Source organism: Callorhinus ursinus, unplaced genomic scaffold (assembly GCF_003265705.2).
Source record: "Callorhinus ursinus isolate GAN/ISIS: 27379988/994484 unplaced genomic scaffold, GSC_fseal_2.0 scaffold20, whole genome shotgun sequence".
Classification (NCBI taxonomy): domain Eukaryota; kingdom Metazoa; phylum Chordata; class Mammalia; order Carnivora; family Otariidae; genus Callorhinus; species Callorhinus ursinus.
Genome location: NW_027397082.1, coordinates 5,114,971 through 5,187,059, shown reverse-complemented (window position 1 = coordinate 5,187,059; position 72,089 = coordinate 5,114,971). Strand labels below are relative to the sequence as shown.

At 40.4% G+C, this 72,089-nt stretch overlaps 1 protein-coding gene across 1 annotated transcript; it reads left to right on the top strand.

The window, feature by feature from the left end:
* Positions 1-27,667: 27,667 nt before the first annotated feature.
* PNLIPRP3 (pancreatic lipase related protein 3) lies at positions 27,668-57,534 on the top strand. The gene is made up of 12 exons (XM_073904560.1): positions 27,668-27,689; positions 33,458-33,612; positions 38,470-38,589; positions 39,243-39,374; positions 41,545-41,653; positions 45,237-45,356; positions 45,440-45,562; positions 48,907-49,025; positions 51,961-52,093; positions 54,138-54,249; positions 57,021-57,188; positions 57,471-57,534. Exons 1-12 carry the CDS (start codon positions 27,668-27,670, stop codon positions 57,532-57,534), a joined length of 1,377 nt encoding a protein of 458 aa, XP_073760661.1.
* Positions 57,535-72,089: the final 14,555 nt, after the last annotated feature.

The following is a 72,089-nucleotide window of genomic DNA, read 5'->3' as shown; positions in this document are numbered from 1 at the left end:
TGAGAACACATTATCTTTTTTTGAAAATTGGCTGGATTTGGTTTAATTCCCTGCCTTCCTCTACTGCCCTTTCCCCCCTATCACCCCCACAAGGGAAAAAAAAATGAGAGTAAAATCTTTTGAAAAAGTCCCTCAATGGCAGCTGTGGAAAATGATATTGTTTGCTAGAGTAATAGAGAAGGAGAAAGAATGTTCCATTCTAGGTCCACACTTGATTTTGTAGAGTCAAAGGGAGATAACCAGTGAGAGCAATTAAAATTCATATTAAAGCAACCAGATGTTTTCATCCTGTTCTTAAATAATGAAAGCACATTTGCTTAGAATTAGTTATTTTATATTTTATTCTCATATTTCATAAACAAATATAAGTGCATAATGGACAGATAAACTGGATGACATGGACTAGAAACTCAAGCTTTTCATTTGTGAGAACTGATGGTTGGAAAGATAATCTGAATATTTAAAACAATTTAAAATCTAACTATTTCCATGTGTCATTCTTTATTTAAAACAAAGATAATGTCTGTGTAGAGTTTTAGTTTTGTGTAGTTATGATAGCAGAAGTTAAGGTAAGATAAGAGGACCCCATAGGCTATATAACATAATATTCTTTTTCAAGAAAAAGAAAAAAGAAAGAGTCTTAGCAACAGTAGCTACGCAACACATTAAAGATGATTCTGAAGAAAAGAGACTAATTCATTGTTGTATGAAAAACTGTTTTATTCATTTGATACTTACCCTAACTAAAAGTCTAAGTTTAATCCTCCAGGTTAATGAAAGAGAAAAGGATTCCACTAGAATAAAATATCATTTTAAAAGATGTTTAGAAATATCCACATTTCTCTAGAGAATAATATCCTAAAGGTGTAATTTTCATATTTTCTTGAGATTAGGCTGGCTGAGTTCTTATATTTTTTTACACAAATAAGATGCAGATGTTATTTTTCATTTTCATGTATTAATAATAGTTTGCAATCAGTTGAATACAAGATTCTCAGTTAAGAAAAAATATAGTATCAAAGTTATCCTGGTTATAGTTGATACTTCTTCTTAGAAAACCTGTGAAGCCTAATTTATTTTTATTTTAAGGTGAGAAATTTCATTACAATGATGGCCCCTTTAAAACAAATTTGCTTTGTTAAGCAGGTAGGATCACATTCCTTATAAACGTTTATCACTGTAAAAAGTACTAAAATCTTTACCAATAATGTGTTAAATTTTTTTAGGAATTTGAAGAAACTTATGTATCCCATATGTTTACTAATTCGTGTGGAACTTTCAAGAAAATGTATGGAGTTGGTTCCATAGGTGATACTTGTCTCCATTTTATGTGAGAAAAAAATCAGTTTTTAAGCATATTGCCTGGGACCAATGACCTGTTGAAGATATCACGAATAGAACTGGGAGGTTGGTTCCCTGACCTGTAGGGTAGATCCCTCCGTTCATCAGAATACTTTGATTGGTTTCAGTATGCACGCTTGGGGATAGTAGTTGTAAAGAGAAAATATTGGTCTGCATAATAGAAGGAGAAAAAGTTGGGGTTCCTAGGACAATTCAGGAGGGAGGGTGTAAAGAGATGAGGAAAGGGCAAAGAAGGGGCCAGAGAACTGGGAAGAAGCGGTGGCCTTCCTTGGGTTCCTTCAATCTTTAATTATTTCTACTAAGTTTCCAAAATGCTTAGTGTTACTATTTTTTGTGAAAACAGAATTTTCCATAATCTTGATCTTCCCTGAGTACTCATTAACCCATATTCAATATTTAGGGATATGTTGCTACTTGCGAGCACTGCCCCTTTAGTGCTGGGGACACAGTGATGGTGAGGCTCCCTCCTCGCCCTTGTGGAGGTTATGATCTACTACAAGGTCAGCAATCCATAGCCTGCAGGCCAAATATGGCTCACAAGCTAAGAATGATTTTTAAGTGATTGAAAAAAATCAAAAGAAGAGTAATATTTCATGACGTGTGAAAATTATATGAAATTCACATTTCAGTGCCATTAATAAAGTTTCATTGTAACATAACTGGGCTCATTTGTTTATGGACTATTTATGGCTGATTTTGCACAAAAAGAGTTAAGTTACTTGTGACAGAGTGCATCTGGCCCAAAATGTCTAAAATATTTACTATCTCGCTCTTCACAAATAAAGTTTTCCAAACCTAGTATATAAAATTGATGTTAAATAAGAGATTATATTTAAGTATAGTATATTATAATGGAGAATACTTAGGATTATTATAGACCATATAGCTTGCCAAACAACTCAGACATAAAGAGTAATATTAGTTATCTGTACTAATCATACGGAGTCAGGACTATTTGCTTGTTACAGAACCCACCCTAAACCAGCCTATGCCAATATATATGTGTAAATATATATATATATATATATATATAAACTGGTTTATTAACTAGGAAGACCAAGGAAAATTCTGGCTTTAAAAATGGCTGACTTCAGCAGTTCAAATGATATTATGACCAATTTATTTATCTCTTTTCTTCATGTTTTTGGCTCTGATATCTTTCTCTATGTTAGCATCATTTGAGGTAGACTCTTTGTGTTGTGACAAAAATGGCCATAAATAATTCTAGACGTCATGTACTTTCTGGTTGTGAGCCCCAAGAAAAGCGAGTACTTCAACATTTAAATAAAAACCCAGAGAGGATTCTGACTGGACTGGCTTGGGTCATGTGCCCATTCATAAATCTCAGAACAGTGGCTGTGCTGCATCACATGACATCCTCTCAATGATGGCAGATGCAGGGGATGCAGGTCCATGTGATCGACATCCCTACCAGTAGAAAGAACCTGCTGGGATAACGAAAATAAGAGATTCACACTATGAGCTGATATTTATAAATTTTTTTTTGCAAATGTTTGAGATAGTAGGGAATATATAGCATTCCAATCATAGTGGTGGATATAATCTCATAAAAGTAAAATTGTATGAAAATATCTGAATACTTTATTACAGAAATTGCATACTGATTGCCTATGGGACTGTTTTGACTTTCTGAACTATTCTGTCTAGTCTACTGACCTGTAGTTTCTTTTCTTCTTTTTTAATTGAGCCAATCATTTTCATCTTTTCTTTTCTTTTTTTTTTTTAAAGATTTTATTTATCCATTCATGAGAGACAGAGGGAGAGCGAGAGAGGGAGAGAAGCAGAGGGAGAAGCAGAGGGAGAAGCAGGCTCCCAAAGAGCAGGGAGCCTGATGCGGGACTCGATCCCAGGACCCTGGGATCACGACCCAAGCCGAAGGCAGACGCTTAACCATCTGAGCCACCCAGGCGCCCCATCTTTTCTTTTAAAAAAATCAATTTTGGCAAAACTAGATCTGCATTCTTGCATGAAGATAATTAGTTACCTTATATATATATATATATATATATATATATATATAAGTATATATATATATATATATATATATACTAGAGCAGCAGCAACTATTCCCTTAGATGGAACATTTGGTCTCTAATTAGCCATAATCACCATCACTCCCTATTGCTTCTATAATGTTAAAGCTGATTTCAGTTGCCACTTTTGTTTGTTTCTTCTAGAATAAAGAACGCTATATGCCTATCTCCACTGAATGTGGGGAAAAGATGCTTGATTTAGACTCAATGGAAAAGATCATCTTTCTTTGATGAAGTGAAGAGTAGTCTTCCATATATAACACACAAATAAAAGATGTCCCTATTGAAAAAACCCCAACTTAAGAGGTTGTGAAATATGAAATAAACCATCTGAAACAAATCATAACATTTATTACTGGTATATGGAAAAGATGAGAAATGAAAAACTTAACCTGAGACTAGGATTGAAATGTCAATGATTGTTTTTGAATTTGAATGAGATATCTGATGCTCCTATAAATGAGGTTATATATTAAGTGAAAAAAATTACCCAGACAACAAAAACTTTTATAAAGGATGGCAAGTTTATAAAAGAGCATCATAGAGTACAGCAGAAATTATGTGTTCTGCACAGAGACAAGCATTTGTAAATTGAAGTCTTACTGGAACTACTGTTGACCAGAATATTGAAGTTATGTCTTAGCTCTTGCAGAAAAGTTGTATAAAAAAAGTTAAGTTGGTTGCAGCATTTTTTACTGCAGATGATGAGAGCACAGATTTAAATAATATCACATCATCAGCTACACTGAATTGGTGATACTGACAAGAACGCTTATGTGTCAGAAGATGACAGGCTGTGATTGGACTCTGCAAATGACTGATCTTTGTCTGCAAGAAAATTTGCAAAATGCAGGGCAGTTGGTCAAAGTCAGTGTGATTCAACTCTTACAATGGACAGTGTTAATGTGAAAACTTAAATTTAGGAAAGAAATATTCCCCAAGACATAGAATTTAGGTCTCTTGATTACAATCATTTCCTAGGAATTGCTTTGTGCCAAAGAATTTAAAATACAACATACCATGAATGTGCCGTAATTAATACTGTGAACTGGATAATGTTACATAGCATAAAATCCAGATATCTGAGGGCTCCTTTATATAAACTGGATGGATCCTATTGTGGCCTGTTGCAGTACATGGACTTATGTGGCTGAGTGCTAATATTTTTGGATGCTTTTATGTCATTTGCCACTCTACTTAATCTCTAACAATGAAAAGTGGATCAAAGTCTTGGCCTTTTGATGCTAGAACCTATCAATTTTGAATAGTTCTCTTCAAAGACATTCACCACGTTCATCAGCTACACAAATGTATGATTCAGTTTGCTCACTTGAAGTGAAATTGTGTCTTTAAGAAACTAATTTGGCAAGGTATAATCTGGCCCATTATCCTGCACTGAAATCACTCTCCTGAAATGAAAGTCATGGCTTGAACTATATTACCAAAGCTGTGGAGTTGAAAATGGAATTCCAAAAAGGGTCTCTGATTTTAAACTTTATGAAAATAAAGAAACATTGAAACATTAGAAAGTTTACCTTTGTAATTTGAGATTGATAGTATGAAAACAAGAGCTACAAACTGAAGCCACTGAACTGCAAAGCAATAACTAAAAGTTAAGTACAATGGTACCGGGATGCCAGAACTGAACAAAGCCATCTCCAGACACAAGCACTGTGTAAAGAGAGCCTATACATATTAAGGAGCACCAATGTTTGTCAACTCCATTTTTGCATTTGAAACTGAGTAAATCAAAGTATTACACCTAATCGAAGGATTTGTGGTTTAGGTTTACATGGTCTGATAGTGATATCTTATGTTTCCATGCAACAAATTATGAAAGAGAACTTAAGTAAGGAAATATTTCTATTTTTCAATGTTTTTTATTTTAAAATTCCAAATCCCTCTAAAAATATCACACATACCTGTTCATACTATATTCAGAAAAAATAATGTAAATTTGGTTATTTTCCAACACTTCTCTCACATCTCATTAACCTCACTTGTTCCTGTGACTAGCTGGCCCCTGGAGGCATTTGAATGAGCCCCTACCCCCTGCCCCCCACCCCCGCCTTGACCTAAGCCTCTGTACGATGCTCAGTCATCCTTTGATGGAAGGCTTTATGGTATCTATAAACAGAGATTCCAAATAGCAAGAATTTGTCAGAGTGTGTCCAGCACTATCTAGGGGAAAAATGTACCCAACCAGAGACCTCAAGGATATTGTTACTGTGGAGATAGACGCACTGGTTGTTTTCTAGATAGATAACAGGAGCCATAAATATCATTCACCTACCTATTCTTGATCAGATGTTGTGCTCACTAAACAACAGCAATATTATTGACCTGGTCTGCAGGAGAGAGCGAGGCACCAGAGTATCTTTTCTCTTCAAAAGTGAATTTTTGTCCTATGCATTTATAAATTTGCTCTCCAGTTTACATAGCAGCCTCTTGTCAGTTTGGGTAGCTAAATTAGTTGCTAGAGCCTTATCACCCTTGGGCATAAGAATAGAGTATTTGTATCTTGACCTATAAACAACACACCAGATCCTGCTACTTATTTATAACTCAGTGCTCTAAAAATGGTTGGACCATACCCAGTACCATTCAACTGAATTTATGTGTGAGGATTTAGGAACAACAATGAGAGTCTTCCTTACCACAATCATTTAGAAATCAAATTACTCTTTTACTAATGCTTTTTTTAAATTTAATCTGATCCAGATCCAGCGGCTTTATATTTTCAAAAATTTACCAGTAGGCTAGTGGAATATGAATTTACTGTTAACAGAAGTCACATTAAAGAAGAGTAGGCTGAGCCTGCAGGGCTCCTAACCACAGCCTGTAGCAGCTAACACTTCACTATGTGAGGCAAAGACAAAGTGGTTAATGGCCCTGATATGCTTTTCCACAATAAATTAATTTATGTGGGTTTACATTCTTCTCAGAGGCAAATCGGCATTCTCTGACATGCACCCATTAATATAAGTTATGAGACAAAGTATTTTAATTCTATATCATGCCACATAAGGCTTTATAACTTGTACCAAGTCTATCCATATCGAAGTCAATAAAAGTTGAGTGACTGTGAAATAAGATTCTGAACAATTAATCTTAAAGCTAAAATAGTATGAAGAGTGAATGGAAATTATAAATGTATGTAAGATTATTATTTTAGTCCCATTTTTCTGGTTTATATTATATAAAGTAATTAAGTTTTCCTTTAAAAAAATCCATCATGATTATATTGAAAAAAATGTTTGTATTTGCCTTTTAGAAATAGTTTTAAATATGCTCTATTGACTTTTTCTAACTGAATTCTCAGACATATTTTAAGTAAATTAATTAAGAATGTTTGTTTTAAGAACTAATGTTGGGGAAAATACTATACCATAGAGATACATTTTACAAGAAAAACATCTGAGATGTGAGCGGAACAGTAAATCAGACAATCTTGTTTTTTAAAAAATCCTTTCTATAGTGACAGTCTAATAAAACCACAAAGCATTTGTTGGAAATGATCTTGAAGGTCATGTAGTTTAATTTCCTACTGAATGTATAAATCTCTCTTACGTCACCCCAAACAGTCATGCAGCCTCTCCTTGAACATTGCCACTGCCATTGGATTTATTACCTTTCTACTCAGTTCATAAATTTTACCTTCTATCTGGTTTTAGGATTTTTTATGTACATGGCATATGATTTCTACTAGACTATAGTCTCCTTGAGGGCAGATTCAATACTTAAATCCCTAATACCCTGTTTATAACAAGTGCTTTCCCTGTAATAAGGTTCTCAAATATATATATATTTTTTAAAGATTTTATTTATTTACTTGAGAGAGAGAGAGAGAGAGGGAGAGCCCAAGAGGGGGTAGGGTCAGAGGGAGAAGCAGACTCCCCTCTGAGCAGGGAGCCCGATGTGGGACTTGATCCCAGGACTCCGGGATCATGACCTGAGCCGAAGGCAGTCGCTTAACCAACTGAGCTACCTAGGCACCCTCAATTATATTTTTGAAGTAATCAATTAAGGAGTTCCTACTTGGGGACATTCTACTTATTAAAAAGGTCCCCTTTAAATTGAGCTCTTCTGTTCTGCTGATCCTGTTTCTTTCTTTGGAGACCCAGCCCAAAGGTGGGACTTCCTCCTTAGGGTGGAGATGAAAAGTGTTTGGCTCCTTGTTACTGCTTCCCTCATCCCCTTCCACAATGGGAGAAAAAAGCTGATTGGGGTTCCTGTTCTTTTAAAATAACAGTGGTGTTAATTTTCCTTATGCCACTGCAAGGTCTAAGGTTTAACTAAACCTAAATCAATCCCTTTATTCATCAAGACATACTGAGTCTTTGGGGGTTTTTTAGTTGAAATTCAAGTCATTCGTTCTTCATTCTTAAAATTACTTAATGATATCCTGCCCCAAGAGCTCCTTTCTGGGTGGTGCCAAAAGTCATGCCACCTGACGATGATAAACACTGAGTCAGCGTGGATGGCAAGAAATAATCACACTTTAGGATGGTTTTTATGGTCAAAGCATGACTGTGAGAGAGGAAGACAAATTTGTCAAGTTGTTTTTATTTTTTCCTCACAAGACGAGCTTACTCAAGGATCTATGAATGTGCTCCTTACAATTCAAAGCTTAGACTGCTTTAGAGCTGCAAAGGACTTTAGATCACAAAGTTCAGTTTCCTCATGTTATAGACAAGGAAATTAAATTCAGAAAGTGTCTATTGGAGGTGGGGGCGGAGCAAGATGGCGGAGGAGTAGGAGACCTGGATTTCGACTGGTCTCAGCTGAATAGGGATCAAACCATTCTGAAACCTATGAACTCAACAGGAGACCGAAGAAGAGAGTAGCAGCAACTCTCTGAACAGAAAAGGGACCACTTACTGGAAGGTAGGACGTGCGGAGAAGTGAATCCGAGGCGATATTCGGGAGGATAGACGGTGGGGGAGGGGGCCTCCGACGGCCGCTTCTGGCAAGTGCTAGAGCCGCAGAGCACAAAATCGGAACATTTAGAAGTCGGCTCCGCTGAGGGACGTCGCTCCAGTGGCTAAGGGGGGGGACCCTCGCGGGACAGTGTGGTCTCAGGACCCTCGGGGTCACAGAAAGACCAGGGTTGCCTGAGGGCGGCCGAGCTCCCAGGTATCGGAGCGGGGAAGCCGGCTGCAGAGACGGAGCTGAGGCGCGGGCTCTCAGCTCGGGGTGGCCATAAACTGTGATCCGCGGCCCAGTCGGGCCACTGCTCCTCCAGCAGGGACCCAACAAGCGGCAGAGCTGGGGAGACTCCCCTTCCTCCCCCGGGAGGAGCGGCGCAGGAGCGCACCGCAGGGATCTGCTGGGTTTGGAGACTCCACACTGAGTCGGGTGCCAGAGGTAGAAACGTCCGGTCACAGGCCGGGTGAGCACGGAGTGCGGCAGGAGACCCGGGAGACGGGAGTGACTGCTTTTCTCTGGGGGCGCACTGAGGGGAGGGGCCCTGAGTTCTCGGCTCCTCCACGCAGAGATTGGGAGGCCACCATTTTCACCCTGGTCCTCCAAAGCTCTACCGAGAGCTTGCAGGGAAAAAAAGCTCCCGAGACCAAACCCGAGCAGCTTGCTTAACACAGACCGACAAAGGCGGGGCACTTCCACCTCTGGCAAAGACATTTGGGAACCACGGCAACAGGCCCCTCCCTCAGAAGATCAGCCTGAAAAGCCAGCAAGCCAAGACCAAGTTTACCGATCAAGGAGAACGGGAGAACTCCAGCGCTAGGGGAATACTGCACATAGAATTCGTGGCTTTTTTACCATGATTCATTAGTTTTTCAAAGTTAATTTTTTTTAACTTTTATTTGAATTTTTGTTTTTCCTTTTTTCAACCAACATCTTATCAATCCCTTTTTTAAAAAAAAAAATTTTTATTTTTAATTTCTAGAGTCATATTTTATCCCTTCATAGTCGTTACCCTCATTTTTGACATATATATATAAGTTGTTCTCTCTTTAAAATTTTGAGATACAGTTTCTTCTAACAGATCAGAATATACCCTAAATCACTAGTGTATGGCTTTGTTCTAGTCTCCTGCCTGATCACATTCTCTCCCTTTTTTTTTTAAATCTTCCTTCTTTTTTCAAACAACTTCTTATCTTATCAATTCCTTTTATAAAATATTTTATAATTTTCATCTTTACAGTCATCTTCCATCCCTTCATTGTATCAACCCTTATTTTGTACATATATAAGTCTTTCTTCCTTTAAAATTTTAGGAGGCACTTTCTTCTAAGAGATCAAAATACGCCCAAAATCTAGTGTGCGGCACTGATCTATGCACTAGCCTGATCATATTTGATCATATTCTGTTTTTTTTGTTTTGTTCTGTTTTTCTTTGTTTTTATCTTTTCCTTTTCCTTTTTCTTTTTCCACTTTCTTTTTTCTTTCTTTCCCTTTCTTTTCCCCTGGTTTCAGGTCTTTTCTGATTTGTATAGAGTATATTTCCTGGGGATGTCGTTAACCTGTTAACATGCTGTTCTCTCATTCATCTGTTCTCCTCTGGACAAAATGACAAGACGAAAAAAATCACCTCAGCAAAAAGAACAAGAGGTAGTACTGTCTGCCAGGGACCTACTCAATACGGACATTAGTACGATGTCAGACCTAGAGTTCAGAATCATGACTATAAAGATACGAGCTGGGCTTGAAAAAAGCATGGAAGTTATTAGAGAAACCCTTTCTGGAGAAATAAAAGAACTAAAATCTAACCAAGTTGAAATCAAAAAGGCTATTAATGAGGTGCAATAAAAAATGGGGCACTAACTGCTAGGATAAATGAGGCAGAAGAGAGAATCAGTGATATAGAAAACCAAATGATGGAAAATAAAGAGGCTGAGAAAGAGAGAGATAAACAACTACAGGATCACGAGGGCAGAATTCGAGAGATAAGCGCTACGATAAAATGAAACAACATTAGAATAATTGGGATCCCAGAAGAAGAAGAAAGAGAGAGAGGGGCAGAAGGTATATTGGAGCAAATTATAGCAGAGAACTTCCCTAATGTGAGGAAGGAAACAGGCATCAAAATCCAGGAGGCACAGAGAACCCCTCTCAAAATCAATAATAATAGGTCAACACCCCAACATCTAATAGTAAAACGTACGAGTCTCAGAGACAAAGAGAAAATCCTGAAAGCAGCTCGGGAGAAGAGATCTGTAACCTCCAATGGTAGAAACATTAGATTGGCAACAGACCTATCCACAGAGACCTGGCAGGCCAGAAAGGACTGGCATGATATCTTCAGAGGACTAAACCAGAAAAATATGCAGCCAAGAATACTGTATCCAGCTAGGCTGTCATTGAAAATAGAAGGAGATAAAAAGCTTCCAAGACAAACAAAAACTAAAGGAATTTGCAAACACGAAACCAGCCCTCCAAGAAATATTGAAAGGGGTCCTCTAAGCAAAGAGAGAGCCTAAAAGCAGCATAGATCAGAAAGGAACACAGACAATATACAGTAACGGTCACCTTACAGGCAATACAAGGGCACTAAATTCATACCTTTCAATAGTTACCCTGAATGTAAATGGGCTAAATGCCCCAATCAAAAGACACAGGCTATCAGATTGGATTAAAAAACAAGACCCATCGATATGCTCTCTGCAAGACACTCATTTCAGACCCAAAGACACCCCCACATTGAAAGTGAGGGGGTGGAAAACCATTTACCATGCTAATGGACACCAAAAGAAAGCTGGGGTGGCAATCCTTATATCAGACAAATTAGATTTTAAAACAAAGACTGTCATAAGAGATGAAGGAAACTATATCCTACTTAAAGGGTCTATCCAACAAGAAGATCTAACAATTGTAAATATCTATGCCCCGAACATGGGAGCAGCCAATCATATAAGGCAATTAATAACAAAAGCAAAGAAACACACTGACAACAATACAATAATAGTGGGGGACTTTAACACCCCCCTGACTGAAATGGACAGATCATCAAAGCAAAAGATCAACAAGGAAATAAAGACTTTAAATGAAACACTGACCAAATGGACTTCACAGACATATTCAGGACATTCCATCCCAAAGCAACGGAATACACATTCTTCTCTAGTGCCCATGGAACATTCTCCAGAATTGATCACATCCTAGGTCTCAACTGGTACCAAAAGATTGGGATTATTCCCTGCATAATTTCAGACCACAGTGCTTTGAAACTAGAACTCAATCACAAGAGGGTAGTCAGAAAGAACTCAAATACATGGAGGCTAAAGAGCATCCTACTAAAGAATGAATGGGTCAACCAGGAAATCAAAGAAGAATTTTAAAAATTCATGGAAACCAATGAAAATGAAAACACAACTGTTCAAAATCTTTGGGATGCAGCAAAGGCAGTCCTGAGAGGAAAGTATATAGCAATACAAGCCTTTCTCAAGAAACAAGAAAGGTCTCAAATACACAACCTAACCCTACACCTAAAGGAGCTGGAGAAAGAACAGCAAATAAAGCCTAAACCCAGCAGGAGAAGAGAAATAATAAAGATCAGAGCAGAAATCAATGAACTAGAAACCAAAAGAACAGTAGAACAGATCAACGAAACTAGGAGCTGGTTCTTTGAAAGAATTAACAAGATTGATAAACCCCTGGCCAGACTTATCAAAAAGAAAAATGACCCAAATCAACAAAATTATGAATGAAAGAGGAGAGATCACAACCAACACCAAAGAAATACAAACAATTATAAGAACATATTATGAGCAACTCTGTGCCAGCAAATAAGATAACTGGGAAGAAATGGATGCATTCCTAGAAATGTGTCAACTACCAAAATTGACCAGGAAGAAATAGAAAACCTGAACAGACCTATAACCACTAAGGAAATTGAAGCAGTCATCGAAAATCTCCCAAGAAACAAAAGCCCGGGGCCAGATGGCTTCCCAGGGGAATTCTATCAGACATTTAAAGAAGAATTAATACCTATGCTCCTGAAACTGTTCCAAAAAATAGAAATGGAAGGAAAACTTCCAAACTCAGTTTATGAGGCCAGCATTACCTTGATCCCAAAACCAGACAAAGACCCCATCAAAAAGGAGAATTACAGACCAATATCCTTGATGAACATGGATGCAAAAATTCTCACCAAAATACTAGCCAATAGGATCCAACAGTACATTAAAAGGATTATTCACCATGACCAAGTGGGATTTATCCCTGGGCTGCAAGGTTGGTTCAACATCTGCAAATCAGTCAACGTGATACAATACGTTAACAAAAGAAAGAACAAGAATCATATGATCCTCTCAACAGATGCAGAAAAAGCATTTGACAAAGTACAGCATCCTTTCTTGATCCAAACTCTTCCGAGTATAAGGATAGAGGGTACATACCTCAATATCATAAAAGCCATTTTGAAAAACCTACAGCAAATGTCATTCTCAATGGGGAAAAACTGAGAGCTTTCCCCCTAAGGTCAGGAACGCGGGATGTCCACTATCACCACTGCTATTCAACATAGTATTAGAAGTCCTAGCCACAGCAATCAGACAACAAAAAGAAATCAAAGGCATCCAAATCGGCAAAGAAGAAGTCAAACTCTCACTGTTTGCAGATGATGTGATACTTTATGTGGAAAACCCAAAAGACTCCACCCCAAAACTGCTAGAACTCATACAGAAATTCAGTAAAGTGGCAGGATAGAAAATCAATGCACAGAAATCAGTGGCATTCCTATACACCAACAACAGGACAGGAGAGAGAGAAATTAAGGAGTCGATCCCATTTATAATTGCACCCAAAACCATATGATACCTAGGAATAAATCTCCCCAAAGAGGTAGAGAATCTGTACTCGTTAAACTATGAAATACTCATGAAAGAAATTGAGGAAGACACAAAGAAATGGAAAAATGTTCTATGCTCATGGATTGGAAGAACAAACATTGTGAAGATGTCAGTGCTACCTAGAGCAATCTACACATTCAATGCAATCCCCATCAAAATACCATCCACTTTTTTCAAAGAAATGGAACAAATAATCCTAAAATTTTGTGGAACCAGAAGAGACCCCGAATAGCCAGAGGAATATTGAAAAAGAAAAGCAAAGCTGGCAGCATCACAATTCCGGACTTCCAGCTCTATTTCAAAGCTGTCATCATCAAGACAGTATGGTACTGGCACAAAAACAGACACATAGATCAATGGAACAGAATCAAGAGCCCAGAAATGGACCCTCAACTGTATGGTCAACTAATCTTTGACAAAACAGGAAAGAATGTCCAATGGCAAAAAGACAGTCTCTTCAACAAATGGTGTTGGGAAAATTGGACAGCCACATGCAGAAGAATGAAACTGGACCATTTCCTTACAGCACACACAAAAATAGACTCCAAATGGTTGAAAGACCTAAATGTGAGACAGGAGTCCATCAAAATCCTAAAGGAGAACACAGGTAGCAACCTCTTCAACCTCAGCCGCAGCAACTTCTTCCTAGAAACATCGCCAAAGGCAAGGGAAGTGAGGGCAAAAATGAACTATTGGGATTTCACCAAGATCAAAAGCTTTTGCACAGCAAAAGAAACAGTCCACAAAACCAAAAGACAACCGACAGAATGGGAGAAAATATTTGCAAATGACATATCAGATAAAGGGCTAGTATCCAAAATCTATAAAGAACTTATCAAACTCAACACCCAGAGAACAAATAATCCAATCAAGAAATGAACAGACATTTTTCCAAAGAAGACATCCAAATGGCCAACAGACACACGAAAAAGTACTCAACATCGCTCAGCCTCAGGGAGATCCAAATTAAAACCTCAATGAGATATCACCTCACACCAGTCAGAATGGCTAAAGTTAACAAGTCAGGAAACGACAGCTGTTGGCGGGGATGTGGAGAAAGGGGAACCCTCCCACACTGTTGGTGGGAATGCAAGCTGGTGCAACCACTCTGGAAAACAGGATGGAGGTTCCTCAAACAGTTGAAAATAGAGCTACCATACGATCCAGCAATTGCACTACTGGGTATTTACCACAAAGATACAAATGTAGGGATCCGAAGGGGTACGTGCACCCCAATGTTTATAGCAGCAATGTCCACAATAGCCAAACTGTGGAAAGAGCCAAGATGTCCATCGACAGATGGATGGGTAAAGAAGAAGTGGTATATATACACAATGGAATATTATGCAGCCATCAAAAGGAATGAGATCTTGCCATTTGCAATGACGTGGATGGAACTGGAGAGTGTTATGCTGAGTGAAATAAATCAATCAGAGAAAGACATGTATCATATGACCTCACTGATATGAGGAATTCTTAATCTCAGGAAACAAACTGAGATTTGCTGGAGTGGTGGGGGGTGGGAGGGATGGGGTGGCTGGGTGATAGACATTGGGGAGGGTATGTGCTATGGTGAGCGCTGTGAATTGTGCAAGACTGTTGAATCACAGATCTGTACCTCTGAAACAAATAATGCAACATATGTTAAAAAAAAAAAGAAGAAGAAGATAGCAGGAGGGGAAGAATGAAGGGGAGTAAGTCAGAGTGGGAGACGAACCATGAGAGACAATGCACTCTGAAAAACAAACTGAGGGTTCTAGAGGGGAGGGGGGTGGAGGTATGGGTTAGCCTTGTGATGGATATTAAAGAGGGCACATTCTGCATGGAGCACTGGGTGTTATGCACAAACAATGAATCATGGAACATTACATCAAAAGCTAATGATGTAATGTATGGTGATTAACATACCAATAAAAAATTTTAAAAAAAAGAAAGAAAGTGTCTATTGGCCTAGATCATAGCTAGCTAATGTCCGTATCAGAAGTAGAGACCAAGACCCTTCATTTCTATATCCCTCTGTGTCCCAAGAGCCTTCTCACACAACTCTCTTCAGATGTCAAGTTGAGTCGTCTTTTCTATATCATGTACTGTCGTGTAAAGCTTAAAGCCTGCCAGAGGTAAATAAGTGCTTTGGTTAAAATGTGTTTTGCGATTTATCACATAGGAGCTTAGGGATATGTATTCAATAAACCTCAAACAGCAGCATGCCATTCTCTCTGTAACAGCCCCAATACTGGGTCTCCTGTGAAAAGAGAAAACCCAATTGTCTTCAAGTTACCCCCAAGTCATCTTTTCCTCAGAAATTTTAAATTCATTAAGATGGCAACTAGACATTGTGGAAATATGAAGCATAAATAAATAATCTGAGCAATTTCATGAAATAATCAAGATTTAGACCGATTAGAGATAAATGATCATCAGTACCAAAAGTTGAATTCTTGCAACTATTTGTTGTGGGAATATATACATTTGTTGTATTAGGATACATCTACCTATTTTAGTATATCAAAGAGAACAATATATAACGGTAATCCTTGGATTTCAGAGGATGGAAACCAGACCAGCTGATTTTTTTTTTTAAAGCCTACATGTACTAGAAAACATGAAGAATGGAATGAATAAACTCATAGAGTTGTTTCCTTTCCATAAGTTGTTGAAGGCTATAATAGAAATTTGGACCATTGACAAGAATTCTATTTTTTTATATGTTTAGCAAAATCAAGATGAGTCCATTCAATATATATTTAGACTACTTCTTTCCTTCATTCTTTCACTCATTTATTTACTCACGTATCTGTTCTAGAAGTACTGAGTGTTCACCAAGTGGCAGGCCCCTTGCCTGGTACTGAGGAACACAAAGATGACTATGAGGCATTGATTTCCTTAATTTTAAGGAGGGTTCAGGTGAGACAGTCCAACATGTCACTCATTATAATCAATAGCATCAAAATTAGAGATGTGTCTAAAGTACGGGGGAGCCCAGAGTAAGTGATAATTTCCAGTTTAAAGGTTGAGGATGATTTCACAGAGTCGGTAATACCTGACGTGGATCTGGAGGAAAGACTAGGATTACCCTGGAGAGGAGGGAGGGGAATAGTGTTGCAAAAATAGCTCAAATGAAGGTGCAGAGGCATAGGCACAATGAGCTTTGAGCTTGTTGCAGTGCTGTAAGTGGTTCTGTTTGATGGGCACTTAGAGTGAGGAGTGGTGGGAGAAACCCAAGGCGGTGCTGTGAGAAAGGCCGTGCATCACATGCTGACGAGCTCAGCTTTATCTCATAGACAAGCAGAGACAAGCAAAATGATCAGATCTGTGTTTTAGCAAAAAACTGTACTAATCAGGTATCATAACAAGCATGCAAATATATATCCTTGGCCGTGAATTTGGTACATTACAATGTACCTCATTACAATTTAATAAGGTGGATGAAAAAATAAATGAGATTTTTTTTAAGTTAGAAGAAAGATAAAAATAATTTTTGCATTTTTTGCAATAACCAAGATATGGAAACAACCTAAGTGTCCATCGGTGGATAAATGAATAAAGAAATTGTGGTATACACACCCATGCACACACGCAATGGCATATTATTTAGCCATAAAAAAGAATGAAACCTTGCCATTTGCAACAACATGGGTGGGCCTTGGGGGCATTATGCTTAAGTGAAATAAGTCAGAGAAAGACAAATACCATATGATCTCTTTTATATGGGGAATCAAGTAAAAAAGAAAAAATCAAGTTCATGGATACGGAGAACAGACTGGCGGTTGCCAGAGGTGGGGCGGTGGGAGAAATGGGTGAAGGGGGATCAAAGGTGAACAGGCAGAAGAAAAAAATTAAAAATGGAATAACAAAATTAAAAGTTATAAGAAGAATAAAAATAATACAAGTTAAGTGGGTATTCAGAAATGAGAAAGCTTATATGACTGAGGGGAATGGGGAGAAATATTCAGGAAAGAGACTGTCACACTTGAACTGGGCCTTGAATTTTGAGGAGTGTTTAGCATGTAAAGAAGGGTGGGAAAGGGTCATCGAGGTTAAAGAACCAGCAGGAACCAAGACCTCAGCAAGTCGACAAGAGCAATGGGTGTAGAGGGGTGTGGACTTGAAGGCTCAAAAGCTAAATTGAGGGGAGGACAAGGAGGTCCTTTATCCAAGGTAAATAGTTTGAGCTTCATTCAACAGAGACATTTGGGGAGAATGTGATCAGAGTTATGATTCAAGATGGTTGGTCTGTAAATAACACCTAGGATACACGGATAGGGAAAGAGGAGCAAAATTTCAGGCAAGAGATGGAGTCCTGAGCAGGGATCATGACAGTGAGTCTCACAGGAAATGAACAAAGGAGACACCACAGAAGAAGAATCAATAGGGCCCTTGATAAGATCAGAGATGCTGTGGATGTTTCCAGCTCATGACTCAAAGAATAGCAGCTCCTACAGTAGGAACTGGGGAGGTGTGAGGAAGAGCTCCGCAGAGAGAAGAGTTTCTTAGAACTTGGATGGGATGACTTTATGACTTGTTTAAAACACCAGCTAGAAGGGTCCAGAAGACAGATGGTATCGCTGGGTCCAGAAGCTTCGGAAAGAGGATGGAGGGAAGTTTCTCACATAGAGACAAAAGGTGAAGTCATAGGAAGGAAGGCTCTTGCCACAGATGTCAATATCTAGGAATCTACAGTGCCAGGAAAGGAGAAGGATGTGGGGGGAATAATGGTATATGAAGAATAAGAAAAAAACTTGAAAAAGCCACCGGCAATGGAACCAGAGAATCCATAAAACTAGGTGGGAAAACAGGCTAGTTCAGAGACCTAGGAAGTGGGATGTGTGTTTCCAGAGCCAGGAAGAAGGAAATACAGCAGAGAGGACAAAGGAGGACCGACCATTTGGGAGGCTACGGTGAGACAGGGCAGTGTTTAGTAGGAGTTTTACTGCATTCAAACCCTAGCTCAATTTTCATAATTCTCTTGGGTTTTACTTTTTTAACCTCTTTAACTTCAACTTTCTTACCTGAATAAAAACTGGAATAAACTATCAACCTTGTAGGGTACTTGTGAGAACAAAATAGGCTCATATTACTTACCTCATGCATCTCTGGGAAAGCGGGGCAGACACCCCCGCTGGTCTAAAAAACGACTAGAGAGAGAGGACACTGGCTTGGGGGTTTTATGGTGCTTAGGAGGTGGGGCTGAGGTGATGGCTCCCACACGCATGTGCACGGGATTCCCTGTTTGGACTTGCCACTCATCGCTTCTCGGCCTTTTGGCTAAGATCAAGTGGACTTGCCACTCGTGCCAAAAAAAAGGAAGACTCAGCTTTCTTATCAGGTTAGCAGATGTAGGGCAGAAAGAAAGGAGGTTAGGGTGAGGCTTGAAAGCTGTCAGCCGCCAAGCATCAAACAGCAGAGTCAGGCACTTACAAAGTGTTTCCTAAATTTCTCCCTCAGCTGAGCCCCAGAAATGCCCACGGCCACTCCAGCACCACCCGTACAAGGCGAAGGGCGATGGAAAGGGAGCCAGAGTAGACAGAGACACAGGCAAATGGGGTCTAAAGACACTAGCAAGGTGAAACAGCTGTGACTGCCCCTGCCAGGGCCTTGGGAGCACCTGTCCTACTCGTAGGGAAGCCTGGAAACTCGTGGTAAGTCCTTTCACAGATGAGCATTTGAGTTGTTTTAAAATGTGCTTGGCTGGATTTACACTAATCTACTTAAGCTCTGGTTTTCCTTGTGATGGGTGGAAGTATATGACAGAACATCCTGTTGCTCATGGAACGAGAACATCCCAGGAAGACGTTCAGGCCCTGCTGAAGCAAATCAGGTCTCCTCCCTATGCTCTCTAACCTGTAAGTCACCTTCCTGTTCCCTGTCCTTGGGCATGCTTGATCTCTTCCTGCCATCCTCACCCAATAATCATCCCTCTCCTCCCCATATCTAGCTACTTCATCATGCCTCCTAATGAACCTGTTTTCCGTGACTCTCTCTCTCTTTCCCCGTGCGGTTCTTTTCTATTGGGCCCACACTTCCTTCATAATTACACAAGCTGTCCACATACAGATTTCCCTGTTGTCACCATGCATGCACAGAAGGAAGACTTACCCATGGATGACCCTCCCTTCCAGTCCTGCCTTTCTCCTGGGCTGGTTTGGACAAGTAGCATTTGTTCCGTACCACCCCACCCATAACAGGAGACTGGGTTGGACCTAAGAAGATAGTAATTGTTGTTACAGCTGTCATTTACTGCGTGCTGGATGCCTCGTGTAGGCCAAGCTCTTTATGCGAATTTGCTCATTGCATCTTCCCAAGAACACTCCGACATCCCTTGAGTGTGGTAGTCATTCCACAATGTATGCATAGCAAATCATCACATTGTACACTTTAAACATATGCAATTTTATCTGTCAATTAATAAAGAAAGCTAAGGGGAGAAAGGGAAGGAAAGAAATGAATAGTTAGATAAAGGAGAAAAGGCAAACTTACTAACATTCAAATAAAGCTGGTGCAGGTGAGTTATGGGACTTAATTTTTTAACCAGTGTGCACAGGGAATCTGAGGCTCAGAGAGGTTAAGTTGCCAGCAATCACACATCTGAAGAGGTCCTGGCTGGCTATGAACCCAGATCCAGCTCTGAAGTCCAGGCTCTAAATCACCATGCTACTTTATTCCTTCTAGAGTCTGCTTCTAGAACTTAGGCTTTTTCAAACTGTGTTGAAGTCTCATACATGAACTGCTAATATAAATCCTCCTAACCTCTCCTTCCCTTGCCTCTTTGACAGTGGTATTTTTTTCTATATATTCCAGTTTCTTTCCTGAATGTGGGAAAATTTAATTTTAAATTTTCAAGTGTAATTTTAATACACATCCTAATATATATAGTACATTACTCTTATGCAAAGTGTACTACTACTTGGAAACTTCAAATAGCCTTCTAGAGTAACTTGTAATTATAATGAATTGTGTTGATGCAATGTATATTTTTACTGTGTTGTGTAATTTAACAAGTATGTGATGACTCTCTAATTACAGTCTAGAGTTCACAAAGTAATAGTTTACAATATTTCCTTGGTAGAGGTTATTCTTTCACATGAGATACTTGTTTTATGTCTGCCTACAAGTGGTGTATTATTACAAAATGTGCATACAAATGAAGCCTTACTACAGAGATAGACTCCGGAAGCATCATGTTTTAGAAACACATTTCTAAAAATTTGCAGAAAAATTACATTCCTTAAACCAATCAAGCTAAACAAATTCATTAAAATATTTTTGTCCTTTCAAACATGGTAAGGATGATACTCATGAGAGAAAATGTGTTATTCAAGAATAAAGCAGGAAAAAAAGGGAGTAGATCTGCAAAACACACTGAAGACCTTCCTATATCATTGCATCCTTCAAGAGCTAAGTCGAAGAATAGACATGATAAGAAAGGAAACCCTATTGGCTCTACCGTCAGACTGTATCCTGAGTCGATCCACTTCCCACCACCTCTCTTGGCACCCTCTTGGTCCAAACCATCATCATCTCTCACCTGGATTACTGAAATAGCCTCCTGGCTAGGAGACTGGCCCCACTCCCGAAGTGCAGTATGGCGCCCAGCCTCCCCTGCCTGCCCACGCCCCCGTGCCGTCAGCTTCGTGTTTGTGCCGGCCCCCCGTCCTGACACCCTCCCCACAGAGGCCACCTGGGGACAGGGAGCTCGGGCCAATAACCCTGCCTCCAGCCCCCGCCCAGGAGGGCCCCCTCCGCACAAGTTCCCCACAACCCACACCAGCCACCCCCGCCCCCAGAGAGTTTACTACAAAAATAAAAGGACCAGAACGGAAAGGAGGGGGAAAAAAAAGTGCTTCTGCCTTTGCCCTACTTCAGCCTCGTGGCAGCACAGCTGCCAGAAAGACCCTGGTACAACCACTCAGACCCGGTCCCCTCGGCTCAGAGCCCTCCCTCCAATGGCTTCCTTTTTCCTGAGATGAAAAGCAGCAGTTTTTACAATGACCAATAAAGCCTTACCCACTCTGGCCTCCAAGTGCTTCTGTGACTTCATCCCCTACTCTTCTTCCTCTGTTCTTGCTATAGTCCCCTTTTTGCTCTTCCTCAAAGACAGGAGGGACCACCTGTCCCTCTCTCTGGAGAGTCACATGGTTACCTCCCTCACCTCTGCCAGTAGTCTTTGCTCAAACATCACCTTCCTCAGTGAGACCTGCCTGGACCATTCAAACTTAATAGCAACCCTCTCCTCCAAACAAATCCCAGATTCCCCAATCTGCTTTACTCTGCTTTCTCCCCCGCCCCATAGTATTTGAACCACCTTTCCCCGTACTCTATAAGTCACCAGTATCTGATGATCGTTAAATATAATTGTTAAAGTATAATGAGTCTTCCACTCTTAGAGTCCTATTCTATCTAGAGTAAGAATTTCTATCTTACTTGTTTACAGTGTTTATTGGCTGCTTTCCCCATTGTCCTATTCAAGAGGGCAGAGTCTTTATTGTCTTTTATTCATGGATGTATCACTAGGAACTCGAGTTGTGCCTGGCATGTAGTAGCCACCTAAATATTTGGTTTGCTGAGATGACTTAGGTATTTGTCTTTGTACTTCACTCTTTTTTTGCTTCACCAAAGTGGCCGTGACGAAATCCTGGCCTCCTTGAAATCTTGGATAATTTAAAATGCCATGCATTAAGAAATAGCCTAAAAAGTGATTTTTTAAATTACAGCCATATTCTTCAGGGTACTGACATTAATATTGAAATATCCGTCATGACATCTTTAAAGGTTCTCTGCCGTACTAAGTCCTAAAAATAATTTATCATGTCGGGGACAAAATTAAATTATTCTCTATTCTTGAATCAAGAATTCAACTAATTTGCTGTTTTCCCTCATTTTGGTGTGCTGGCACATGTAAGTGGAGCTTTGATTTCATGATGAACTTTTAAAAACTATTGTTAACTGCTCTATGTGACATTTTTGGGGGGCAGAACGGCCATGATTTCAGCAAGCAGCTATGGAGTCACCAGCATCTGATGATCGTTAAATCTACTTGTTAACGTATAACGAGACTCCCACTCTTAGAATCATATTCTCTCTAGAGTAAGAATTTCCTCAAATGATGTGAAGTCAATGAAAATTAATGCTACTTTTTTTTTTTCTGTCAACAAATATTGACCCTGTATCTGCTGTGAGAGATCTATTGCTAGATCCTGAGGGCCCAGAGATGAACAAAAACCAGTCCTGTCTCTGAACAGTTCAGTCTAGGGGAGGAGAGAAACAGGTAAATGCCTAACCATTCTATGACATGCTGAGGGCTATAGCAGATTCATTGAAAAGTGCTGTGAAAACATGGAAGAGGGCATGGCTTGGAAAAAGTCCCTATATTATCACTGAAGAGCTTTGTATTTTTTCATTCAAAACCGTTTGTTAAGCACTTGCTAAATTCCAGGGATTGGGCTTGTCCCTTGGGATGCAGACATGAGTAAGAGTTGTCTTCTGAGAGGTGCTGCTGATGATTCTGCGATTCATGTGGATCCTGCCTGTGTGGCTGAAAACATGGATTCTTGGAAAAATGACCAGTGGCAACTGGCGAAGCTTCTAGAACGTGCCTTTTCCACGGAGTAGCTGCCGGCCACTCAGTGTGCCAGGCACGCAGTTCCGTGCTGCTGAAGAGCCCATTCTCGAGCTCCTGCGTGTCTGCTTGCCTGCCTGCCAGGGTGCTGGCCGCTGCCACTTCCAGGAAATAGTTCGACCAGAGAAAGCCCCCAAGACTTGCAACTGCTCTTGGTCATAATTTCTCCTTTGTCTGATCATTTCATAATGTAACAAGATTGGATGAAAGGGCTGAATGCTTCATAAGTATGTGAAAATCTTAATGTTGTTATGGTGAGAGGAAAAAATTAAGAAAAACCAAGAAATACTTTCAGCCATTTTCTATGAACATTTAAAAATGGAGAAACTGACTGAGGATATCTGTGAACTCAATCACTTTAAGTGAATGTAGAAGCCAACAAAGCAGGTTTGCATTACATTAAATGTGATTATGAAGCCTATGTACCATGACGTAAGGGTGTATCTGGCTATATGTGGGCGTAAATTTGTTCTTATAACCATTAACATAGTGGAAAAATAACCAATAAAATTAACTCAATATAGTACTATCTCCTAGGTGCTATTCATATAATAAGTAATTCAATCACCTAAGTGACCCTATGAGGTAGGAACCATGATTATCCCCATTTTACAAGTGAGGAAAGGTGCAGCTGAGGCTTACTAGCCCAAGGTCACTGCTAATAAGTGGCAGAGCCAGAATTTGGACCCAGGTGATTGGACTCTAGATGACAGTACTACATTATATTGCCCCACTATAATGAGCAGGTTAGCCATTATTAGCCACGTTCATTTTCAATTCATAATATTTTAGGAGGGTCTGTTTGTAGTAAGCAAATGTTTGCTCTCAGAAATGTGTTAGGGAAAGAATACTCAAAATGCATAATCCTGATTTGGAAAAATTGTGCCTTTTAAATGTTTATTATCTACCATTCCAAAGCCTTAAAATAACTTTCAAGAGTGACTCGGTTTGTGCTTAATCAAAATATTGCTAATGATGAAACAGCAAAACCTCAGAAGTTTTAATTACCAATCACCTAGTGGAAGGCACACCCTGCTAATTAAATCTCTTACCGTGGAGCTAGGAGTGTAGGCTATGGCACATTACTTTGCAGGGCATAGGGATTAAAAGTGGTGTGAACTCCATGCTCTTCTGGACCTAGAATTTGGATGTTGAATGGTATCACTTTGAAGAAAATTACTTAATATTTTATAGTAAGGTGACTTTATCAGTAAAAACCTTCAAGAAGAATTGATGTGATTTTTAAAATCAACTTAGATGCTTGCATTTTGGATTGCTGCACTCTTACTCTTCGACATATCAACAGGTAAGACTCATAATTTATTAGTTCCTTAAAAATAGGGGGGATAGTTACGTCCAAAATGTGATTGACATGGCCTTTGAAATACTGGCTCTGTTTATATTTTGATTTACTTGTCATAAAAGTATCCAAGGGAAATGCATCAACTTAGTAATACTAAATCTGATGAGCATATAAACATCTATTTCCAATAATATAATAGTTGCTGGATGGTCTTGTACCGGGTTCCCAGCTCTGTATTTATTAGCCTTATGAACTTGGTCAAATAACTTATCTGTTAAAGTCTTAATTTCTTCACTTCTAAGATAGGTGTGTAGCAGTAAATGAAAAAATACATTCATATTTTTTATTTCAATACCTGATACACTGTAGATGAATGAATGAATGAATGAATGATTAATGCTGATTGGAACTTCCAAGTTGATTTTTTCTATTTGGATCTTGATTTTGGGAAGGGATTTTGGTCTGTGAACATTTCTTACACACTAACTCAACACTCACTGACTTGTGCTCTTTACATCCTTATGCATCTCCTATGTAGTAGTTGGTTTTCTCTGTTTTTAACCTTTTTTTTGGTTTTGGTTTTTTGTTTGTTTGTTTTTACCTCCTAAAGTACAACAAAAGTTAGCTGATATGTTTTAACCAAAATAGAATCAAAGAATTTCAGTGTTTTTAGTCCCTGCCCTATAGCTTTTTAGTATGGGATAAGAGTGGATGGAGCTATTGTTTGTTGCAGTATATTCCAGGAACGGGCACAAAACAGGCCTGATCTGAATGTTGGAAGAGGTTAGACTGATGAGCTCCCAAAGCAGAATTGAGTGAGAGAAGTCCACCCTGGTCTCTTTTCCTTTATCTGACGCCTTCTTTTCTCAGGTGGTCTCTCCTCCTTCCAGAGTTCAGTGCCTCTTTGCCATCTCTACTCACAGCCCACCCCTCAAAATGCTCTCTGAACGAGGATGCTAATCTGTTTTACTTCATCACAAATACAGTCACCTACTCTGTGCCGGGCACTGGGGTAAGCTCTGGAGACACAGCTGTGACTAACAAGGCTTCCGGGACTACGCCCATCAGAAATGTGTGTTTTTCGGTAGGGAGTGATTTCTGTTTGAAGGCTTATCGAATTAAACATAAATTGTAAAATGGCAGCTACCAGAGAACTGAACCCAAACGGACCTTGTTACAAATTTAATAGATGCCAATATAGGTAATAATACAGAGGTGATGGAGCCTCAAATCTTTAATTATGTCAGCTCTGTAATGAACTTATGTGTGCCATAGAAATATATATATGTATATATACACACATATATATGTATATATATAAATAATCTAAATTTCATATTACTCCCTACTTTTTAAAAATTTCTTTGGCAGCTAACTGTCTCCTCAGTTCCCTCCTTACTTAGCTTGAATCCCATGGTCCATCATAATCCCTCCTTAGCGTACACATTGGCCTTCTCTCTGCTGCTCTTGCTTCACTTGGCTTGACCACAACCCTGGTTAAATCCAACTCTTCATCTCCATGCGCAGCTGAATGGGCAGCTGAATGTGCCTGGAAAAAAACACATAGCATGATGATTGTCTTGCTGTGAGTTCATGGTCACCAAGCCGAAGCAGACTCTAAAGCTGCCAAGCCGTCTTACTGTTCTTCCCTTGTCCATTCATTTGCCAGGGCTCCTGGGTTGTTTCATCCTCCTCCCCTCCACTGAAACCTCGAACACCTCCCTGCTCACCCCCACTCGGCTGATGGCCTGGATTCCTATTTCAGTAAGAAAATGGGAAACAAAGAGAAGAGGCCTTCCCGGAGCTCCCAGTACCACCTCTGTCCCGCTACCTGCATGCACCTGCCCATACGTTCTGCCTTCCCTCTCTCTCACAAGAGATAAGCTGTTCTTGTCCCAACAAAGGGCAGCCCTTCCCCCCCGTAGCGGGGAGAATACGTATTATTCTCTATCTCCTCTTACCTGTGCAAGGACTCTACTCAACAGTACTCACCAGTTTTCTTCCTCTCTTCTGGGACGTCCCCAGCAGCACACAAATGTGTTATTTCACCCATCTTTAAAACTCCCACTTCTGAGTTTTGTACATCGGGTTTCTTATTTCTCCTCCCCTTCTTTCTTGAACTCACTCCAATCAGGCTTTCACCCCAGAAACTACACTTGTCACGGTCACCAGTCACTCCCATGGTGACAAAACCGTGGTTAATTCTCCGCCCTCATCCATTTAGACTTAGCAGTATTTGGTATTCTCGATTGCCCCCTCCCCTGGCAGCAGGTTTTTTTAAGTTGGCTTCTAGGATGCCACGCTCTTCTGGATTTCTTCCTTCTTCTTCAGTGACTTCTTGGCAGTCTTGTTTGCTCGTCCTCTCATCTTCCTGATGTTTTAATGATGGAGTGTCCTAGGACTCCATCCTTAGATCATCCCCCTTCCTTACCCGTCATCACTCCCTTGGTGATCTTATCCATATTCATGACATCAAATACCAACTTTGTGTTTAAGACTTCCAAGTTCCTGTCTCCAGCTGAACTTGTCCCTGGAAGTCCAGTTTCACATCCAACTGTTTCTGTGGCATCTCCACGATGTGTCTGATTCATATAAAAGCTACATATCCAGAGCCGAGCTCTTGATTCTATTCCCAAATCTGTCCCTTCTAGAGTTTCTCCATCCTAATCAGTGGCAACTCCAGTCTTCCAGGAACTTCATCCAAAAACCTCAACATCATCCTCAACTTTTCTATGACACCTCCCTGCCAATTAATTAGTAAATTCTTTTGGATCCTCCTTCACAATTTATCCAGAACCTGACCATTTCTCACCCCCCACCCTGCGATCACCTTAACCTTTTGGACACCATTGTCTCTTGTCTAGTTGACTACAGTAGCCTCCCAGCTGGTCTCTCTGCCTCTCCCCTTCTCCTGCTTCAATCTATTCTCAAAACAAAAGCCAAGCTAAGTCAGTCTGCCACCGCTTTTCTGCTCAAGGCCCTCCCATGGCTCTCCCCCTCACCTCAGAGGAAATGCCAAAGTCCTTCCAATGATCTGCCAAGCACTGCATGCTTTAGTCCTCTGTAACCTCTCTAAACACTACCCCCTGCTACTTGTCTACCATCCCTTTTTCAACCCCCTGGGGCCAATGTATTCTGGAATTCCAATTTTATTTTATTTATTTTATTTTAGAAAGGGACTATGGTAAGTACACTGTAAAATACAAACCCCGAGAGGAATTCCAGGGCAGCACCCTATAAACAACCACATGGATATTTCTGTAGTAAAATCTAAGAATACTCCTATTAAGTAGGATAACAAGTATATATATTTATAGCTTTAGATCAGTTTTTGCTGCCAGATGAGTCTGTTGCAAATTGAAAAACAAATGAATGAAAAAGTCAACACCCCACTTCTTTTCCCCAAAGAGGTTTAGATTTTTGAAGCTGCAAAATCGGGTGTTGAGAGACCTGTCTCTCCCCACTGTTCCCTCAACTCTGGTCAGGGTGGTCTCCTCATAATTCCTCTCTCACGCTAAGCATGCTCCTTCCCTCAGAGGCTGGTACGTTCCCCTCTCTCTGCCTAGAATTCCCCACGGTTTGCTCCTTAGCCCCTTTAGCTATGGATTCAAATGCCTCCTATTTTAGGGGCACCTGGATGGCTCAGTTGTTAAGCGTCTGACTCTTGATCTCAGCTCAGGTCTTGAGCCCAGGGTCATGAGTTCAAGCCCCATGTTGAGCTCCACACTGGGCATGGAGCCTACTTAAGAAAAAAAAAAAAATGCCACCTCCTTTGGTGAGATCTTCCTTGGCCACCCTATTTGAATAGTAAACCGCTCCTCGCCTAAACACACATTCACCTTCATTTTATTTACTTATTCTAATTCATTGTCCCCACAGCCCCACTAGACTCTACTCCATGAGGGCTAGGATTATTTCTCCCACTGCTGAATCCCCAGTGCTGAGAACAATATCTGGCACCTAATAGGCACTCAAATAAATATTTCTTGAATAAATTAATGAATCTATTTTCAAGATTTTTTTTGTCATTGGAAAAGGCTGCTCATAGTAAGAGAAATGACTCATTTAGAAAGTGGAAATTAAGAAAATATGAACTGATATGCCAACTTTATATGATTTCTTAGCCAATTAAACCTAGCTTCATCTAATGTGCTATATTTCAAATGCTCTTTTAAAGAACTTTTAGGTCAAAGAGGAAATAAAACACTTCAATTGCAGAATATATCAAAATACAATGACTCAAGAATTGAAGAAATTAGAAAAAGAACAAGTAACATTGAAGGAAGAATTTCATTAATAAAAATAAACATAGAGGTTAACGCATTAGAATAACAGGAGAAAGGCAATATAATTGGTAAATATGTGTGGTGGTTGCTTAATAAAACTCAAGGAATAGAAAACCATGCTGACAGATTTAAATAAACAAAGGGAAATAACCACAGGTGTGGAAAAAATTAAAATGATTATACTTCGTATAAATTCAGGCCAAGAGAATTGAAATTCTAGATGAAAGTCTTTTTATACCAAAATAAATCTCAGATCGATGAACATTTAAAGTAAAAGAGTGAAACAAGAAAAGTATAAAAGAAAACAGAGTGAAATTGTTCATTATCTTGAAGTAAGAAAGGCTTTTCTAAATAAGATGAAACCCCAAAACCATAAAGGAGAAGATTGATCATTTTATTGAATAAAATGTGAAGCTTCTATAAAACCAAAACATAACCAGCAAACTAGAATATCTTTTCTCAATATCTGACTGGAAAGGAGCAAATCTCTCCACTATTCGAAGAGTTTTTACAAATAAGAAAAAAGCAAACTTTAGAAAAATGTGCCTAGGACACAAAGATCTCACCCACAGGTGTGCAAAGGGCCAGAAATGCACAAGATATTCAAGTGTGTAAGTAATTCAAGAAATGCAAATTTAAATGACAAAAGGTTTTCCTTCTGGTGGCGCTTGTAAAAATGTAAACCCACATACCTTTCCATGGCTGGCTGTATTATTGTCCCCCACTACTTACTCCCAGTCCCGGGAAGAGGACTCCACAGCCCCCACCTTTGGCCACAGGATGTGCAGAGAGCAGTCCAAGTCTGAATGCCTGTGTGAAGAGCCTTTGCAGGGTTCAGCCATCACCCCATTTCCCTCTGCCCCAAGAGCAACAAGTTCTGAACAAGGGTCTCCTTTAGCTTAGATGCTGGAGGAAGAGAACCGGTAAATCAGAACCACAGCCAACCTAAAACTCTTGCAGCCAAAATATAACAAGAATGAGAAATAAACCTTAATTTTGGTAAGCCAAGGAGATTTGGAGGTTCTTGGTTACCACAGCATAACCTAGCAAAAGCTAATTAATTAATGTACCTCTCGATTCTATTTAGTGATAGAATGAGCTGCCTGATGGTTCATTTTATTTTTCCAACTACCACTTAATAGAAATGACACTTTGGGCAAGAGTGATTACTTTTTCTAATTCTCCATTTCCTCACATATGTGACACTTAGGGCTCAGTCTGTTTTTGCTGTTTTAATTATTATTAATAAGATAAAGAAGCCGCACCGGACATAATTTGGAGAAGAAGTACTCTTTTTTTTCTGTTGTAACTTTTTTTATTATAGAAGTAGTTATTATTAATCATTGAAAATTTAAGGCCATAGATAAGGGTAAAGAAAATAAAAACTGTGTTCTCACTACTGTTAATATTTTGATGCACTTCCTTTAAATTTTATTTTCCCCATGCATTTTAAATAAAACCACACATACCTCTGCTAACTGCCTTTCCCCCCTACCACTGTAACATTCTCGCTTTCATTACAAACTGCATTACAAATCTCTGTAAGCATTTTCAGTGGCTGCATAGTATCTTCAAGGCTACCATTTTAAAACTATATTCTTTGTTTTATATTGGCCATATAAGTTATTAGCCAAATATCAACTTACTGATTTTATAGAAAACATGTTATTTTTAGAGAACTATTAATCTTTCCATTTTTTTTTTCTAAATGGCTTTAATACCTTATGAGTTGATCGGTCTCCTTTATCACATGTAGTTTCTTCTAACTTTATGCTCCTTCAATGGGTATTTCCTTATGAAAAAGGGCACGGTGACCAATAACCCTGATAAGTTACAAACATTGAAAATGGACAATATTTGCAACAATCTTCATTTCGAAATCCAAACTCACTTCCATAGACTGAATGATGTAGTTAAGAATTTGTGGGCATGGGGGCGAAGCCATGCAATGCAAAAAAACAAAGGCAGCTGGACATTCTAGGAAAAAACAGAAGGTTGTATTAGAAAAGCATGATCCAGGGGCACTTGGGTGGCTTAGTTGGGTAAGTCATCTGACTCTTGATTTCGGCTCAGGTCGTGATCTCAGGGTCGTGAGATGAAGCACTGTGTCAGGCTCATGCTCAGCACAGTCTGCTTGAGATTCTCCCTCTCCCTCTGCCCCTCCCCACCATGCTCTCTCTCTCAAATAAATACATCTTTTAAAAAAAAAGCACGATCCAAATGTAAACTCACTGGTCCAAATCAGAACTGGATATATGTGTGCTTAAACAGAAAAAACAGAATAGATTGCAGGCAGGAGAAATATTGATTGAGGAGCTGCACTGTACTAGGGATATATTGAAGACGGCACATGTTTACTCTTGCAACAAGAGAAAACAAAGGCAACCAGAGAATCCAGGAAAATGAAAACGGCCCAAGAAAAGCCAAATATGGAGGAAACTAAAATGACACTGATCGTGAGCAATTCATGTCTATGAAAAGATAATTCATTTGAATATTCTCCTTTGAAGGGAATGGGCAACTGAATAATGAAGTGCAGACAAGGAAATGTAATTATAGCATGCTAGCTGGCTCTGAAAGGAAAAATATTTATTTAGTCATAATAATATGTTTCCGTTTATCGACATTCAATTTTTCGGAGCCAGCCTACAGACAAAACATGAAAGACTTAATTATGATTATAGAACAAAGTCTGAATGTTATCAGCTTTGATGGTCTGAAAGTCAAAATGTGGCTGGGAGGCCTTGGAAGATGGAAGGGAAGAAGACAGGCAACATGGCTTAAACCTTGTCTTGCAAAGGTAGGGAGTCAAGTTTTGAGGAGTAGGAGGTATGGATCAAAAAATAAAAGATTACTGGGGCGCCTGGGGTGGCTCACTCACTTAAGCATCCGACTCTTGATTTTGGCTGAGGTCATGAGATCGAGGCCCTGTGTTGGGCTCCATGCTGGGCATTGGAGACTGCTTAAGAGTCTCTCTCTCCCTCTCCCTCTACCCCTCTCCTCCCCATGTTCTCTCTCTCTTTCTCTTAAAAAAAAAATAGAAGATTACTATTTAAGTTTACAAAGGAAGCCGATAAATGAGCTAAAAACAGTGTTACTGACTGTAGAGGAGGAGGATTTGAGACAGTGTGGAGAGCATTGTCCTGTAGGAGCTGTTGTCCCCCAGCTCCAGGTCAGCCCTTGCCTGGCCGGCACTCGGATGCTCACTCCCTGCTCACCCTGTTCAGCCACTCCCAGAGAAGCACTGTCAGTGGGGACACTAGAGGGACACTGAGGCAGTGTCCTCTCCAGGATGAAAAAGGGAGGTGTTCCTTCTTGCTAGCTCCTGGTTCCTGTCAGTGTTTTTTCAGCAATGACTTTTCACCCCTGCATAAACAATCATCCAGTAACAGGAGGTGGCTCCAGTTTGCAGTTCTAAAACTCCCAGAACCAGGCGCATGGTGCCCACTCAAAGATGTCAGCACTAGCCAGCTAGCACCCCTCTTCAGGGACTGAGCCCCAGCTCTGGAGAGAGTACCCCTCCCCGGGTCTAGCAGCCCTTCCTCCACGTTTCCTTATTTGAATTAATGAACCTCTTCTGTGTCATCCTCCAGCCCCCTGCTAGTAGCTGCTCCCTGCAGTTGTCACCTGGGAGCTCCTACATGGTCCCCTTTGTGCCTTCAGTTCTCCAGTACCTGACTGATGACAATTTGTTGTATTAAATTCTCACAGTTAAAATAACTGGTATGATTTTTTTCTTGCCCTGATTCTGGCTGATCCCAAAAATAGATGGGTTAAATCCTCATTTATTGTTGCAGCAAGTTAATAGATTATGTGTGACTAAAGTTAATAAATCAAAACTTGGAGTATAAGCACGTAAAATATAGATATTGGGGTAACCACCAGAATAACTGTCACCTCTGGGGAGAGGGCTGGGTTTGGGGGTGAGCAGGGGATGTTGCTCATCTGTACAATTTCTTTTCAATGTATAAACATTTCTCTGATTAAAAAAAAAATTCCCTTTCCTCTTTCTTTGTATGTATTGTGGAACCTCATTGCTAGGGAATGGAGAAAATGCAATATCTCCTAAAATTTTAAAGTAAAATCTGGTGGACTTGAAAGTCAAAGACTGATTGACCATATTTTGGTAAGTGATAAAAGAAAACCCTCAAATTCGAGTCTTTGAACAGATCTAGCCACTACTAATGAATAATCACAAAATTAATAAATGAAAACCAATTTAATAAGTAGTAATGAATACATAATTCAATAATAAATTGAACAAATAATAATAATTATAATTGAATAAATTAAATTATTCCTCCATAAAACAGTAGGAAATGAAGTTGTTTAATATGAAAAAGAAAGGCCTTATTGAAAAGATAAAGGAAAGTCAGTGGATGACAGAAACATTAAGACTCAAGTTTCCCCAAAGCTTCTCATTGTAGAGATGAGTGAGGTGAGCTCCAGAAAGAAGAGACTCGGTTACAACTGAATGGAACTTTGCTGTCATCTGTACTCTCCGGAGACCTATGATAGACTCCTACTGCATGTCAGGCATAGTGCTAGGCTCTGGGGACTCCAAGGTCCCTTTCATTAAAAACTTTCAGTCTCGTAAGAAAAGGCAGGAATTCAGGGAACACACAGGATCCCTCTTACGTCCAGGCCCATTCACAAGGGCTGTCCAGTGTAATGGTTCATTTACTCTTCCTGTCAAGGTTGTAAGGTAAGTGGGATTAACTCCACTTTGCAGAGGAGGAAGTGGAGACTCATAAAAGGTAAAAGAATTGTCCAAAGCCAGGAATGTCTGATTCCAAAGCCCCTGTGCTCTCCTCTTCAACACTTTGATCTACAAAGTCATGGTCAAAAATAATATGAGGAGGGTGGTGGAGGAAGGAGAGAGGAGAGCACTTTTTTAAAGAGAGTCTCCTTGAGCCAGGCTTGCTTAACTTAAAGACCTATTTCAATGAACCCTCATGGTGGGAAACATAGCCTCTCTTTGGGCCTGGTTCCTACAATACTGACACCCCATCTTTTTGCTTCAGGAAAAGAAGTTTGCTATGAAAGGGTGGGATGCTTTAAAGACGGTTTACCATGGACTGGGACTTTGTCAAGACAGTTGGCAGGTCTGCCCTGGTCTCCAGAGGAGGTAAACACTCGCTTTCTGCTCTACACTAGACAGAATCCCAAAGTCTATCAGGTAAGCTAACCTGCTGCCTTCACCCACAGGTTGTTCTAAAATAGAACCTGTAGCTATAGATAGAGAAGACCTAGTTTCAGTAACTTACTCTGGCATAAACTACTGATTTAAAGGCTGGTATTTCTTTTTAGTATTGTGAGCCAGATTTTCTTGTCATATTATTTGTCCTAGTACTTAAATATAAAGATTGCTCTGAATCTGTTGTTTCATATGAGCTTGATCTGATACTTCTTTCTATTAATATATTAATTGAGAGCCTTCCACATGCAAGACTGAACAAGCAACAATACCTATTATGTATTAAATTAATTAAACAAGACAGTATCCTAAATTTATTATAGTAGGGAAAATGGGATATGGAAACAATTAACCTCTGTTGCAGCACAAATTATAATCTGTTACATAAGATACAAACAAAAGAATCTGGGAGCGTGGTGAGGAAGGGCTTACCTTCCCCTTGGGGGTGGGACGGGAGCCAGGAAAGGCTTTGAGGAAGACACCTGTTTGAGGTGTGTCCCGCAGGGTGGGCAGGGTTTGCGTAAGCAGAGACACACAGGGAAGTGACAAATGAACTGGCGTGGGCAAATGCATAAAGGAGAGAGCCTGCAGAGTACATCTGATGAATACAACATGTTGAGTTAGACGGGGGACAGAGAGGAAGTCCTCAAATATGGAGTGAGTTAGAAAAGTAGTTTAGAGACAAATTCTATAACTCCTTCCTGGAGACTTTGGACTTCATCCTGTGAGCCAGGAGGCCCCACTGGAAGTTTTTAAAGAGGCTTTAAGATATCTACCCTGGCTACAGTGCACTTTCTTGACTGGAGCTGGGAGAGCCTGCAGGTGATTGCCAGACTGTTTAGTACCAAGCCACCCAACATGGTAACCATGAACTATGTGGGTATTAAAACTAAATAAAATTAAAGATTCAGTTTTTCAGCTGCACCAACCACATATCAAGTGCTCAGTAGCCCCATGCGGGCTAGTGGCTACCATTTTGGACAGTGCAAATGCAGGATATTTCCACCATCACAGAAAGTTCTATTTGAGAGTGCTAGAAAACCATAATGCAGTTTGGATCAGATTCGGAGAACTAGCCTGAGCCAGAGCATGAGCATGAGTATGATAATAGAAAATTGACATGATAAACATCATAAACTGTCCTGAGATCCTATACATGAGTCACAGGAAGAATAATGACTCTCTTGCCAAGAGAACTTGATTGGGGATGCTGGAGAATGAGTTACATTTTGGACCAGTGAGGTTCGGGCAGTCTATTGGATATTTGCCTCTTGTAGCTCAGTGGGCAGTCTAGAGCTGGAAGAAGAGATTCCAAAGTCTTTTACCCAGAGGTGAGAGTTGAAATCCAAAGAGTGATGTGATCTCAGGGGCAGAGAAAAAAAGCATGATACTAGACTTAAGTGGAGCAAAGACCAGAGAAAGATCATTTCCAGTCTCTACCTGCAACTCTATAACCCTGAGCCTCACTTTCCATCAGACCCAGCCAAGACAGCCTCTGCTGTGCCCCCACCCCCTACAAACAGAATCTGATTTGTTGCTGTCTAAACTTACCAGACACACACCTACATATGCGCACATAGCTCTTCACTGAATTACACCATTTGCTCTGTAGATGACAGTTCTATCAAAAACAAAGAAGAAAAGCCCTTATTTGGGGTACAGAGAAATTTACAAAGCAAGTGTACTCCAATGACATTGTGGTAGATTCCACAACATGGAACGAACCTTCAAAACATTTTGCGAAGTTAAATAAGCCAGACACAAAAGGACAAGCATTGTCCGTTATATGAAATTCCCATTATATGAAACACCTAGAGTAGTCAAATTCATAGAGATGGAAAAGTAGAATAATAGTTACCACGGGCTGGGGGAGGCAACAATGGAGAGTTACTATTTAAGGGTATAGGACTTCAGGTTGGGATGATAAAAAAATTCCTTGAGAGGGATGGTCCTGATGGTTGCACAACAATGCCAGTGACTTAATGGTACTAAATTGTATACTTAAAAATGGTTAAGGTGGTAATTCTTGTGTTACATCTATTTTGCCACAGTTTTTTTTTATTGTAAAGAGAATCTGTTGAATACAAATGTTTTGGAGCACCTTCGCTCTCTGGCTAGGACTTTAAGGTTGAACTTTCATGGAGCACAGGCACTAAAACAGGTGATGAAGGTCAGTCTTCGGGAGAGTCTGGACCCTAAAGGCAATGAAGAGAATATCAGACACCAAGCACTCTCCTAATAAACGGACCATAAAGGCAATATTCCTCATGTCTTTTCTACTCCCTTCCATTTGGAAAAAACCACATGACAAACCAGATCTGTACTTGAATTTGCAATGGAAGGAAGCCTGAAGGTTTGTAGTTAAAGTGTTTTATACCAACAGTGAGGAGACAGGATGACTCAGGGTACAATACTAAAAACCTTGATGGCCCCAGACTTGAGCCATTTGCTACACTGTGCAAATCTGACTTTGTATATGAGAAAGCAGAAGTTAACTATGCAATGGTTTAACATACTCTTTTCTCAGAGGGAGGAATTCTTAAAGCTAAACATGGTGCAATAAACCGGACTCAGTTCTGAGAGTCACAGGTCTTCACAGCTACATTTCTGCTAGAATGAAGAATCCAACCTGCTATCTCCCAGAGTGGCTCATACAGTTAGTGACTAGTGGTGACGCCCATTTTGCATGATTATGGTAGTTTCTGGGCCTGCAGCTTTTCTCAAGGCTGGAACATACCTAACTGGTGACTACTTTTGACTTACTACAAATGAGATCATCAAGAGACCAGTCATGCTTTGTGGAATGGGTTGATCTCATACCAGTGAGGTTCTATGATTCCTCAAAGATAAGAACATTAAAAGTAAAGGCCTGGGCGCCCAGATAACCATTGAGACTTTACCTAACCCTTTCTTGGGATAATCTCTTCTGTCCTGACACCCTTTAATGGCTCTGTCCTTGTGGCAGCAGAAGCTGAGGTGTCTTCTTTGAGTTGATTCCATGATGTTGTTTCGAGTTTCCTGTTTTCTAGGTTAGTATGCCATGTCACAGGGGTGTGCCAGATTGAATATGAAGTGAACAAAAATGTTTTTCTACCTTTCTTACTTTACTAAATTCTTCAAGGCTTTCGTGACAATGGAGGATGCTCGGATCCCACAGTTCTTGTCAGATTGACACTTTGAAGCTTTCACAAGGCCCCACATCCAGCATCTAGCTCTTCTCATGACGGGGAAAGATTAAACAAACTTTTTCTACCAAATCCCCTTTCCCAAATAGGTTTGTGCCTTTTTTTTTTTTTTGACATAGAAATAGAAATATAGTTGGTGTTTAAGGGGCTCCAGCTGGAGTTGGAGTTAACATCTGGATTCTTTTAAATATATAGATGGACAAATGTTTTTGCCTTTGGATTCCATTATTCAGCAGAGCAGAACTTCCAGGAAAGCCCAGATACATTTGATTTTATTATCTGCCTCAACAAATCCCACATCTGCTCTGTGCCCTATCGGTAAAGAACAGTATGATCAGATCCCAACTTGAGAGCTCAGTGGTGGAACACATGACTTCAGAGAAAGACCTTGTGGGTTTCAGCCCCCCACTCCGGGACTCATTAGCCGGAGTGCTCTTGGGAGAAGTGCCTTGACTTCTCATTGTGCCCTTTCGTAATCTGTAAAGTTAGTACCTACCTCACAGTGTCATGGAGAGTAAATGAACTACACCATAAAGTGCTTAGAACAATTCCTGGCACATAAGCAGATACGAGTGTAGCTATATTATAATTACTGTGTAAGCCAATTTAGGATTCTCATGATTGTTTGCTTACCATCTTGGAGATACTTTAACTAGCCAGCAATTTGTATGATTAATTTGCATGTTACTGTTAAACACAAGTAGCTAGTAATAGGCTCTTTTTTGAAGGCTCTTTGTTATAAGATTCACCATTGTCAAACTTGCAACTCGCTGATTAGAGTGTTCATTTTTTTTCTCAAAATAGAATTTTGAGCATTTCTTATATTGTGCCTTTTCATTTTTCTCTTAATAACGAAATCACTTAAATGCATAGTATCACTAAGATGAGTTTGGTTGGTTATAAAAACAATCCAACAAAATACAAGAAATACAAAAGAACATTCAAGGTAATTGCATAAAATGATCTTTAATATGCTATTTTACTGCATGTGGTGAGATCCTAACCTTTGTTCCTCCCTCATAAAGTGGGGTGAACAATCTGTTTTGCCACCTGGGCAGCATACTTTTTTTTTTAAAGATTTTATTTATTTATTTGATAGAGACACAGTGAGAGAGGGAACACAAGCAGGGAGAGTGGGAGAGGGAGAAGCAGGCTTCCCACTGAGCAGGGAGGCCAATGCCAATGCAGGTCTCAATCCCAGGACCCTGGGATCATGACCTGAGCCAAAGGCAGACGCTTAACGACTGAGCCACCCAGGCGCCCCTTTGCAGCATGCTTCTAAGCCTCAAACAGCACACGGCTCATGAATCCCGTCGGTAGCCGAGAAGTAAGTGCTATACAAAAGTAAGGCTGACGGAAGTCCTGACTGAAACTGACCCAGCATCGTCTTACAAACCTTGCCTTAAAACCAAACACTCTTCTTTCCTTTCCTTTCCTGTGATTACATTTATATACTGTATTTGATAATGCATTAATAATTTCTTGGCACTTTGCCGTGCATAGCAATAGCTATTTCTTTGGTAAAAATATATTAAAGAAGGTTGTTAAGAATCAAATGTAGTGGAAGACTTTTCAGCAGACTTAGAATAATTCTACTAAATGTCAAATAATTTTGAATTATTATTTTACCTTAATCTCTTTTCACTTGAAACAGGAAATCAGTGCAGTTAATTATCTAACTATCCAAACCTCACACTTTGGAACAGACAAGATGACCCGTATCAACATACCTGGATGGAAATCAGATGGAAAATGGCAGCAAGACATGTGCAATGTATGATGTGGACAAACTCTTCTTTATACTAGTGTAAAAGCTGTATGTTTAATGAGAATGTACTTTGCATATATTAATGCATATTCATGGAAATTCCTCCATCTAGTTACTCACATTGTCCCTGTCCCAAGGCCCCAAATGAATTATCCACTTCCTATTTATACTCACTTACTATGAATTGCATTAGATTACAATGAGAGCATATTTCTTTGTAATTATTCTTTGATAAATTCTCACTTTTGACAAAAGATTGAACGATAGGATAAATTTCTCGCTTAAAGGAAAAAATTTTCCAGGTCCACTCCAAGAAATTAATTTTCCTCTCTGATACTCAAGATTAATAGACTGCTAACATAGTGGGCAATTAATTATTTACAAGGCCATATAGTATAGTATAGTCAGGCTGCCTGAATTCATACCATGGTTCTACGTACCATGATCGTGGGGAAGTTTAATTAACCTGTCTATGCTTTGGATTCCTTATCTGCAAAGGGGATTAAATAAGATAATATATGTAAAAGGGTTAGGACAGGACCTAGCCCGTAGTGGGTTCAATACCTGGTAGTGTTACTTCTTATAGAATCCATTGCTCAGTCACTTTGGCTTTCTTTAATTCTTCTTTCTTCCATACTCATAATAAATCTTTGTGCCAGGTGTTACTAAAAGTGGAAGACGTGAACTGCATTAACATAGACTGGATTAACGGTTCGCTGGAATACATCCACGCCGTAAACAATCTCCGCGTTGTCGGTGCTGAGGTGGCATATTTTATTGATGTTCTCGCGGTAAGAAAAGTTGATTTTTAAAAAATTGTATTTAATTGGTTTTGCACAATAACACCAAGAATTTGCATTGATTTTTATGGCTTTTTTTTAGCTTACACGAGTTCTGAACGTGTGAGATATTAAGCATTCCTTTCTGTATGGTGACCAGGAAAGGGAAGTTACTTCTTGGGAAAGAAGTGCCTGTGGTTCTCCAAAGCGCCACTTGGTGGCAGTGTCCCTTCACAGGCTCCTCACCAAATGCTTCCCCAGCCCTAACCCCACCCCCAAGGTCACTTCCCCGGTCAGCTTATAGGCCCCTCTCCTGCCAGTTAGTTTTCATCCCATTGTAAACCTATCCTTAATGATTATAAACTGTTCCCATCTTATGAATACTATTTGTTTAGAATGTGAAATACATTTTCCCACAGAAAGTGAGTTCTGTGGCAGTGAATTAGTTAGGTCTGTAGTCCAGTCCAGGCACAATAACCTATACATTCTCTAAAAGAATAAAATAGACTTTGCTATTTATGAGGGTTATACTCTGAGACATTTATAAATCTCCAAGTGCCCTACCATTATAGAAAGTAATTTCCCACCATAAAATGTAGTGAAGTAAAATCTAAAGATTTATGACCCTCTCAGACTCTTAAGGAGGGTTCACTCATTCATTCCACAAATGTTTTTCTCTGCACTGGCTGTGGGCTAGGCGCTGTTCTAGTCACTGAAGATACAGGGCGAGTGAGACAGTGTTTCTGCTCTGACAAAGGGTGGGGATGGTACTATGAGGACGTCCAAGGATGGAGAGAGACTGGAGCATCAGCTAACCTAGATGGGCAGCCAAGGGAGGTGATCCTCGAATCCTGAGCACAGTGAGGAAGCAGCGGGAGAGGACCTGGGGAGCCAAGTCCTCACCTCTGCCCCCACACTGCTTGTCTGCTCTTCCTTGCTGTCGAGGGAGACCGGGGCACAAGGGGGTACTAGAATGGGTCCTTGCATCCAAAGGACGAAATCCGATTCATCTCCTCTTCAGAGAAAAACCTGTCCTAAGCTTTTGTGAATTTCTTCGTGGATCCTGGGGCCTGCGCTGTGGGCTCTTCTAGGTCCAGGAAATAAATAGTAGTGGCTTTTAAGAGAGGAAATGTTTGCTGAGCTGAAGGGAGAAGCATCTGCTGAGGTACATGTTCAGTGAATTGATGGGAACAGAGGAGGGGAAGACCGAGGGGGAAGAGGGCTGATCTCAGATAACAGGCTGTAGAGAAAGACAGAAAGAAAGCATAGATTTGAAAGGGTGGCAGCATTGGAGGAAGGGGCCCCCTAAGGACCAGGAGACATCCTGGGGCGGCCATTCACGTGTTAATGAGAGAGAAAATACTCTTTATAAAGCAGCACGTAATATTGTCATTACTGGTGGGAAAAAAGTGGAGCATTTGATCAAATGATAAATTTATCCACGTGAAGGCAATTGCTTGATTTTCACTGTTATCATAGAGAACTCGAAGCTTAGATGAAACTAAAAATGCTTGCTCCTTTGTTCCCCGTTGAGTGTGTGTGTGTGTGAGAGAGAGAGAGAGAGAACTCTTAGACACATAGTCATTTTGTAAATATTCTTAAAAAGACCTCTTTGAAGACCAAACTCAGCCCAGGCATTTGCTTGAGTGTCCTTCATCTGGAGGAGACAGACATGGGTAAGGTGGGTGACAGCCCGGGTATGACTGCATTTGATCTGTGTTGGGTGTATACCGGAAGGGTCTCAGGAAGAATGGGTATGGGCTGGAAGCCATAGATGTGGTTGCTGGGCTGTTCTTTTCCTGAGGACCACGAGGCCCCTTAGCACAGGGAGAAAAACCTGACCTCCAGTTGAAAATAGACGGTATTTATAACAATCTTCATTTCGAAATCCAAACTCACTTCCATAGACTGAATGATGTAGTTAAGAATGTGTGGGCGTGGGGGGGAAGCCATGCAATGCAAAAAACAAAGGCAGCTGGACATTCTAGGAAAGCACCTCCAGTGCTTTCTCCTTCAGCCAGACAAGGAGGCGAGTGGACATGGGGGTCACTTTGTCCATTGACTAATTCCCATCCTGTGTGTGAGAGGGACAAATATGTCAAGCATTGGTCAAGCACATGTAAACCATTCCACCTGGTCTTTTAAAAATACGTGTCCTGTTTTCCTTTAAAAATCCTATCAGAAAAAGTTTGGATATTCTCCTTCTAAAGTTCACTTGATTGGCCACAGCGTGGGAGCACATCTGGCTGGGGAAGCTGGGTCAAGGGTACCAGGCCTTGGAAGAATAACAGGTAAGCCTGCCCTGGGGTTGGGCCTGGAATTTGCTTACACATTTGTTTACACACAAAATCAAGTATCTGAAACACCAACTGAAGTTGAGGAAGCAAATGTAAGATAGGAGAAAATGGGACTCAACTACACATAAAAGGGTTTTCAAAGCATAAGGGCGTAGATCCACGTTAGAGAATGTTCACTGTGGCATTACCTGTGATGGGAAAGTAATGGGAGCTGACCTCTACCAGCAGAGGACGGCTGATGAATATGACACATGCTGTGCAACTCCATACTGCTAACACAAAGAATGAGTTAGAGCCCCACTGATGGTTCTGGAAGGTTGTCCTGGACACATCGGGGTCGCAGCTCACAGTGGATGCTGGCTGTGTGGAACTGGTTTAAGGCCTGTGCCCATGCTATTCCAGTTGCTAGAATGTTGAATATTACCCCTGGATATACTATTAAGTCTAAAAATAAGTTGCTGAGTCAGGTATGTATACTATGAATTAGCATGAATTAGTATATACTGTGAACTAGATTTTTGAGGATGATAATCATTTCCCTTCCCTGTACGCCGACTTCCAAACCAATTGAGTCAGATGGATGGAGATCGAAGTATCAGCCTCAGTATCAACAAGTTGGCCTCACGTCTCTCTACTCTGCATCCCCAACCAATATTCAGTCAGCAGGTGCTGGATTTCCTCGTCTGCTTTGCACCTGTCCATGTCCTGGTCACTGTCCCAGCTCAGGCCTTCTTCATTGCTCTCCTGGATTTGGTCACTCATGACTGGTCCCCCAGCCTAATCCTCCACAAGTGCTGCCAAGTCCTCATGTTTCCAAATACAGGCTGCGTCACTCACTGCTGGAACTTTCCATTGTCCAAAGCCTCTTAGCTTGTCACATAAATGGTTCATGTTTCATCATGGCTTTTCATGTTTCTGTGCCTTACCCCATGCTATTGGCCCTTGCCCGAAATGGCCACAGTTCATCTTTCAAGATTCATTCCAAATGCACCTTCCTCAGGCAGAGTTAATTCTCTCTACTTCCCATATCCTTTGAAATATCCCTCTATTATATCCGAAAATGCAACTCCTGTGTTGCATGGTTATATATATACATATATATCATATATACATACATATACATATATATACAATTATTCACTCACCTGTTTATTTTGATAGACTCTGAACTACTAAGAAAGTCCCCCTTATCCCCACACCTCCCCAGGCCTGACACATAGTAGGTGTACATTTCCTGTTGGTTAAAACAATAAACTGTAGTTCTGTGTGTGTGTGTGTGTGTATATATATATATATATACACACACATGCTTTAAATTCGAATTTGAACTTTAAGTATCTTTTTCTAAAAATAGTTAAGAATGCCAAATTACATGTACAGTGTTTTGTCTCTGCAGCCTTTTGGTATAACAGACTTCTCCTGCTGAAAACTTCCTTTATTCCAGCTCCCAAATCCCTACCCCAACACCAGCACCAGCCCATGGCCATCTTTCTTATTTGGAATAATAACATTGTATTTTTATTCTGAAGTCATTGGGTAGCAAAAATCTCCTTTTGCTCTAAGTTTTCAGGTCGGGAGGAATGAAGAAACAGGCAGAGTTTGTGAAGATGGAATGTCATGGGGCCTACACAGCCTTTCAGCCATAAATGAGAGGGAGGAACATTGCTCTTCATGTATTAAAAATCACACTGGGTTACCATAAATTTGTGAAGATTTTGATTTTCTCAATTTCGATTTCCAAAATCAGATACTATATAACTCCCAATTCTTCCTGCCAAGTGAATTATCCCGTTGAGTAAATAGAAAACAATACATTTTTAAAGGCTCTCTGAAAATCCAAAGATTGCTATAATTTGGACGCTGCAATCTATATTCCTTGCAAGTGGTTAGTTTTTGAACAATCATGTTCCTTGAGTAACAAAAGAACTAAAACTTTAAGAAAGACACTAGCTTTATCATAAAATCAGTTCAAAGCAAAATTAAATGATAGATTTTAAGACGGGCCTAAGTTGAACCTTCTGCTGCCTTTCCTCCTGAGACCTGGAACCCCCCACGTGAAGGGCCCTGCTTCCCTGCTATTTGCCCCTTCTCTGATCAGTAGACTCTGAAGTGGGTCTCACATTTGGTTGCATCTCTGCAGAGCTCTTGACTCTGTGCTTGCATAATACCTTGCAGCAAATCGGTGATTGCACACTAAACAATCAAATGAACTTCCTAGTGTTGAAGATGGATCCTGAGACTGTTGTGTTTTGGAAGCTTGGGGCACAAGCATTCACTTCTCACTCCTGCCACATTTCCACAGGGCTCAGGCCCCTCCACTCCAAGTCCTCTCCACTCTGGGATCCAGTCTTCACTGTACAGCAAAGGGATTTTTTGCTAAAATGTAAATCTCCCCTTTTGCAAACTTGTAAGAGCTTCCCATTGCCAACCAGAGGATGTCCAAACCCTTTTGCGTGGTTCAGATTACATCCGGCCCCTGCTTAAAATGCTAGCTTTGTCTTTCACCCAGTTCTAAAACTCTGTACACCAGCCCTCAAAAACCAGTTAGTTTCCCAGATGTGCTTAACTGTTTCACCTGCAGGCCATGAAGAGTTCCCCCTGGGGCACTGCTGACCCCTCTTTACCCTGGCCGACTCTTCTGGTTCCTCAGATCTCTGCTCATATTTCCCGCCTCCAGCAGAAGCATGTCCCAGTTTCCTAAGACTGCCTTATGGGTTGCTTCCCTGCGCTTGCATAATACCTAGGCTCACCTCTGTCTCTGCACTGAGAGCATCCTGGATCAAGCTGTCTTCTCTCTTTGTGTCCATCAAACACAAAGCTCTTTGAGGACAAGGCTAGGCCTTATTCCTTGCATCCAAGTGCTGAACCTAGTCCCTGGCACATGGTAAGTGCTTGATAAAGAAGTGTCAAATGTATAAATGAGTGGATATGTGAATGGTCATAACATCTTAGAGACCTCTAGATATCTTAGCTTTATCTTTATTAGATATTTGAACAGGAGACAGTGGGCTGAAGGTCTAGACGCTTGGGCTCTTAGTCCATTTTGCCTCCAGTATATGGTGACCTTGTCAAGTCACTTCACTTCACCGGATGTCAGGCTTCTCATTTGTAATGTAATGAAGTGGAAATAATGAGCCACAGCTGAAAACTAAGCTTAAGTGTGTTGCTTTGTAGGTTCATGTTTACATGCTAAAGAGCTCTTATCTTTTATTTTTATCTATATTTTTGCATACAGATGTTGCTTTTGAGATCATCTGCAATCCATACCTTAATTATGTATACGGTAATCCTGCACAGACCCTAGAATTTGATCCTTCTGACTTTGTTAGTTGTTTTGGCATTTTCCGGACACAGCCTTACTTGTGTATAGGAATGTGACATTGTAATCTATAGAGCCCTGCATGTCTATACTCAATTTATGTATCTGTATTTTGTCTTGCGTGGTGTTTGACCTATATATATCATAAAGGGAAGAATACCTTGCCCTCACCATCCATCCTTCCAAAATAACAACACTATGAATATACTCTTGGAGAGAACATGTCTTGGTTTAATGGAGTTTCATGTTTTTTCCCAGGGTTGGACCCAGCCGGGCCATATTTCCACAATACTCCAAATGAAGTTAGGCTGGACCCCTCGGATGCCGACTTCGTCGATGTCATTCATACAAATGCAGTTCGCTTGCTCTTTGAGTTTGGTAAGTTTTCAAGACAAGCAGAAACTACACTGAAGCATGGAAAAGAATTTTAGAAGCATTTATCCTGCTTTTATCTATTTCAGGTGCTGGGACTATTAATGCTTGTGGTCACCTTGACTTTTACCCAAATGGAGGGAAGCATATGCCAGGATGTGAAGACTTAATAACACCTTTATTTAACTTCGATCTCCACGCTTACAAGGAAGGTAAATACTTCCTAAAATATGAAGTTGGCTATTATACATTCACACGGCTCCCTCCTTGGACAGGATCCACACCCTTCTGCACGTAATATCATATAAAAATATACTTTAGCCCAAAACACAGTCACAGGCATAAAGCTCCCGCCAGTTGTGAGATCTCTGAGGTCAGTCCTGTGTCTTATTTATCTCTGTGTCCCCAGGGCCTGTCAGAATGTCCAGCAGGTTGTAGTCACTCAATGTAAATGAGAAGGATATGCTTATTCATTCAGCAAGCTGTGCTGAGTACCTACTACGTGCCAGGCATAAATCTAGGAACAGAATACAAAATGAAATGACTACAGAAGACAAGAACCCCTCCATGATGGAGCTAATATTCTAATTTGCTAGAAAAACAATAATAGAGTAAGGAGACAAAATAAAGCATGGAATGAAATATGAGGTGCTGATGATAGTGGGGGTCGAGTGGGGAAAGGAGATTTTTGATAATAGGGTGGTCAGGGAGTCCTTACTGAAAAGATGACCTAAAGGAATTAGCCATGAGGATACCTGGGAGAAAGGCATGCCAGGCCAATGGGTGGGGGGCAGCCAGTGTAAGGGGCCTGGGGCAGGAGCCTGCCTGGGAAGTTCATGGCAGTGAGGAGCCTACTGTGGCTGGAGTGAACTGAAAGAGGACAGCAGGAGGCATGAGGTTAGAGAAGGGGCTGAAGGATAATACAGGGCTTTATGGACCATTATAAAGATTTAAGCTCTTACTCAAGTGAGATGGGAGATGTGGGAGGATTTGGAGCAGAAGAGAGATATGGTTTGACTTACTTTTTAACAGAATCACTATGGATTATACATTAAATTAATCACAAATAAACAAATAGTATTTAACCCTTTATAATAGTGTCCAATAACAATAGTATCTATAGAGCACCTGGTAATAAGGCAACAGAAGTTATTATTGGGGGATTTCATTATTCTCTGGATCTGCATATCATCATCATGTAAATAATGAAATGTATCATACATAATATATAAAATGCATAATACTATAATGTATGATGATATGATAATAAGTGAATGACTCTAAATATCTCACCCTCTGATTCCACATGGTCAGAATATCTTGATGATGTAATTATTTGATCTTCCAATCGGTTTGTGTAGTGGAAAGATACACAGATCATGACATTGAGAGTAGCTGGAATGTCCTCTTCTCTAGAGACAAATTGCAAAGTTTTAATATCTGTTCTGAAGAGTAAATGTGATTAGAAGTATCTGTTTGCAATGCCTACTGAAGAAAAGAAACAATAACTGGTGAATTACAGACACTCAAAACGAGAAAGCCAATTCCAGCTAGAAGAGATAAGCAAAATTCATTCAAATAAGGCCTATTATAAAACTTATTTCTCTTATTTTCTGTATTATGACTTAAAATCCTTTCTATTAGGATAAAATATAGATCATAATATTTCTTTATATAACTATATACATACACAGAACATTTGAAATTCTGTAAAGAATTAATTCAAGTAAAATACATTTTTCACAAGCTATCATTTTAAGACGTTATAAAATTTCCTACAACTTTATTTAAAGTATGTGTATCCGGGCGCCTGGGTGGCTCAGTTGGTTAAGCGTCTGCCTTTGGCTCAGGTCATGATCCCAGGGTCCTGGGATGGAGCCCCACGTTGGGCTCCCTGCTCGGCGGGAGGCCTGCTTCTCCGTCTCTCACTCCCCCTGCTTGTGTTCCCTCTCTCGCTGTGTCTCTCTCTGTCAAATAAATAAAATCTTAAAAAAAAAAAGTATGCGTATCATTCATGTTATGATTTAGGTGAGTTCAAAGACATTAAGAGATTCGATTTTACATTATACTTATGACTAAGAAATTACTTACTTTTAAAATTGATATTTCCCAAATGCGAACGAACCATCTTGTCTACATCACAATTAATTGTGAATATAAATCTGAATATAAAAAGACCTGATGTAAGAGATGTCCTTGTTTAAAAAAAAAAAATGATGCCATTTATTGATCTTGCTTTCTGAAGTTACCCTGTCTCAATTATCTATTGCATGACAAACCAGAATGGCTGAAAAGAACAGTGGTTTCATTGCCCATTGTTCTGAGGGTCAAGATTAAGGCAGAGTTCCATAGAGACTTTGCTTTGCGATGTGAGTTGTGTGAGTGCATCCAGTTGGGGGCTACACTGGGTTAAGCTAGGTGGGAAGATTCAACATGGTCTTCCACGTCTGGGGTCTTGGTACTGGTTCTTCTCTTTAAATGGTCTGTTCTTCTTCAGGGCCTTTCTTCCCAGCCAGTTAACCAGGATTTCTTAACAGAAAAGCTGGGTTCTAAGAAGGCCATAGTGGATGCTAGAAGGTCTTTTAAGACAGGACCTGAATTTGCATGGGGTCAATTTCTCCATGTTCTGTTGGTCAAAGCAAGTCAGGGGACTAGCTTGCCATCGAGGGTGGGGTGGAGGGGTGAAAAAAAATAGGCCCCTTGCTCTTGAAGGGAGGAATGGTAATCTGTTCTTGCAAAGGGGTGAGGACCTAAAAAAGAGTGACTCATTGGAGGCCACTATTACAGTATAATGATCTACCACATATACTAAAACAAAATCTAGATTCTCAAAGATCAACCAAGTTGTGTAGGTCATTGGAAAACTAGTCCATGGCAGACACTAAAGATGTTGCTATAGAAGATTTAAGAGCATAAGTGACTAGAATGCTAACTTCAGAATGCACAAATGTATTTAGATGCATCTTATTTCTTATTGCAATAATCTGAACTATTAGTGGCCATAATGTCATGCCTGACAATGACAGAACTAACTTGTCTGTAGCATTCTTTATAATACCTCTCACCTGTCACACCTCGAAGCTCAGTTGAAGGTGTGCATGGGTTAACATTGTTGGCTGTGTTGTGATTGAATAGGAGGGAGTTCAGGCTTCCTGCAGAAACAGGGAGACAGAGAACAAATTGGTCTAAGGTGGAGATGCTGTGTGCACAAGAATCCTGAAAGCTCTAAGTGCTTTAAAGCTCTAGGTCAAAGATCCGGGAGGTGTTGAAGATAATAGTATCAGAACACAAAGTCATTTATATTTGCATTTGTTTATTTACCCTGCTTGAATGTCCCTTGAGATTCACACAAAGAATTGTTTGGTACAAAGAAAATGATATGTGCTATTGATAAATGTTGTGCAGTTTCCAAGCCTACATACAAGGCCTGGCTGTCTAGACATCCCAAGTCAAGAATCTGTTTTTTTTTAAGTTACTTTTCTAAGAAATGGTTCTTACTATTAGTTATCAGTTAATCCGTTTATTGCTATCAATTAATTGGAAATTGTCTTCGTAGAAGTGGCTTCCTTCTTTGATTGCAACCATGCCCGAAGTCATCGCTTCTATACTGAAAGCATTCTCAACCCTGATGCATTTATTGCTTATCCTTGTAGATCCTACAGATCTTTCAAAGCGGTAAGTAAAGTATTTTGCAGTGGAATTTAATTAGCAAGTCATTTTTTGAACCATGATCGGCCAACGAAAAATTAGTGCTTTGAGTATATGGCAAAAAATGCGTCTGCCATCTTGGGAAATAATAGATTCTTTCTCTGTGCAGAGTGTTGAACAGTAGCTGCATTGCTGAAGGGCTTAAATAACTAAACCAACTATCTGTATTCTGGTTGTTTCAGCTCTTTTGAAGATTATATCCCCAGTCTTGCATTTGGGGCCATTTTTTATGCAGTAATTAGATGCTACTGTGTAACAGGCATAAGTCCAGGTCAAAAAATTTTCTGTGTATATATTTTAAATGTCATCTTCAAAGATGCCCCGAGAAGGCTGAACCAACCAATAGGTACAACCAAACATATTACTGTTTACTTGGAACGTGAAAATTATTTTATTAAAATTTAATTATTTATACGGAGCCGAACTAAGGCATAGATAGCTCCCAGGAGCTCCACACAGATCCATAAGGGACAAAGTACCAAATCTGATTTTGTTTAAGTCATAAAACGCACGGTGCCAGATCTGAACTAAATGTATTTTTCATTTGGTTATCACTATGAAAAGGAGAAAGAAAATCTATTTTGTAGTGAGAAGTGGAAAGATTTTCCTTCTTATGCTTCAGAGACCTAATTCCCTGTTTTATCAGGGTAGGAAATGTGGGGTTTCCAGCTGGAGTTTATTGTAAGTAATAGCTACTTTGTGACTAAGTGCAGTGTTGGGACAGGAATGAGCCGTTTCCATCCTCTTAAACAGAGCAAGGTGACTGGGTGCCCTTCGGCCACCTTCTCCGTCTCAGGAGCCAGGTGTTCTTACCCATGGCACGCCCTGGTGAACTGCCATGCTTGGGAAGCTTGCCAGCCGAATCCTGGCATTTCCCCAATCACCTCCTTTTATGCCGCCTCCTCCTTCTGGCCCCAGATGCTGCTCTGAGTGGCTAAAGAGACCTTGGCACTTACTGTACTGAAGGCATGTGGAAGAAGCCCTCGGAGTCACAGTATAGTCAGAGATAATGGGCTACAATCTGCGAGATGGGAGAAGCTTAGGCTCCTGTGCCACATGGCTTCCAATTATGGCTATAAACTAGAGAACATTGCCTCAATTTCCTTGACATGTTTTATTGTGCTTCTACCCAAACAGTCATAAAAAGGAAGTGAAGTGAAATAGAACAGAATGAAATAAAATAAAATAAAATGAAGGAGGAATACTAGTACCAGGCTGTCTGGTTCACATCCTTGCTCCCTCACTTACTAGACACACATCATTGGACCAATTCTTTAACTGCTCTGCACTTTGGTTTCCTCATCTGTTCGACAGGGAGGCTGAAAGCACCATAATAATAAAGAAGCTTGTGAGGATTAATTAGTTAAATGCACATAAAGTGCTCAAAAAGTGCCTGGCATGTGGTAAGCCCCTAAGAAATATGAGCTCTTTTATTATTGTTACAAGTTTTCTTCATTAAAAATAGAGTTTTACTTGGGATGCTTTACTATAATCCTAGCCTAAATGTTCATGGTTTATATATCCAAAACTTCAAAATCTAAAATAACAAATATTCAAACACCGCTACCCAGATTTTTTTAAGTTAACATTTTGTTAGTTTTGCTCCACATTTTAAAGTGTACAGATAAAATTTCATTCCTTTTCATTCTTTCCCACCCTCCTCTGAGGCAGGGTTTGGAGTAAATCCAATATGTATCAGATAAATAGTATTATACTTATCTTTGTGGATTTGCTTTTTTGTTGTTAAATTTTATAAACTTGAGATCTACATTGATATATGTAGATCTAATGTATTTATTTTATAGGAATCAGTCACAATTGATTTCTTCATTCTACTAATACACATTTTGGTTGTTTCAGGTGTTTGTTATTAAAAGCAGTTCTCAGGGGCACCTGGGTGAGTCAGTCGTTAAGTGTCTGCCTTCGGCTCAGGTCATGATCCCAGGGTCCTGGGATGGAGCCCGGCATCTGGCTCCCTGCTCGGCGGGAAGCCAGCTTCTCCCTCGCCCACTCCCCCCGCTTGTGTTCCCTCTCTTGCTGTGTCTCTCTCTGTCAAATAAATAAATAAAATCTTAAAAAAAAAAAAAAAGCAGTGCTCCGTAAACACTTCTGTATGTCTGCTAGTGTGCTTGTGTGGAAGCTTCTTTACGGCATGTAATACAAGTGAAATTGTCAAAGCATATGTGCATTTGTCTTTTTTTTTAAGATTTTATTTATTTGAGAGAGAGAGAGAGTGCAAGCACAGGGAGGAGAGCAGAGAGAGAAGGACAAGCAGAGCCCCACACGGGGCTTGACCCCACCCCGAGACCATGACCTGGGCTGAAATCAGGAGTCGGATGCTTAACTGACTGAGCCCCCTGGGCGCCCCACATTTCTGTCTCTATTAGACATTACCAAATTGCTGTCTGCAACACCCGTCAACTTACATCCCCATCAGGAGCAAATGAGATTCCCACACTTGTCTTCACCACTACTTGATGTTGCAAATTGTTTTAATTTTTGCAGATCTGCTGAGTATGAAATTGTATGTTGTTTTCATTAGCCCATTCCTGACAACTAGTAAGATCGAGCAGCTTTTTACATCGTTATCGACTATTTGACTTTCCTCCTCTGGGGATTATCTGTTCATAGCATTTACTCACATTTCTCATGGGCCATTTTTTTCCTCTCAGTTGTTTTTGTTTTATTTTGTTTTGTTTTTGAAGACAGGGTGGCCTACTAGGCAACTTAGTCATTTTTAAATGCATATGCTTTATTTAAATTTCAAGGATTTAGCATAGTTCACATGATCACAGTTTACATTTATCATAGTTTACAATAAACATCAAGAGTTTATTGAAGGTCAGCATTTCTAATTACATTTCTAACCTACCTCTTTTTTTTTTTTTTTTTTTGTCACCAGGGAAATTGCTTCCATTGTCCCAAAGAAGGTTGTCCAACAATGGGTCATTTTGCTGATAGATTTCACCTCAAAAATATGCAGCCTAATAGATCATATTATTTTTTAAACACAGGGTCTCTTTCCCCATTTGCCCGTAAGTACTGAAGCTCAGTTTTTTTATTGTAATGCTTTAAGGTACTTATCTTTAAAAATTCAACAGTTTTTACTGAGTGTCTACTAAATAACTAGGCACTGGGCCAGACTCTGAGGATGCAGTGAAGAAGCAATACAGTGAGTTTAGACTAGTAGGGAGTTTCAATCCCGGCTAATAAACGTTCTGCTAAGAGACGTGCAAAAGAGGATCTGCCACAACCAAGTCCATGGAGCTTTCTGAGGGAAGGTGATTTCTGAGCAGACTCCTGAAAGATGAGTAAGAGCGAAGGAAATGGAAGCGTTCCAGGCAGAAGGAACAGCACACGTCAGGACTGTGGAGGCCAGGAGGAGAGTAATATGAGATGAGGCAGGAGATGTAAATTAAGTCAATAATGAAATCACGAGCCATGTGGTGAATTCGGACTTTATGAGCTCCTGGAAAGCCACCAAAAGGTGCTTAAGATTATCAGATTGGTTTCTTAAAAAGCCATTCTTGTTGCTGCATGGATTAGAGGGAGACAAGATGGAAGCAGAATGACCTGTTAGGACAAGTGTTGCCTCACCACCATGGAAGGTGATGGATGGGAACTAACCTTGTGTGCTAATCATTTCACAGTATATCATTATGTGGGTATCACGGTATACACGTCCACAATGGTTATGTCTCAATAAAGCTGGTCAGAAAGGAGACAGAGAGTACAGAGATGGTTGGGAGGTAGAAGCAAAATGGAACCTGGCGAATGGATTTGAGGGATGCCAAAAGTCGAGAAGTCAAGGATGATTCTGGCTCGCTGGATGTTGTTCCATTCACCGAACTTGATGACACGGGAAGAAAGTCTGGCTTGGAGGAGGCTGATGGGCTCAGTTTCTAACTTACCAGGTTTTCAGATGCCTTGGGATGTGGGAGGGGGGGTGGTGTCCCCACAAGGTAGTCAGAGATACAGGAGACCGACGTGATCTACAGATAGCGATTTGAGAGATATACCTGTGTGTAGACAGCCATCAGCGCTGCAGAGAAGGATGATGAAATTACCCAAAAAAGTGTGTCAAATGAGAAGAAAGAGAACCTGCAAAGGAGACTGAAGAAGGTCTCAGTCTCTTTCAGAGACAGAAGGTAAACAGGGGTGGAGAGCAGTAAAAGGAGCCAGGGAAAGAAAGACAATGAGGAAGGAAGGAGGGATCCACTGCACCAAATATGCTAAAAGGTCAGATGAGATGGTCCCGAGGGCTCCTGGGATAAGGTGTCTCTGGGAGCCTGGGGAGAGGGGTTTCCGTGCAGACGTGACAGTGGGGTGCGCTGAGGAGGGAAGAACTCTGGCAACGATTAACTCAGGAATTGAAAATTCTCTCTGGAGACTTTTTCCCCATTCAAACGTTTTTCAAACAATTTTAGGAAGAATTGCATTTTTTCAGTGTGTTACTAAACATACAGCAGTTTCAGAATTCACAATGAAAGATCTGTTTCGTTCCAGATTTTGTAAAAGTGACCCTTGGCCACTTGCGAGGGATTTGTCCTGTTGGCAGGCTTTGTGCTGCCCCAGACCTGGGCTAACTGGGCATTCTGAGCCCAGAGCCCCGCGGGAGACGACGGGACAGCTCACTTCGCCTCCCATTCTGAAAAGCACAGACCCTCTTGCCCGCTAGGTTTTCTAGATTTATTCTGGGTTAGTTGCCAAACCATGGCCAATAAAAAGCTGGCAGTGCAAACCATACATGCTGCAGAATACAAATGTAATAGAAGAAGACACACACTTCCATTTTAAAAAGTCATAAAAATGCCTGGAAAATTGAAGAATTTTCTTTAGAGAATATCATGACACTATTTACTTTCATAACATGAAATCATGCACATTTATATGTATTTTTAATGTAGTTTTTCACCAAAGTCACTCAAGCTATATAAAGTTGTGCTTTTTCGTGAAAACGAACAGCCGTGTTCAAGGCTGAAAGTTGCGTTCACATCAAAGTGCCCAGGAGGTCATGCTTTTCTTGTGTTTTCACCTCTTCACTTTCACTTTTTTGTTTTGTTTTGTTTTAATTTCCAGGTTGGAGGCACAAATTATCTGTCAAACTCGATGGAAACAACGCCACTCAAGGGACCCTGTTTCTCCGTGTAGGTGGAACGACCGGGAACACGGAGGAGTTTGTGATGGCCAGGTAGGCAAGGGGCAAGGACGAGGCAGTGGCAGGTAGCACGGTGCTGGGCACTCGCTCAGACTGGCTCAGTCAGCAGCTCAGTCTTTCCCGACAGCGGAATGCCACGGGCTGTCCTGACACATTTGACTTTTCTTTTCACTTCTGGCTTTCCAGATATAAGATAGAAATCATAGGCTCTATTTTCTCTGCAGTTCACCTACAAACAGAAAAGGTTAGAAAATGATAGCACAAAATTATAGATCTAGATAATAAAGCAAGTGGACAATAAACAAGTTATTTTTAATCCAGTCCATTAACATTATACAAGTTCGCCTATGTTTTGGTTTGTATAGATTCAAATTACTTATAGAATAAGACATTTATATAAATGGCCAGATTTCTAATGAGCTGTCTGAGTAGCATGCACAGAAACCAGACAAGTGTTGAAAGAGTCAAAGGTGGGAATAATTCAGCAGAGACATTCACTGTGTACCTTTGGCTAAAGTCCCCTTTTATCTTGAGTTTCCTTTAATCTTTTCTTTGGTCAGCCTTAGCATTTTTGTATTAGAGATTTTACTTACGTTGTTTAATTCTGTAATCCATTTCAGAATTAAGGTTACGCACACTAGGGCGCCTGGGTGGCTCAGTTGGTTAAGCGACTGCCTTCAGCTCAGGTCATGATCCTGGAGTCCCGGGATCGAGTCCTGCATCGGGCTCCCCACTCAGCGGGGAGTCTGCTTCTCCCTCTGACCCTCTTCCTTCTCGTGCTCTCTATCTCTCATTCTCTCTCTCTCTCAAATAAATAAATAAAATCTTTAAAAAAAAAAGGTTACGCACACTAATTAGATGCTTCCTTTTTGCAAACCAATGAATGGATTAGATTTTTGTCTCTTTGCTTTCCATTGTCTTCAAAGAGTGGGCAGGGGCATGAAGGACAAGAGATTTTCTGTGGTTATTTTGTCAGTCGAAGGATGCGGCAGATTAATCTTTCTGGCCGTTTGTGCACATCATCTTGCCTCAGTGGACCTGCCCGCAACTATGGGTTCAGTCTGATCCTCTGGACCCTGGTGAACACACAGGCTCCAGCCCACCTTTCCAGCCCCGTCTCCCAGCATCGGGTTGGTTCATCTTTAGCTCAGCCAGATTACCCTGATTGCACTAGCCAGCATTCACTAGATCCCCCTTTTCCTCTTCCTGACTTCACTCATGTGCTTCCTTTGTTCCAAATACTCTTCCCTGTCTTAACATATCTTATTTCCACGTGTTCCTCGTGCCTCCATTAAGCTAGTTCCCTGAGAGCAGTTCAATAGGATCGTGTGCTTGTGGCTCTGAGGCCCACAGGATATTGCCTAAGGCTGGGCAGTTTGAGCCCTGCATAAAGGCCTCTGACCTGGGGCAGGTGGGAACAAACCTGCTTAAAAATTTGTGAGAATATTTTGGGGCAGCTCGGTGGTTCAGTCGGGTGAGCATCCGACTCTTGGTTTCGGCTCAGGTCATGATCTCAGGGTCATGAGACTGAGCCCCACGTGGGGCTCTGCGCTCAGCGGGGAGTCTGCTTAAGATTCTTTTCTCCCGCCCCTCCCCCCCACTCACCCTAGCGCCTGCACACTCTCTCTCTCAAATAAATAAAATCTTTTTTAAAAATTGTAAGAATATTTTGACATCTCTGCATTTCTTTTGCAAATATTTAAAGAAGCAGTCTGTCATCTTGTTGCATAGTCATCCAATCCTCTTTTAAGAATAATTCAGTATTTCTGGTTCACAGTAGATGTCCCATCTTGAAATGAAATCAGATAAACGCATCTGCACGCTCTTTATTACTATTTTTCAGTCAAGCATCAAGAGTCTGGCTCCTCCCTGTGGATTATATTTTAGTCATGTGGGCTTCTAGTGATACTGTTATGGAGGTCTGCACAGTAGGTTCACTGAGTGGAGGCAGTCCAGAGAGCAACAGGGAGATTATCCCTCAGAAGCTAGAAGAAAAGTAAAGCAATTAATTCTACATGGAATAGAGGAAGACAGGCCCTAGGAATAGCAAAATTCATTCACTCAACAAACATTTAAATGCCCACTGTGAGCCAGGAATTGTTCTGATTGCTAAGAATACAGCCACAGGTCCTGTCGTTGTGGAGCTTTCCTTCTAATGAGAGGAGACAGACAATACATTAAGAATGGAAGAAGGAAACAGGAGAAATAGAGAAATCACATCTGGTCTAATTTTGGCTTGGATAAGATGTGTCTTATGCCTCAAGATAATCCACTTCTCTGCTCTGTGGCCATGCTCACCAAAACAACTTCTGATGACTAGTTTGGTTACGTGATTCTTTTCATGCAAGTGAAGAAGTTACCAGGGAGAGAGTTGGAGGACATCTTGGTTAATAAAAAGAAAGCATTTCCCCCTTGGGAACAGAGAGATCAGTTTTCTGTGAATTTAGCTCCTCGTTGACAGTGTGATCATTTCCTGGTGTCAATAAAAATCTGGTGTTCTGAGACTAGAAAGCCAAGACCAGACCTTTCATTATGGAGATCCCATCAAGATAATGCCTCTCTAGGCATTCCCCAACATCTACTAGTCAAGTAGGGAATGGGAACATTTTACCTCACCCTTCCTTTCAAGCTTCAGAACCCTGCTATTCCACAATGCTGATCGACGTGAACGAAAACAATAAATCTCCTGCAAGCAAATGCCAGCAGACGCGACTTCCTCTTTCATGATACAACACAGATGTGGCTTCACTTCAGCATCGAGAATACCCAGTGTGAGCTTATGAGTCTTCTTTTTCTGTTTACAGTGGGACACTTAAGCCAGGCATGACTTATACAAAATTAATTGATGCAGACGTTAATGTTGGAAATGTTACAAATATTGAGTTCATTTGGAAGGAATATTTGTTGGGGCATTCTCAGAATAAGTTGGGAGCAGAAATGGTGACAGATATATCTGGAAAACATGGATATGAGTAAGTATTACCTTTTCCCTTGTATTTTAAACTCTGTATTAAACAGTTTAAATTTTTAATGGTATTTAAAACCTACATATAATTTGAAATTTGCAACTTATATAAAAATTTGTACATCTTGAAATTTTATAATTCAAGAAAAGGAAACTTATTTAAAAAATGAACATTATATTTGCAAAAGTGTTTACAAAATAATAATTACTCATTACATTAGATCTACCATGTCTCTTTTTCCCCCTCGAATCATTTTAATAGCCTTTTTTTCCCCTTAAAATTTTTCAGATCTACCTTCTGTAGCCAGGACATAATGGGACCCAATATTGCCCAGATCCTGAAACCATGCTAATTTCAGATACAGTTTTGATGGATTTATTTAATGAAAGAATCTTCTTCTCATTGGTATCTGAACCAAACTTGGCCTTCGTGAATGAGAGGAGGTGATGCCAAAGTGTGGTGGTATAAATTGCGCAAAAGTGAGACTCTGGTTGAGTACTTGAAGCACATTTTGAGTATTTCCAGGTAGAATAAGCACAGTTCTAGAATGATATAAAGAATATTTATTATGTTGTTAAATCTTGCTAAGACAAATTATGGCTATAGTTCATGATCTGTAGATGATAACCCTGTGGGTTGATATGTCTATGTATTAATAATGAAAAACCGATGAGAGTACGTTAGTAGTTCCAAGGTGTTCCTTGGTCTTCAGGTGTGTGTGAGGTAGAAGAGATTTGGGGGCTTATCTGTGATATGTCCAATAGTAAGCAATAGGCCCTGAGGATCATCAGCCCCTTCTCTCGAAGCCACCTGCCCAGGGAGAGTTACTCCTTCCTCTCTGGACCTTGAAAGACCCATTGCAAATTTGCATTTAGCCTAAAGGCAGTATTTCATTTGTAAAGCACTTGACTGTCCCTTTGTGTGTGCAATAATAATCCTGCAATATTTAACTGTGTCAATTTTTTTAAAACTTTGCTTCAATTTTTTGTAATTCAGGTGTCCATATCCAGTGTAAATCAAAGATGACTGTTTTTATCTGCTCTGTTTTCTAATGGGTTTAGTGTTTAGCCCCCAGCACTGTACTATAAATGTTATTGAAAAGAAAAAAGGCTCCTGGATGTACTTAAACTTGTGTTGGGGCAGAAAGCAGAGAACCAAGTGGGGTGTCTCTTTCTCATTGTGCAAGTGGGAGATAGAAGACTGATTGGAGCATGACACTCAATGGAAGGAGGAAGGAGATGCGGACACGTTTGGCACAATCTGGCTGATTGTCTACTCTCTGGTGGGCATGTCAGCCCAAGGCCTAGGCCAGCCCGGGAGCAGGGTGGCCATGAGCAGCCCCGTGGGAAGGTCTGAGTCTCTGAGACCTACTAACAGTGTGGCAGCCCAACACTCCTCGGCAACCTGGCAGTGGAGTCAGCCCCATGACTCTGGGGGCAGGACACCTTCCCTGTCCTGACCCTGCAACCGTTCTCTGCTCAGCCTTTCTTTTTTTTTAAAAAGGGCTTGGCCACCAGCAGGGAGAGTTATGGATCAAGTAGCAGCATTAGGCTCTGTGAGTCCTGGCCTGCCTCCTTGCCCAAGAGGCCTCTTGGCTGGCTCTTTCTCAGCTTGGAAAGACAAATGGGAGTCAATTAACTTCTGGCAACCTATTTTAATAAAACACAAACTTTCTGTTCCATAGATCTAACTATCTGTCTTTTTTTTTTTCTTGCATTACAAGAATGTTGTGAGGATGAAAAATTGTGCCTGCTCTATCTAGGCAAAGGGATTCTCAACGTTTAGAATGATGACATTGTTTTCTGTGAGTATTGTTCCCTCAGAAAGCACTAAAAAATGGCATCCTTTCTCTCTGAATGCCCTGCATTATGGTAACTTAGTATTTTGAACCAGCAGATGTTGGGGCAAGGACTGATAGGAAATTCTGCTCCTTGAATGGACTGCCATTAATGCTGATGAGTGGCTTCCAATACAGTGAGCCATTGACTTCTGCCACCCCTCATTGCCATTGATTCACCCATACCTTGTCATCAAACCACCCCAAATGCTCACCTCCAAACCTGTTTGGTTTTATTGTACTCCTTTCCATTTATACTTAAAATCGTTGAACATAACTACAATATCCATTTTATAAAGATCAACAATAATCATTTTTTTTAAGTAGGCTCCACGCCCAACACGGAGCCCAACGCAAAGCCTGAACTCACGACCCTGCGATCAAGATCTGAGCTGAGGTCAAAGTCAGACGCTTCACTGACTGAGCCCCCCAGGTGCCCCAACAATAATCATTTTTAAATAAGCTTCATATTAACTAAAAATAATTAGCAGTAATTCTTCCATATCATCTTATATTGAGGTGGTTTTGAAATTTCCGGGATTGCCTGAAAAATGTCTTTTGGCAGTGAGTTTGTTTAAACTGGGAGCCAATGGGGCACCTGGGTGGCTCAGTTGTTAAGCATCTGCCTTCGGCTCAGGTCGTGGTCCCAGGGTCCTGGGATCGAGCCCCACATCTGGCTCCCTGCTCAGCGGGAAGCCTGCTTCTCCCTCTCCCACTCCCCCTGCTTGTGTTCCCTCTCTCGCTGTGTCTCTTTCTGTCAAATAAATAAAAAAATCTTAAAAAAAATAATAAAAATTAAAAAAATAAACTGGGAGCCAAGCAAAATCCCTATAATGCCTCTGATTGACTCATCCCTCAGTCTCTTTTCACCTGTAACAGCTCCTCCTTCCCCTTCCTGCACACTAATCATTAAATAAACCAGGTCACTCGTCTTGGAAATTTTCTCACATGCAACTGCTGGAACCTTCTTGGTATCATCTCACACATTTCTCCATCCTGGGTATTTCCTGTAAACCAGTTCTTAGCTTGAGAGATGTGATGAGACTCAGGTTCCTCCATGCTGCGCAGCAGGGACTGAGCACCTAGCAGCTCTCTTGTGCTCGCTCATGCTTTCTCTCTTTCTCTTTCTATTTAAAGAATAGAGTATATATTAGCACCTTACAAAGTTGGAAGGGCTATACTAACAAGAGCTGTGGGTAGAAGAGAATATTGGATGGCTTGGAATCTGGTTGCTAACACAACAGGCTAAGAGGAGAAAGTGCCTGAAGAAGAGTTTGCTGGCAAGAGTTTGTGCTCTGGGAAGAGCGGAGGAGGGGGCAAATGGCCATATGAAGATCCAGTTATGGAAGAGGCATTGAACTCTGTGCTCTGTCTGGGGCTGGAAGAAGTAGACAATAAAGGATCCTGCAAAAGTAAGGAAGATTCAGATACCCGGCTGATTTGTGTGACTCTCTCCCCCGTCTCTGCAGATTGGAGCAGATAATAGGAATTACCCTGCTTACTAGAGCCCCCAGGTTTTGTTAACTCTGCAACTGTCCAGAATAAGCCCAGGGCCTCAGGAACAGAAATGTATGCCAAGTTATTGTTTCCCAGCCTCTTAAAACCTCAGCTCATGTTAGATAAACATAAAAATCTCATGTACCTCCTGGGGTCTTTTCTCCTCCACTTGGGAAAAATCAATCTTTTTTCATATACCTTCCGACTAAAAAGATTGTAAATCTTTACTTTCTCAAGATCGTGTAATAAAAATGATAGGTGTGCTTTGTTTGTGTGATGCTTTTCTTCCCCCCCAAATACATACTTATATCACCAGATGGACTTCTTTATTTTACACATGCGTCTCTAAAAGTTCTGCTGAAAATGATTTAAGTCTTAGGAGAGTGGAGTTTCTACTAGATTTCATGCCAATATGAGAGGCTGAATGTCTGTCGACTGAGCCAAAGATTTGGGGCCAAAGACTTGGGGCCAATGTTTTCTTCCTTGGGCAGCCTATTTTCTATATTTGCATTTTATAAACATTTAGCCTTGCCCTGGTCACATATTTTTCCTCTCTTTTCATAGGATTTGCTTTCATTCATTCATTGAACACAAATTTACTGAGTTATCCTCCTGTTTTCCTCCTGTGCGGGGCATTGTGTGAAGTAATGAGGTTTTATGCAAAACACAAGATAGCCCGTTCTGGTGCTCTGTGCAGCACCGAGCAGGACACGGGAAAGGAAATCCTTGCTTAGAATCTATCATGGAAAACACTGGGATCAAAGCAGGCACAGAGAGAGAGAAGCAAAGAAAATACTGCTCTTCTCACCTTCTTGGCCCTCTGCTCACTGATCTCGTGTGGAAGCCGTAACAATAGACAGAAATCAGTCAGCTTTCATTTCTGAGTCCTGTGGTCACCACATCCGTTGTTACAAATGATTCCATTTTGGAATTCGGTGTGCTTTACGTTTGCAGTTGCTAGGATCCCGGAGAACTAGAACTGGAATTTCGCTCATCCACACACACATCTGTCCATCAAGGATCTGTTGACTGTGTGCTGTGGCCAGAAGAGCAGTTATTTCCTTGAGGGTCCCAGGCAGAGGGAGCCAGAGGCTGTGCCCCGTAGATTTAGGATGACACCACCCAGAGCGTGATTAACACAGTCACCTCGGGCTCATCTCTGATGCACTTCAGCGGCCCTGAGTCAATGGCAGAAGGATGCCCATTGATCATGGAAACAGATGGAATTACCAAGCTTCAGTCCATCATTTCTCAACAACCACAAGAAACCTCACACTTAAAAGAATTCAAGATTAGAAATGTGTGAGTGTGTGGCGGAAGAGAATGCCACTTGAACTCAACTCGTCGGTCAAAGAGCAGTAGGCTATGCTTCTGTACACCGTTCAGGGAGGTAAGACTCTCAAGCTCTTTGTTTAAGGAAGAGCTCCATCCAAACCATTATTCCATGTGCAAGTGTTAGAAAAGGGAAGCTTAGTGACTCCCTTCTGGCTTAAAAATGAAAAGACATGCGTATTTATAGCTTCTGGAGAACAGAAAGGAATTTCAATTTTATTTCCATGACAAAATATAGTTAAGTCAACCAATGAGAATTAGACCTTTTTCAGGACGATGGTTGCTTTCACAGGATACAGCATCATTACCTAACGTCGTTTTACTAACAATGTTTTTCTTATGCACAGAGCCATTTGCTTCTTCTCTGAAGCTGAAGGGAAGATGCAACATTATCTCAGTCTTATTGACAGAGGTTTCTCTCACCAACACTGACAAAGGTCCATGGATTTTCAAGACCAGAAACTGGTTATCACAGAGGGAAGGAGACAGGCCCGCGGAGTCCAAAACACATAGCGTGGAAAAAGCAAAATGCAGAAAACAAAAGGAATATGGGACACATTATTTCGTACCAACAGTGCAGGATGAAGTTTTCTGAAATCTCAGAAACAGAGGTTTATTCCGTTTTGAACTTCCACAGTATTTTAAAATTTAGCATAGAGAATAGAGCAGGACTTGAATCTCAGGTCTCATCCTGATCACAGATTCAGTTAATGACTTGGACTAGGGCAAGTCATTTCTCCTCCTCAGGCCTCAGTGTGTCCACCTGTAAAACGAAGATAACATTTATGATTTCTGAGATCGCTTTCTCATTCTGAAACCCTTTGGTTAATTAGGTGATGGCACGTATACACAAATGAGTGAATAGATGGGTGAATCAATCAACAAAAAAATAAAATTTGGATTTTCTTGTGTGGTCATAATTCTCCCCAAACATATAAAGCCCTAATTAGGTATTTATACGTTTTTATGATGTATACTGATTGTACACAATAAATTCGTGTTTTCCTGAAGTTTGATTTGTCTTTTTATTGTGGAAAGGCGCACTTGCTTGGTTTAATATATTTGTTAGAGTGTCCTCTAGTGGAAGAGCGAGCATATTGCGTCATCCTGTGCCCGTTTAATGATCAACAAACCACAGCATTATATGCATTTTTAGTGAATCTAACCTCTACCTATGTGCAGTGAAACGTTTAACTCTCAAGGTCTAAATATCTTACTCTGGTTAAAATTCTGGTTTGGAACCAATCTTGAAATTTAAGGATAACAGCATGTGAAAATATGCTGTTGATAGAATATTGTTAAAAACAAAACAAACAAAAAAACGATTGTTGCTCTTGGAGTATTAACAGTGTATACTGGACTCTATAAAACATGGAGCACATTTCACTGTGCTCACCAAATGCATGACTTGAGATCAGTAAAGACAGAGAAGCTTGAGGACCTGTACTCTGCCAGTGTACTGGGAATTGTCCCTAACACATGTTTTGGGTGGGACAAGGGGCATGTGAGCACTAAGTATATATAAGTATATATATACTTATATGTATATAAGTATAATAGAGACCCTCAGACTTCACAGAATGTCCAGGGCATGGGAGCAGAAAGGGCACACGTTGTGGATGTTCTTCAGCATCTGTCATAAGGTTCTATAAGAACTTAAAGAACCCACTAGCCTCTGTTTCGATGTAATTCCTGCTGGTGTAGTAATCAATAAAGATATTTCTATCCAGAGACTGAACTTTACCCTTGATTGAACAGCAACCACCCAAGTGCGAGTAGAGCATTTAAGCTTTGTCGACAAACCAATTTAACACAATTAACTGGTAGGCTTTGTTTTCTTAAAAACTGACAAGAGTGTTTTAGTCAAGCGGCCAAGTTTATCTTTTAACAGAATTTCACCAGCTATTGATTTCAATTTAATACTGTATCGAAACACCAATTCATCTGAAATATCACATTACTCATGTGTGTAAACAGTGTTGTGGAGTAAAGAAAAAGCTAGAAAAGGGTACAGCAACTTGAATGTCATGGGGTTAAATAAATTAATAGTTTACCAGGCAACATAATTTTCTATAACTATTCTTTGTATTAAATTTAGGTCACCCCTCATAGCAAAAGGACAATAGGTCGCTACATGGCAGCTGATTTAAAGTTAGGTGTATTTCCATTTTATGTGACTACAGAAAAAAATCTATGACTAATGGATCTTTGGGGTGCTGATACTTTGCATTGAATCGAGCAAAACCCTGCCATTTCTTTGTAGCTCCTGTCATCTGAGTAACTCCTGTTTGCAGAGCTATATCCTTAATTCTGACACACGCCGTCTCCTTCGGTTGTTCACTCCATGGACAACAGGCTTGGCTCCCCCATTGCTGGGGCGATTTAGAGGGAGGATAAATGGGGCCAGTGGGTGAATTCCAGATTGGTAAAGAGGGCAAACACTAGATATCAATGCTAAATGTATATGATATAACCTAGGCGCCAGATAGGAAGGAAGCTCCTAGGACATGGCTGCCACATTTTGCTTTCATTTGAACTTTTTATTGAAGTATAACAATGTATCCAAGTAAGTGCATAAATTGTAAAGGTGCAGCTCAATGTATTTTTTCAGAGTAAACACACCCACATAAATTCTTTCAAAAAGAATGCTAATGGCATCATAGAAGTCTCCTTTCTACCTTTCCCAATCATGACTCACCCAAAGTAACCACTATTCTGATTTCTATTACCATACTTTGGTTTTGTTTGTTGTTTAAACTGGACACAAATACAGTATTTATTCATTCTTGGCTTGTCCGATATTATGTCAATAGAATTGTTGCAAATAATACTAGTTTGATCTTTGTTGTGTAGAACACTTGTGTGACAATTTATTTATCCATTCTATAGTTGATGGACACTTAAGTTGCTTCTGGTGTGAGGCTATTACAAATAATGCTTCTATGAATCTTTTTGTATGTACAAATATTTCTGAACATATATTTTGTATGCATTTATTTTGAGTGTAAACCTAGGATTGGAATTGCAGATTTATAGAGTAGGGACAACTTTAATGGATGCTGATTTCCAAGGTACTGATTTCATTTCCTTTGGGTATCTATCCAGAAGAGGGTTTGCTCGATTATATGGTAGTTCTATTTTTAGATTTTTGAGGAACCTCCAATGGCTGTCCCAATTTACATTCCCACTAACAGTGCACCTGGCTTTTCTTTCCTCCACATCTTCACTAGCACTTGGTATCTCTTCTCTCTTTGATAATAGCCAAACAGGTGTGAGGAATCTCATTATGGTTTTGTTTTGTATTTCCATGAAGATGAATGATGTTAAGCACCATTGTCATCTACCTAGTGGCTATTTGTAAGCCATCTTTGGAAAATGTCTATTCAGGTCCTTTGCCCATCTTTCAATCAAACTATTTGGAGTTTTTTGGGGGTGGAGCAGGTTGTTTTGTTTTGGTTTGGTTTTGCTATTGAGTTGTATGTACATATTTTGTCTATTAACCCCTAATCAGAAATAGGATTTGCAAATATCTTCTTCCAATCTATAGGTTGCCTTTTCATTTTGTTGATGGCTTCCTTTGCTATGCCAAAGCTTTTTAGTTTGACGTAGTTCCATTTGCTCATTTTTTCTTTTCTTGCCTGAGCTTTTTGTGTCATATCCAAAAACTCATCATCGAGATCAAAGCCAAGAACTTACTGCCTATACTTTCTTGTAGGAGTTTTACAGTTTCAGGTCTTTAAGTCTTTAACCAATTTTTAGTTGGTTTGCATATGGTATAAAAGTCCAACTTCATTCTTTTGCGTGTGGATATCCAGTTTTCCCAGCACCATTTACTGAAAAGACTGTCCTTGCCCCACACTATATCTTGGCACCCTTGTCAAAATTAGTTGATCATTTATGCTTGGGCTTATTTCTGGGCTCTCTCGTCTGTTCCATTGGTCTATATGTCTGTTTTTATGCCAGTACCACACTCTTTTGATTATTATGTCTTATAATATAATTTGAGATCAGGAAGTATGATGTATCTAACTCTGTTCTTCTTTCTTTTTAAAATTGCTTTGTCTATTTAGGGTCTTTTATGACTTTATCAGTTTTGAAAAATTCTCAACCGGTACCTTTTTTAATGTTGCTTTTTCCTCATTCTTTCTTTCCTCTCTTCTGGGAAATTACACACACATGTATTAAATCTTGTCTTTGTGTACTGTAGTTGTTTATGGCCTTTTCCATATTTACCAGGTTTTTTCTCTGTCCTTTAATCTGGATACTTTTTACTGTCCTTTCTTCCACTATACTAATTTTCTCTTCTACTGTTTCTGATATGCTAGTAAACCCACCCATTGGACTCAATTTTATTTTATTTTATTTATTTTTTTAAATATTTATTTATTTATTTATTTGACAGAGAGAGACACAGTGAGAGAGGGAATACAAGCAGTGGGAGTGGGAGAGGGAGAGTCAGGCTTCCCGCCAAGCAGGGAGCCCAATGTGGGGCTCGATCCCAGGACCTGGAATCATGACCTGAGCCGAAGGCAGACGCTTAACAACTGAGCCACCCAGGCGCCCCTGGACTCAATTTTAATTCTTTCATTTTTTGTTCTATATATTTCTACGTGATTCCTCTTTATAAATTCCAGTTTTCAGGTGAAATACTCCATCTCTTTATCTACTCTCTCAGAAGTTTTAATCATAATTACTATTAAAGTCTCATCTAATCACCCAATGTACTCAAAATATGTTGTTATATGACTAACTAAAATTAGCCTGTTTTAGGCAAACTTCTCTTTTAAACTGAATCTGAAAACAGTTTTGTCTGAAATTTGTATAAACCTGCATGATTGGAGACATAATTGTGGTATCTATATAAATAAAAAAAAGAGGGGCGCCTGGGTGGCTCAGATGGTTAAGCGTTTGCCTTCAGCTTGGGTCATGATCCCAGGGTCCTGGGATGGAGCCCCGCATCAAAGCCTGCTTCTCCCTCTCCCTCTACTGTTACCCATGCTTGTGCTCTCTCGCTCTCTCTGTCAAAAAAAGAAAGAGAAAGAAAGAAAGAAAGAAAGAAAGAAAGAAAGAAAGAAAGAAAGAAAGAAAGAGAAAGAAAGAAAGAAAGAAAGAAAGAAAGAAAGAAAGAAAGAAAGAAGAAAGAAAGAAAGAAAAAGGAAGAAACAATTGGCTCATATCTAGTTTAGAATCTTTAAATGTAATATTGAAAATAAAATAGCAATCACATTTTTTCAGTATTTATTATACTCAGGCTTGGCAATATGGTCATATAAGAAGTAAATTCCCGGGGCATATGTTAAGTGGGAGATATTGATCAGATCATTTGCATTGTGGGAAGGAAAACTATTAGTCCTAATTAGTCAAAGTAAAATAAATCATGTTAGGGAATTTACAGAAGATTAAACAGGTTGACATTACCCTGTACAGAAACAATCTAAATCAGGAAGAGATCAGCAGAATAATAATAAAAACTAAAATCCACTGGGCACACATTGTATGCCAACTATAATTCCAAGGGCTTTGAACATTTTCTGATTTAATTTCCAGGACAACCCTATGAGACAGGTACTTATGTGGATGAGGGATATAGGCACAGAGAGGTTAAGTAACTGGCCAAAGATCACACAGCCAGTCAATGGCAGAGAAGAATCAGGTTCAGGAAGTCTGGCTCAAAGTCAGTCAGCAGTACTACAAACAGGTGAATGCTTTACACGTTTTGGACCATAGGAGTGACAGGAACCAAAAAGACATTTGGAATTTAATGAAATAAGAGCATACAATCCTACTGAACCCTGAAATGAGGGTTCATCATTTCTAGTTGCCCTGGCAATGAACCATTTTGATGACTACGAAGACAAAACATTTTGCAAATTACTTAATTACTTAATAGTAGAAGCAGCAGAGAAACGGGGGAGTAGATAGCTCCACTAGAGGGGAAGATGTGTGGAGGCATTTGGGGAAGACTGTGCAGTGGACATGGCATGGCAGCTTATAGGGAAGAATCTGGGTTCCAAAAAATGAAGCAAAATAAACTGTTATGCTCCAAAGCACACAGACATATCTGTTGTTTCTCTCACTGATTTGATCAACAAAGAGCCAGTAAATCAAAAAGTAAAAACTGGGGCACCTGGATGGCTCAGTTGGTTAAGTGTCTGACTTCTGATTTTGGCTCAGGTCATGATTTCAGGGTTGTGAGATCCAGCCCCTCCAGTCTGGGTGTGGAGCCTGCTTGAGATTCTCTCTCTCCCTCTGCCCCTCCCCCTCCCCCTCCCCCACTTGCATGTGCGCTCTCTCTCTCTCTCTCTTAAAAAAGAAAAAGAAAAAAAGTAAAAATCTACAGTGTCTCATTTTTTTCTACGTGTCATCATTGCTAGAAGGGATGACTGTAAAACTCATCCTCCAGGTGGCCTGTGCAAACTGAGTGGAGATTGGAGCCATGAGCACCGCGGCTTTGAGGACTCTCCCACATGGGGCTGTGTGCCCTTGCTGCCAAAGGCCAATCTTTGCTGAAAAATAGCTTATTCATTATATACATATTTTGCCTAAAGAAATGCCTTTTATATTTCAGTTGAGAGGTTAACATTTCTAAAACATTATTAATAAAAAAACTGACATATAAATGGAAAAATCAATCATTTATCTTGTCTTTCCTATATGAACTGTAACTCAGGGTAATTACGTAGTTACTAAAGAGGCAAGTAATAGAAACAAAGAATTAAAGATTTCTTTATAGAAATAGCCCAGGTGAAATATGAAAAAGGAATGATATAATTAGAATACTATTGTTTTAAAACCCTAATGAATTAAAGGATATATGCAGTGATTTTCAATGACTGCCAACCTCCCCAAAAGAGAGACAACTGGATATCTAGACATCAAAGTCTAGAAATACACTACTTCGCCTCGCATTATTGTATAAAATCCTCGAGCAGCAGATTTGACAAACAGCTTCCTAGGCATCCTGCTGGGAAGAAGTCAGACTTCAGTTCCCCCTAGCAGATTTTTATCATTATTTCCCAAACTTGTGTGCATCAGAGTCATCAGGGGATTTTTTTTTTTTAAATACCAAACCCTGAGAATATGGTCTCATAGTCCTCAATTAAGAATTGATTTTTATAAAGTTCCATGGGTATTTCAGGTGTTCAGACAAGTATGAGAACCCCTGATTTGTGTCACTGATTGTCCCTAAAACCTCACCTACTATCCGGCATGGAGCAGGTTGTAGGCACGTGGAGCCTTGGGATTTAGGGAGAATCCATCAAAAGGCTAACATCCTCAATCCCTCCTTCAGCTCATTGCTGGCACCTTAAATTCTACCATCAGCATCTAAAGCGTTTAGTTTTCTGCTGTCAGAATAATGAAGTAAAGATGGGAATGGAAATACGTGGCCGTTGTGGTGTCATTTTTCACTCCCAGCCCACTACCACAGGACTAATTGATCACCAGCCCCTTTTCCACTGAGATCAGATGTGACCTCAAATCCTTCTCACCCCAGTGCTCCAGGCAGTCACTACCACTTAATTATTGTTGACACACAAATCAAAAACAATTTGTCATCCTCAGCTCCAGGTGTGACTGTTAGCCCTCAAGCACTCTAAGGAGATGGAAAAATAGAATTCGCCTGCATCTACTTCTTAACATGAGTGTGGATCTAAGAGTAGAGACAATGAAGTGGGAGAAATCATGAACACTTCTTGTGGCCGGGGCTCGTAGGGGTGGACGTGCTCACTTCCTCAGTGAGTATCTACGGAACTGACCGTGCCCAGGTCCCAGGCTGGCCAGCAGGGGTTGAAAGGAGGAAATCCGGACGTGGTCTTAACGGCGTGGAGCTTGCTGTCCCACATTTCTCAGAGGGCGTCCTGTCGGGGGGCGGGGGGGCATGTGGTTTGGCGGTTTCAGAGGAATAGAGTTGAAACAATTTTGTTTACATAATCTGACAAATAGGACATGGAACATTGGCTATTATTTCCACACAATCTTGCTTTCTTCCTAACAACGGCAGTGTGCGCTGTGAGGGTAGGACCTGTCCCTGGGCATCGGCAAGCATCGTGCTTGCACGGGCGTTCTTCTCAGATTCTCACACCCTCTGTGGGTCTACTCTTCAGCCGAGCTTGTTACTTTGCCTAATTTGTTGTTCCTTCTGTGTTTGTTATGACACCAATTTCACTCAAAAGGATCGACGGCTCAAAAGATGTTCATTGAGATGGAAAATCAGAGATGACAACAGGAGCAAATACCATAGCACAGAATAATACAATAAACGTAAAACCAGCTCTGGGTCAAATGACTAGAAGGATGAGCGGAACACATTGAACAGCAAGACTTTCTCCATTTTCCTTTGGGTGCCAAATACACAAATATTTCTGCAAAAGTGGCATAGATTTTTGACATTCTCATGGCTTTTTTTTAGCAAAATATAGTGACTTCTTTCTTAAGAGTATTCTTTAGGGGCGCCTGGGTGGCTCAGTCATTAAGCGTCTGCCTTCAGCTTGGGTCATGATCCCAGGGTCCTGGAATCAAGCCCCGCATCGGGCTCCCTGCTCGGCGGGAAGCCTGTTTCTCCCTCTCCACTCCCCCTGCTTGTGTTCCCTCTCTCGCTGTCTCTCTCTCTCTGTCAAATAAATAAATAAAATCTTTAAAAAAAGAGAGAGAGTATTCTTTAAAGCAAGCAGAATATATTACTTTCCAGTATGAGGTTTGTTAATAGGGGATGAGCTCAAGGGCAGGCAGCTAGCATTCAATGCTGCATTCGTTGGAGCAAACACAGGATCAAGTTACAGCTTCACAGAGGAGCTTATAAAGCCAGTCTCGAGGACAGTGACAAATATTTTTGAGAAAACACAGACTAAGCTATTGGTGAAATTCCTTTATTGGATGAAATTTTTGGATGTGCATAGTATTGTAAAGGAGAAAAAATATCTTTTACCCTTACCCTTTAAGTTCTCAACTGGGACCCCTGTACTGAAAGACAGACTAATAAGAGAAAAGTGTACAGATTTATTTAATTTAAGGTTTATGTGACACCAGAGTCTTTGTAAGGAAATGAAGACCTGAAGAAAGAGTTAAGCCTGAGTGTTTTGTGTTGGGCTTGATGAAGAGCTGGAAGCTGTGGAAAGATACATAAGGGCAGAGTGTGAACTAACTAATAGACTGGGGAAATTTAGCAAGGCTGTCCAATTCAGATTCCTCTCTGTGTCCCTTTGTCTTCAGGAATAAAGATGTCCCTCCCTTCCAGAACTCTCACATGAAGTCCTTCTTACCTGCTTTCAGGGAAGATCAGAAAGTCCTTCCTGCGCCTGCCAGTTCCCAGATTCCTTCAACTTAACATGTTCAGTATAGCCCAAGATGCCACATTCTGGGGGGAGCATGTCCCGAGCCCTCCCGTGGGATTTGCTATCACTCGTGTGCGGCGCCGGCTGCTAACTGTATAAAACCATCACTACGGAAGTGTGTGAGGGAAGCGTGTGATGACCGCTCGTCCTGCGTGGCTGAGAGGAGGAAGGACTTCCATCCAGCTAGATGACTGGTTCACGAGCTGTCAGATAAGCTGGAAAAGGTGTGCGGGGACCATGACAGACAGAGGCTGAGACCACACCAATGACAAACGCGGCCTGGGATGCCAGGTAATGCCTGGCCGAATTTGCAAAGAACAGTTGGTCAGCTTTCAAGTGCTGTCTGCTCCTGACATGGTGCTGGAAAAGTGGTGGCATGTTGACTGTGACAGTCTCGAGGCCATGGGATAATACACCGAGCACGCCATGTGAACTGAGCTTAAGTTCAGAGGAGAAGGGTGTTCCCGTGAAGGAGACAAAAGCCTCTTCAATAGCCCTGATGTCATCTGTTTCATGGCTTCAGGGAAGGTACCTCAGCAATATAGTCCTTTTCTGCAATAGCCTGAACCTCTCACTTCTTGGATAAAATACAAATTATAATGCTGACAATCAAATTTTAGAATTTTTGAGAGCCAGCTGCTCAAGTGAAAAACTGCTTGCTCTCCAAGATTTTATTCCTTCCTGTCACTTGCTAATCCCCCCACGCCCTGTGCCCTGCCATCTCCTGCCATCAAATAGACAGTTTGTAAGAATAAAGAAGAAACTTCTTTAACAGCCTCTACTCAACACTATTAAGAATTGCTGGATTCCCGAGTATTCTTCATTCTCTTTGTAAAACATCCCAAGTGATGTCTACAGCAGAGTGGCCCAATATGGCCCTGTAGTTCTGTGTGATCCCAAAGATATCTG

What these genes read in the sequence shown, in the direction of transcription:
- PNLIPRP3 (XM_073904560.1), top strand. Translation starts at nt 27,668, where the DNA reads ATGCTCCTTCCCTCAGAGGCTG. An exon ending in GCTCCTTCCCTCAGAGGCTG is followed by an intron (nt 27,690 to 33,457) that starts GTACGTTCCCCT and finishes TTTTTGCTTCAG; the next exon opens with GAAAAGAAGTTTGCTATGAA. An exon ending in GTCTCTTTCCCCATTTGCCC is followed by an intron (nt 52,094 to 54,137) that starts GTAAGTACTGAA and finishes TTTAATTTCCAG; the next exon opens with GTTGGAGGCACAAATTATCT.